The 58171-nt window shown below is 37.8% G+C and overlaps 3 protein-coding genes and 2 long non-coding RNA genes across 6 annotated transcripts; 1 reads left to right on the top strand and 4 right to left on the bottom strand.

Annotated features, from left to right (window-relative positions):
• Positions 1-3787: 3787 nt before the first annotated feature.
• On the top strand, positions 3788-4218 carry LOC147557251 (uncharacterized). Its single transcript, XR_015233635.1, has 3 exons — positions 3788-3843; positions 3928-4015; positions 4117-4218. It is a non-coding gene; the product is annotated as an uncharacterized LOC147557251 (long non-coding RNA).
• Positions 4219-6626: 2408 nt separating this feature from the next.
• LOC147557250 (1-(5-phosphoribosyl)-5-[(5-phosphoribosylamino)methylideneamino] imidazole-4-carboxamide isomerase HISN3, chloroplastic-like) lies at positions 6627-14245 on the bottom strand. Of its 2 annotated transcripts, XM_086658209.1 has the most exons (10): positions 12788-13916; positions 12449-12748; positions 10586-10761; positions 10429-10490; positions 9560-9767; positions 8985-9070; positions 8350-8451; positions 7596-7729; positions 7469-7517; positions 6627-7269 (listed from the first exon to the last, which is right to left on the bottom strand). In XM_086658209.1, exons 3-10 carry the CDS (start codon positions 10722-10724, stop codon positions 7090-7092), a joined length of 960 nt encoding a protein of 319 aa, XP_086514335.1. In that variant the 5' UTR covers positions 10725-10761; positions 12449-12748; positions 12788-13916; the 3' UTR covers positions 6627-7089. The 2 variants fall into 2 exon arrangements, with proteins under 2 accessions (XP_086514335.1, XP_086514334.1); XM_086658208.1 differs by lacking the exons at positions 12449-12748; positions 12788-13916 and adding an exon at positions 13976-14245.
• Positions 14246-32547: 18302 nt separating this feature from the next.
• LOC147557249 (uncharacterized) lies at positions 32548-34827 on the bottom strand. Its single transcript, XM_086658787.1, has 3 exons — positions 34473-34827; positions 33523-34016; positions 32548-33348 (listed from the first exon to the last, which is right to left on the bottom strand). The coding sequence occupies exons 1-3, from the start codon at positions 34825-34827 to the stop codon at positions 32548-32550; spliced, it is 1650 nt and encodes a 549-aa protein (XP_086514913.1).
• Positions 34828-42659: 7832 nt separating this feature from the next.
• On the bottom strand, positions 42660-45001 carry LOC147557248 (uncharacterized). Its single transcript, XM_086658786.1, has one exon. The coding sequence runs from the start codon at positions 44646-44648 to the stop codon at positions 42660-42662; it is 1989 nt and encodes a 662-aa protein (XP_086514912.1). The 5' UTR covers positions 44649-45001.
• A 5674-nt stretch (positions 45002-50675) lies between these two features.
• On the bottom strand, positions 50676-52965 carry LOC147557247 (uncharacterized). Its single transcript, XR_015235127.1, has 3 exons — positions 52348-52965; positions 52087-52226; positions 50676-50838 (listed from the first exon to the last, which is right to left on the bottom strand). It is a non-coding gene; the product is annotated as an uncharacterized LOC147557247 (long non-coding RNA).
• Positions 52966-58171: the final 5206 nt, after the last annotated feature.

Raw genomic sequence — 58171 nt, 5'->3', positions numbered from 1 at the left:
TCATACGTTATTTTGAACCATTCATGAAATGTTTTAGCAGAACTAAAGATCTCTCTGGAAGAAAGAAAAGAATTTATTTATGCTACCTTAAAGAAAATAGAAGTCAATATGTGGTAAAATTTTAGGAGATGAAGTTGGTTTTCATTAACTTCATGGTGCATGAAAATTAGTGAATACTTGCTGCACAATTAAAGATTTCGCTTGAGTCGGACTTGTCTAGGTGATATTCATCCCTGCTTCAATGCATGACTTCCCTAAATTCTTAGAAAAACTTATATTTCCTTGTCAATTTTTTTTTTGACAAATTTCCTCATCAAATTAGTATATGTGAAGGTTTAACGTATTCAGTTTATCTGAACAAAATGGTCGGAAGAAAAATATATATGTAATTGACAACTTATTTTGGATAACAAATTAATCGAAAATAAACTTCAGAAATCAATGTCTGAATAATCCATAAATATTAAATTTAAGAAAAAGAAACTTCGACAATATAAGTAAGAAGAGAAACAATTTTTTTATATAATTGCACATTAAATAAAATAGTTTGATTGTGTGATGCACGACGTCGTTTTGATGTATTTGGACCTGACAACGGGTTTGAGCGATAAATAAGTTTTTTGGTCTTGACATTGACACCTGTGATAGTAAAATTCTGGTTGCATAGAGTGCAATAGACCTTCACGTACGACATGTTAACACCTTTCACAGTTCCAACATCCGAACTATTTTAATGGTAACGGGGGCAAACACGGCGTTTACAAGCACGGATTGGTGTTGGTGTTTTGTTGAGGAGCGGTGGTACAGGTGCATGAAATGAAACCAAGATTGTCGTTGATATTAGTGATGAATACCAGTTGACGAGTGATGAAGATGAGTATGATGGTGTAGTTGAAGATTGATGAATGATAGACGGTGAATAAGATGTTGAATATGAAGGTGAAAACAGACAATTTACAGACAACAAAGAGACATTTGATGGTGTCATTGTCTCTTCCATAACATAAAATTGTATAGAAGGCGTAGATAACTTAGCCTGTAGAAGAGAAATACAAATACGGATTACAATCATTTACTGTAGTCATTGTTAAGTAGCAAACCGAGTCATAAGCGCTTATTTTACAAAATATATGGATTGTGGCGGCTATACTTCTTTGAAGTGGTTATCTGGATAATGGCGACATAACAAGATATTGAGCGATTCCATATAAAACTTTAGAACTATTGGAACAAGAAATGAAGAACTTTGAAGCTAGACACCAATTTATATAGGCGTAGATGAACAAGATTGAAAGAATAAATGATCATTTTCTGTAACAGTAGTCATTACTGCTGTAAATGATGGCCAATTATAGGTTTTTTATGCTAAATTGAATGAAGGAATTAAGAGATGTAAATGTTTCGAAGAGAGAGAGAGAGACATCTTGCTGAAGAAGATAAATGAGTTAAAGAAGAGGAAAATTAGTAGAATAGAATGTTGAAAGGCTTTAATGGCGAGTGAATGCGATGGAATAGTGATGGTTTTTTGAAATTACACATACCTACTGTTGGAAGATTAACGAAGGATGAAGGAAGGAGGAGGAAGAAAGGGAAATATGAACGGTAATAGAAGAGAAAGGGATGTGCTTAAAGCATCCCTTCGTTATTACTTTTAACAGTAGTCATAAACTCTATTTAATATTTGCCCCTAAGTAATCTTATCTCTTTAAAATTATAGTCAAAGGTGGGATTGTCTAGACCATTGGATGCCACTTGACATGGTGATTTATCGGACTAAATGAATGACATTACGTCTGATCTACTCTTGTCTTTTACAAGTAAACTTCATACTAAATCTCTTGTAAATTTTACTTGAATATATAAAATCTAACATACTTATACTTAATTAAATTAATATTATTTTATCAAAAAAAAAATTAAATTAATATTATGAATCATAGGTTCTATCAAATAACTGGTATTTCCAGGATGTCCCGAAGCATGGACATTTATGTTTAATTCAGAGTTGATCATCATTACATATACGTCGTTCAATCTTGAAACTGAATCATAGTAAAAAAAGTATTTGTAAATGAGTGAATAAAAGTTTTTTCCCTGTAATTGATCTTAATTTAGGTCGATTAATTCGAACTATATATATTTGAATGATGTTCATTATTTTCTTATTCATGTCACTATTTATTTGTAATTTGAATTTAATTGGCATGGAGTTTGTTATTTGTTGATTTACAATTCAAAAAAGATGTAACACGACATAGGAATGAAGATGTATTCTAAATTGTCACTTTTAGAGATAAGGAATTCGATTTGCATGTAGGTACAACAAAATAACCTTTGCATTATTTCCTTTATTATACGCACAATATATGAATTGAACTTTTTATGTAATGGGGTTCTTCGTGGGTGGTTTAATAATGTTTTCTGTGTCATATGTTCTTATCAAAATTTATACCATTTATGTCTAATAACTTCATTTGTTTTGGTTACATACTGGTTGATTTAGGTATTGTTGTTGTTGATTTAAAGGCATCAGTCAGGCAACACTATTCGATTGTCAACTTGATTTCATAAGCAAGAATATTCTCTTAAAAAAAATTGTGTTGTTTGTATTTGCAATATAGTTTTGGGTTAATTCCGTTTTGGCCCCCGATTTGTGACCAACTCGCCGTTTTGGCCCCTATAAGTGTCCGGCAGTTCGTTTTGGCCCCAATTTCCTGTTTGGCCCCAACATATTTTTGTAAGCTTCTCCATTATACCCTTATGGCAATTCTGTAAATTAAATGTATTTTCTTTCTCTTTGTCCACCTCACTAAGCAATTGCCACGTCATATTCGTCCACATAAGGTCGCCGGAGAATGTCGCCGGCGACATCATTTCCGGCGACCACCATTTTTTTTTTTTTTTTTTTAACTTCTTCTTCTCCAACCATCTCCTTCCTTCTTCTTCTCTCTCTCTCTCTCTCTCCTTCTTCTTCTCTCTCTCCTTCTTCTTCTCTCTCTCCTTCTTCTTCTCTCTCTCTTCCCCTCTTCTCTTTCTCTCCCCCTCTTCTCTCTCTGTTAGGTTTCCGGCGAAGGGTTTCCCTCTCTAAAAGTTCTTCTCTCTCTCTCTCTCTCAATCGTTTGCTGTACCAACCACTTGTCTTTCTTCCTTCCATGGAACTCGACGGACGGCACTGGTTTTATAATCTGAACTTGACACGATAATATTACTCTCTCTTTCTCTCTCCAGCTTTAGTTGTTATCAGTAACGCTTTCTGTAGTCTTTTTGATCTGTTGATGTTTGATTTGAAATTGATTTGTAAGTTTACAATCGTCTCTGTTTCTTTGTCTTGATCGTTGAATTTTCTTTTTGGATTTAATCGAATTTGATTTCTTTTAGTTGTAACCGTCTCTTCATTCATTGCTTTTGTAGTAAAAGATTCCATCGTCTGTTTCAGAAAAGGTATCTGCAAATCAAACAGCAAATGCTTGATAGAAATCTCTCTGAACTTTCTGTTCTTTATTTTTATCTTATATGGCTCTACTTTTGTAAGTAGAATCGGTCTTTTTCCAAGTTTATTCTTCGCCATTAATACTTCTTTTTAGAGAGAGAAAGTAAGTTTTAGAGATGTTAGATCTTAATGTTCGTTTGTCGCTCGATTCGACCTATGATGAAGACGAGATTGTGATTGATAAAGTTACAGGAGGTTCTGGTGCCCTAATGATTGATTCAAATTTCTGATTGAATTTCTTAGGTTTCATTTTCTTCTGTTTATCCTATTTTTTTGTTTTTGGGGGTTCATATCTTAATTTGGTTGGTTGGTTGATTTTTAGGTGGTTTTGACACTGCTCATGCTGCTGCTAGGTAAGAATGATTTACAGTGAAAAGTTCTTCAACTTTCTAGGGCTAAATTTTAACTTTGATTCAACTCGATTTTTGTTATGGCAGAGCTTATGATCGAGCTGCTATCAAATTCAGAGGACTTGAAGCTGATATAAATTTTAATCTCAGTGATTACGATGATGATCTGAAACAGGTACTTGTAGAGTTAATGTTTCAAATCATATTGGAATATTTGATTATGCTTCTTCTGAGTTAGGTTTAAATTCGGTGTTGTCTTTCCTCATCCGTTTTCAGATGAAGAACTTGACTAAAGAAGAATTTGTTCATATACTAAGACGCCAGAGCACCGGAAGAGGGGAAGAGAGAGAGAAGAGGGGAAGAGAGAGAGAGAAGAAGAAGGAGAGAGAGAGAAGAAGAAGGAAGGAGATGGTTGGAGAAGAAGGAGATGGTTGGAGAAGAAGAAGTTAAAAAAAAAAAAAAAAATGGTGGTCGCCGGAAATGATGTCGCCGGCGACATTTTCCGGCGACATTCTCCGGCGACCTTATGTGGACGAATATGACGTGGCAATTGCTTAGTGAGGTGGACAAAGAGAAAGAAAATACATTTAATTTACAGAATTGCCATAAGGGTATAATGGAGAAGCTTACAAAAATATGGTGGGGCCAAACAGGAAATTGGGGCCAAAACGAACTGCCGGACACTTATAGGGGCCAAAACGGCGAGTTGGTCACAAATCGGGGGCCAAAACGGAATTAACCCTATAGTTTTCCACATCGACACTCGTATTTACACCATGCGTTACTCCATCTAATTGACTTATAACGTATCATTTTCTCTTGAAATCAGTATTTACAATTTCCCCCTTTTTTTTTTATATCGATAAGAATACAACCATCAAGATCTGGTTTTCGACGAAGGGGCTCTTCCCCTTCGTCGGAGCTATAGAGAGAGATGAGAGAGAGAGAAATTAGAGAGAGAGAGAGAAATTAGAGAGAGATTAGTTAGAGAGATTGATTAGAGAGTGGGAGAAAAGAGAGAAAGAGAAGAAGAAAAAAGAAGAGAGAGAAAAAAAAATTGAAGGTCGCCGAAAATTTTGGTCAGCCGACGACCTTCATCAAAGAAGATGATGAGGTGGCGAGAAACATGAAGTAGAGGAGATAGGTGATGAAATGGAGGAGTGGTGAGGTGTTTTTCATCTTTTTAAAACAAATTTCATTTTGACACCCTAGTTTGTAGTAAATAAATTGAATTTTTTTGGGAATCAACCCAAATTTAAAAGGGACCAATTTTGAATTTAAAAAATTATTTTTATAAGAAGGGAAATTATGGAAACAAAAAAAATTAACCATGAAAGTTAACTAATAATGTTCACAAAAGGGGGTCAAATTTAAATTTACGAAAAACAGGTGTCCATAAAGAAAGTTTGTCACAAAGTAGGGGGCCAAAAAGGAAATAACTCTATTTGTTTTTTTGTTTTGGATAAAAAAAAGTGAAGACATTGATTAAATAGTTGTTAACAAATGAATAGAAAGAACTTGAATTGTTGATGTCAAAAAATGACCTTCCGTTATATCAGCATAAAACATGGTTTGATGCATGACAGCGTCAGTTATGATCGAATATTCTTGTAAGTTGATTAACATTCCTGCTTCCTACTCTACGCTCCACCTTCTTGCTCTAGCTCTGGTTCCACGCTCATGTTCCTTGCTTATGTTCCACGATTCCTGGGGGAAAACCTGCAAAGGGTTTGAAAACCGCTCCGACGCTCAAGATAGTCAGGTTGCTCTTTGTAGTAAAAGAATGCATGTTGATTGATCCTTTTGGGGGCGAGTTATGGGAACTCTGTGTAAGTGGGGATCTTTCTGGCCGAGAGATCGTGTCTTGTGGAAGACGATGAGGGCCTTTATATATGCTGAAGTAGACCGACTGTGATTAGACGGTCTAGATTAAGCGGTTGTGATCCACCGTTTAGGGAAGTTTCCCACTGTTCGTGGTTAGGGTTTCCCTTATAGTTATCTCGTATCTGGGATTAATAGAAGTTCCCAAGTTCAAGGACACTTCGTAGATATCCTGCCGAGGTGATAGATCTTCTGGGAGATGTTTCCTCCTTTAGGACTCTTGAGGCCCAAGTTTGTTAAACACTTAAGATCTATAGCCAACTGAGATCTTTAAGGAGATCCCGGGATTGAGTCGGTAAGTTGTTGGCGTGCTTCCGCCTCCCCAGTTTAGGGTGTGAGGCATCAACCTAACTTACGCGGACCCCCCTCATTCCTTTGGAGGCCCCAGAGCTGATCTGTTTGTGTGGGGGGCAAACAGGGTGGATACTTCTAGCTGACCTCCCAGTTAGGGATGCAGGCAGCGGAGAGTTTAACCATTATGTTACCTAAAGACGGGTTGACCCGTTGGACTTCAGGTTCGTTCTTGACTCTTTGACGTTAGTCAACGTCTTGACAATTTATGCATCATCAACAATGAGCGTATATTTCCATATCAACATCTCATCATAGCAACTCATATACACCAATATATTACTTTCACATATATAATGGGTACACAGAAACCTGTCTTATAGTAGTTATGATTTATTAAGCTTCATCATCGCATACACATGAGGTATCCCCTTCGACCTGCAAGGTGTAGAAAATACGAAGTTATATTTACAGTAGTTTGTTTCCGCCTTTAGATTTTGCAGTCCTTCACCTGCAGGAGCTATTTCTCAATATCAAAAGTATATATAGTCTGTATGAGCTATTAAATTCATTGTAGATTTCTTTTAATTACTATGCAATCGTAAATTCATCATGAGTATATAAGATCATTAGGAAATAGTATGAAGTGCATATCAATCACAGTGGAAAATGTTTGTAACAACTACAATAAAAATTTCACTATAAACAACATTAGGGGTACCAAAAGTATCAGACTCTTTGGGTAGTAAAATGTGTACCCTACTACTCGCAGTGCATCTTGATAAAGCGACATACAATTTACCATGACTAAATACGGGAAACGAAGGTCGATTCCGATAAATTTCGCGCGCTGACCTTGGGAGTTGTTTATTATCATGGCATACGCTACCCATATAGGAAATTGACGTCTCACGAAGTCAAAGAAATTCTAGGAATAAAAACCAGGTTGCCCGATTTATCTCCTGTTAATATTTTTGCTCCGATAACTCGATAGGGCACATCTAGATATAATGATGTCTCAGAAATCTAAAACTAAAATACGTAACATTTCTGAAAGCTACAGTTTATGAATGGAGTCTAAGCAGCTGCCACAGCTACTTGTTTCTTGTGCCAAGAAACCACATCTTTGTACGCAACATCGCCTCCAAAAATATCCAAAGCGCTTCCAACAGTAACATCTACACGTCCCATTCCTGCTACCTTTATCTTCTCCAGATCAGCCATTGTTGTCACTCCACCAGCATAAGTTACCGGAATCTAATACAAAACCAACCAAAATTTTCATTTTCCGGACCAACAAGGTCAAAGCCCAACTTTTTTCAAGTAGAGAAATACACATGTTACCACCAAAGTACAAGTGTCTTCACGATACATAAGTTAAGAAATTTAAATGTGAGTTTAGTGATTATGATGTAGAGATTTGATTTGGAAGATTGAAAGTCGAATGTTTACGTACAGGTGAATACTTTCCGAGCAATGCCACAAGCTCCTCATCAATTCCTAGTCTGTAACATACACAAGCAGCCAACAACTACTTAAGTATGCAGGCCTAATGAAACAGAAACCATGTATTTGAGACTAACCTTTTCCCTTCGACATCGACTCCATGAACTAGAAACTCGTCTGCACAAGTAGCAAGAAAATCTAAAGATTTTTCATCAACATATACTTCACTGAACTTCTGCCATCTATCAGTGACAACTGCATATTTCCCATCCTGCATATAAAAGTTGTTGGAGATACGTAACTTAAAGGCTCGAAGTAAATTAACTTTCGAAAAATTCTGGACTCTCTCAGCTACCTAAAGTTGGAAGTTATACTTGATGATGTCAAGCGATTTGGTAATATACATAAAGTTTGGTCCATATGACTATAACTGCCCGACTCCCAAGTTCAAACTTCAGACCGTCTTATTCTATGGACGTGTACTCGGGTCTATCATAACCAAACCTCTGTGAGTCGGATGATCATAACAGTTAAAGGAAGAAAAATATTTATGAAAATGAGATGATTAAGAATGGATCTACAAAAATAAGAAACGGCAGCACTCCCTTGGATTTCTTTTATTACTACAACTAAAAATTGTGTACTTACGGTTTAAAAATGCGTTCTCCTCGATCAACAAAGAAAACGAGCTTTGGTTTGAAAGAACTATTGCAATAACTTTATTTTCAGCTCAAGGGAGAAACACGACAACCATAAAAGTTTACAATAGTTTACCAGCAATCTGCTGAAACTACAGGATGCAGCATGTATAGTAGCTCATTAAACTAGGCATACGATGAAGATTCAACCGAAATACATCTATGGGGTAGAAGCAACATAGAACACTCGTACCTTCTTTCTGCAGCTGAGATCTAAGACCAGACGCTGCTTTCCAACCATGTTGACAAGATCTTTGAGTCGTTCAAGCTCCATTTGTCCATTGTTAAAGACAAACTGCATGAGGATGAGATCAAGAAGAATTATTAAATCTACAGAACCTAAACAAACACGTTAATGAATGAAAACCCAATTGACTGAAAACAGTAACACGAAGTTCATCTTGTTCCTTTTTTCGTTCGTTTTGTTTTCTTCTTTATTTGCTACTACACAACCATCTATAATACTGCATTTCCCTAAAAGACCTTTTAAGTTCTAACCACCGGCCTGAAATTCTTCAGTGAATGAGTTATAAAGAAAATAAAATAGTAACACAAATGAAAAGTTTCTTATAGTTGATGAAATGTTTTAAGCTAAGCTAACAATGAAAAAAGATTCTTATCAGGTCTAGAATTTAAAATAGGAAAAAGTAGTTCCAGCCATTAGTAATTTTCAAAACGAGGGAAACAAATTTGGGCATTGGACATAAAATACAAATGTTAGTTTGGATAAACAAGCGAAAGGAGGGATTAACTTTAGTATTACAACATTATCATGTTCATATATGATCATTACAGGTGGCAATTTCAAACTACAGATGGATCACATACCGAGGTCACAATGACATGGGAAGCCCCCTCATTGAGGTAACTTAAAGCGTTATCTGAATTGATCCCACCACCAACTTGTAGACCGCCTAGAAGTGACCATTCCTCATAGTACAGAGGAAAAATCTGTCAGCTCAAATATGTTATAAACATAAGAAAATAAAGGTAAAGATTGGAGTGCTCATGTTGAGGTAGGTCTTCGAAGTTTGAAGCATAAAATGATAATGAAAAAAAGTGACTCGTAAATTAATAACATTCTAATAGAAGCAACCGTTTAGGTGCCTGTTCTGGTAGGCATTAGCTCATCAGTATGTGTGTTATGTATCTGTAAGACATGACAGTACGGAAAATAGCAACTACACCAGGGTACTAGGTTTTAGGGGTCGGTTAGCTAGATGATTCAATACATTCCTGTTACTCAAGCTACAAAATAACCCATGAGCAAATCAGAGCCCAAATTCATAGATTTATCAACAAAATAACAGGAAAAAGTGAAACATAGAAGCTAACGGACATGCAATGTCACTTGCAACAACACTAGGAAAACCATTCACAGCAACCAAGGAGGTGATAGCTACCAGGATAGGCACGCAATGCTTCAATTGCTGCAGATTTGCTCAAGGCATCTCCACCTAGCATTATAACATGACCACCTGTAAGTTCGTCATTCTTATACAAACTTGCAAATTCGCTAGCTGACTTATCTGATTCAAAATTCGTCACCAGAGCAGAAGCTTCGTCTTTTGAATCCCGAAGAGTAGATCCAACTATTTGCTTCACTTTCCCCTAAATCAATTCAAGTTTCGGCGAATAATAGGTAAGACAAGAAGCACCTCCATTTGAAGATATAAAAATTGGCAATATAAACCTAACATAACAGCTACTCCAACTAACAACATCCAGTATAGGTTGCCACGGCCTTAAATATCAAATGTTAGACCAAGAGTGCCTAATTGAATGACTAGGGCACCAATCCAAGACGTGTAACTAGTTAAAAGTCTGCCTTTTCTTTCCAATCATCCTAACCTTCAGACCATGTTTACCGATTGATTTTGTCCATAGATTATCTATTTGACAATTACAAGAGAGGGAGCCACAACCCCACTCTCTCCCTGGGTTTCGGCCTTTCTGGTTCCCCCTTTAGAAGGAATCACATTCCTCCTCAGAATGTAATTCCTGGCTCATTCCCGCCCACCAAAAACACCATTCCAGTATGTCATTCCTGGCAAACGCATTCCAATACCATCTTCGAAACATGGCTCAAAAGGAATGAAGTTCTTTGAGAATTGAACAATTACTTGATTATCAGTATATTGTCATATTGTGAACAATTTAAGACTAACCCACAAAGAACCACAACGTCAAGGTGATAATATAAACATAAAATGGAACTACAAACGACATATATAACATGAAATTGTGAAAAATTAAATGGATTTGCACTTACCTTGTGAATATCAATACAAGGTCGGAAACGAACACCGTCACATTTGATAGATAAACGAGATCCTACAAAAATTAATAGGTCAAATTAACTATAGCACTTGTAGCAGAAGTCTGATTCTAATTTGTAACTACTGAGTATGAGCAAAAACGAAACATACTGGAGAAATTAGGCGGTAAAACCCTAAAAAAACTCTGATTACTGGTACGGGAAATCGCAGAAGTTGATAGACGCAAAGAACTAATATCTGATGTTGGAGTAGTTGCGGGTTGAGAATCCAGAAGACTGAAAATTTCCATATTAACTGCGATTTATGTATTGATCTTGAGAAGAAGCCTGCAGGGGGGAGCCAGGATTTCAATTTAGCCGGGGGAGACTCCTTAAACTAGTTTGAATCAACCAAGTAACAAGTATAAAATCAAAAATCGAACCTAAATCTTATACCCAATTGACTTGCATGAATTTAGCAAATATCTTGTATCAAAATAAACTAGTTCCAACTTCCAACCTAATAAGTAGCAAGTAACTAGTTTTGTGAGAATAGTCCCACATGGGAGAAGGGGTAACTAGCAACCAAGATTATAATGTATAGGTCTTCTCCACTCATTGCCAATTGGTTTTGAGTTGATGACCACAAACTTAACATGTAACACAGCTAGGCCCACACGTGATAGGCTTAAAAGCCAAACGTGCTCTCACGTCATAAAAATAAACACGTGTTAGGCTAACCACGCCACACGTGAGGGGGCGTGTGAGAATAGTCCCACATGTGAGAAGAGGTAACTAGCAACCAAGAATATAATGTATAGGTCTTCTCCACTCATTGCCAATTGGTTTTGAGTTGGATGACCACAAACTTAACAAGTTTAAAATCAAATCCTATATCTAAACCCTTTAGACCTACAACCAAGGGACTTGTATGATTCTTTATTTGTACATCAAATAAACTAACCAAAATCTAAGAAGTAATGACTAATAAGTACAAACATAACAAGTTACAAGTAAATTTTGTATAATCTATCAAGATTCAAGACCTTAGTGTTATGGTTTGAAATTTAGAATGAAGATAAACTCATTACTCGATTCATAAACCTAAACTGATTTCATAAAACTAAATTATATATGAATTATAAAATAAACCCTAACCCTAACATGTTTTTTTAATTTCAATCTAACTCTTATAACCATTTGAATGATTGAATCAGAAGGTAGATGAATTCATAAACTCGTATTTGAAGTTTACAATAACCCCTAGAGAGAGAAAGTTGAAAAGCTAAAACCAATAACTATAATCTTCAAATTGAAAATTTTCTATGAAAATATATTAAAGATTGAAAAGTATAGGTTGATTAACAATATTAAACCTTTGAATTTTAGAGATATGGCCTCCAAGAATCAAAGTCAATAAAGCTATCTCTTCAATAACTTAGCACAAGAATGAAGAAACCCACGGTGTAACTTCTCAAATTCCTCTCTCAAAATCGGCCACATTAAGAATTAAAAAGAACAATCAGATTAAATTACCCCAATCCTTCTCACAAACTTATAAAATTCAGCCTGGTCTTCATGTCGGTCCGCCCCTCGAAAGAGGAATTCAGGTAAACTCTTTTAGTATACGAGGGCCAAAAATGGACCAAGGGTTTTAGTTAGATTCTGAGATAACCAGATGCAAATTGTGGTTTTGGGCATGGGCGGAGCCACGCTTTTAATTTATACTTCGCGGTAGCGAGAAGTTATAACGAATTAAAATTTAGACATCAACTAATGAACTAAATTTATACTTATCATAAGAAAGTAAGAGGAATTTCATCAAGCAGTTGGTCTACAAGACTACAACCTAAACCATCTCCATTACTCCATAATTCTCGAACAGACTCATCCATTTCTTGATGAATTTCATTAAAACCGAAGCAAAGTTATATCTAAAACATGGAATAACGATCAATAACCTCTATGAGTCAGAACATTAAGATTTTAGAAAAGTCGAACATGAGCAAAATTATAAGAAGTTAAAGTTACTGACCAAATCCTTGAGAGAGGAAGTGAGCTAGTTGCTCAGAAGTTCGGCTCCTTGCTGTCTTCGATTGAAGATAATTAAATAAAGGGGCAATTACTGAAACCCCCACCTTTTCATAATGCAGATTACTGAAACCCCCACCTTTCATTTATAATTACAAAAACCCCCACCTTTTTGAAAATTCTGTTAGATTTAACTTTATACTTTTAAATATTACTTTGTTACCCCTCTTACTAAAACCCCCACCTTTTCATAATAAACTTACTAAAACCCCCACCTTTCTAATACACTTACTGAAACCCCCACCTTTTCTAAACAAACTTGGACTCTTACTGAAACCCCCACCTTTTCTAATACACTTACTGAAACCCCCACCTTTTGACCACTTTTTGACTGCTTTTTGCTCCTTTTTATGCAATTTTTTTTCTATTTAAACCCAAGTTTGAGACCACCATATAAACTTCACCCCTTCCATCAACAAGTTTTACTTTAGTTATTTAATGGCTTCTTCAAGTTCATCAAATGTGTATCAAAATGCAAGATCACAACAAGAGGTAGTTTTTTTACTTTAGTTCTTTTGATTGATTTATATAATTACTGATTTTTCAATATTCACTATGTTTAGGTTATTTGTCAAATTTGCATGAGGATACTAGCTATAAAGGGTATAGATAGGTAACATTAGCATCATAACCAAAGATTAAACTTACAATATGCAGTTTACACAATAATGGTACCTAATTCAGAACACACGATCTTAACAAAAAAAAAATTCAGAACACATGAATCTTATATATCAACAGGAATCATACGAATTCAAATACTCTAACAGTACATCCGTATGGAGTTCTAGTACGGCTATAAATTATGTGATAGTATAAAATTAAAATGTGAGACCAGAACAAACTAACTGGACTGTTTCCACAAAACTGAAGCTACAAAATCACTTAAACTGATAGTATAAATTTAAAATGTGTGATCACACCATTAAGTGATCACACCATTAAGTGATCACACCATTAAGTGATCACACCATTGAAGCTACAAAATCACTTAAACTGATCACACCATTAAGCTACAAAATCACTTAAACTGATCGCACCATTGAAGCTACAAAATCACTTAAACTGATCACACCATTAAGTCTAAATAACAGATTACAAAACCTAATACGAGCTAAGCCTGCTAAATCTACAAGACTACCAACTAAAACTACCTTAATTGATTACATGGGGTCGAACCCAAAAACCTCCCTTACAGGAGGGAAACCACACAATGACACAACTACAACTAATCTAACTTCATTAAAACTACCTTAATTTTAATTTTCATATATTAAACCCTAATTTCATAAATTAAACCCTAATTTCAGTAATTGTCCCGACCCTAATTTCATACATTAAACCCTAACTTCAAAAACACATCAATATCAAACTAATTACCTTACCCTAGCTCATAATACACATCAATTCAGGGGGGTTTCAGTAGTTTTTAATAGATTACAAGAGAGAGGGAGAGAGAGAGAGAGAGCACCTGATCGTTTGAGATTAACTCGGTTAGAATGGATTAACTCGTTTGAGATTAACTCGTTTTTTGTTAGGATGGAGAACATACAGTGGGTTAGCCAACGAGATTCATACTTCGAGCCACCAAAATCCCCAATTTGCTGCTCGGTTTTTGCTCAAAAAAATCTCCAATTTGCTGCTCGGTTTTTGCTCCCAAAAATCCCCAATTTGCTCGGTGGTAAAGAATGGGGTTTCGTTTTGCTGAGAGGGAAGATAGAGTCGGTTATTAGCACCCCCCATTTTTTGCTCGAAGGCGCTCAGTTTTTTATTTCAGAAACGTGGGAGCTTGTTTAACCAATGGACATTTTCGTCATTCCACCTCACTAACGGCCCTACCCCGTTAAATGTGACGGAAAAATTCAAAAAGGTGGGGGTTTTTGTAATTATAATTGAAAGGTGGGGGTTTCAGTAATCTGCATATTGAAAAGGTGGGGGTTTCAGTAATTGCCTCATAAATTGAGTTAATTTCTATTTGGCCCCCTACTTTGTGACCAGTTTCCTTTATGGCCCCTAAATTTCTGTAAATTCAAATATGGCCCCCTATTTTCATGTAAATGTCATAACTACCCCTCCCATTAATATATTTTCAAAATAAAATTAAAAACAAAAACCTAAATTCCACCTCACTTCCCTCTCCACCACTCGTCTCTCTCCACGTCACCTCTCTCTTCAACTCACCTCCCCCTCTCTTCAACTCACCTCTCTCTCTACAACTCATCACTCTCTTCTCCAACTCAACACTCTCTTCAACTCACCTTCAAACTTAAAAAAAAAATAAAAATTCCTCTCATATCTCTCTCTCTCTAAAATTTTCGATCATATCATCATTCATCACCACCCTAATACTTTCTCTCTCTTCATTATCTTCTCAAAGGGACTCAAAAAATTCCCTTCCTCTCACTTATAAAGCCCCCCACTCTCTCTACTACGACTCTACCTATCAATTCCAAGAACAAGTCTACTACTCCGTTTTGACCTCATCAGTTTAGAAGTGGATTTAACTCTTCCCCACTCTTATTTGATCATCAAAATCCATTCTTTTTCGTTTTTCTGGTTTTGGGTATCTATTAAAATTAAGAAATTTGAGTTTAATTGAGCTGAAATGATGAGAGAAGAAGATGAAAATTCAAGGGTTTTGAATGAACTTTGTGCTCTTATTATGAGTATAATTAGATCACCTCATCTTCCTCCTCTTACAGTTTATCCTTCTTCATCCACCGGTAGTACCCTTTCTTCAACTTCCCGGCGGCGGCGAACAACGACTCTAAGCCAAGTTTCACCTGTGGGATTCGCTTCATTACTTTTAGGATTTTCTTTAGCTTTGATGTTATGTGGATCAGTTACTTTTGTGATCAGATTTATATTGATGCCTTGGGTACTTGGATTCATTATGGTTCTTTACTTAGTTGGAATTGTTTCGTCATTCAATATTTGGAATCTTTCCTGTAATCCCCTTTTAGTTTGTTTTTTTAGTTAGTTTTTTTTTTCTTTTTTTGGATTGATTTGGTCATGGGTATTGTATTGTGTGATCTTCTTGGGTTAATTAATACAGGAACTTACTTGGTTTGATTCATATCTTGTTTTTGGTTGAGATCCAAAGGGGCGTCTTGATCTTTTTTTTTTTTTGTTGGAAGTTTATTACAATCTTCTTATTCACATAGTTTTTTTCAACTTCTGGTGCTAAATAATTCTGCAATTTTATTCCTTTTGATCTAATAAGCTAAATCTAGGTCATGTGTGTGTGAACAGATTTACTAGACTATAAAATTCGATTTTTTTTTAGAGAGAGTGGTGAGTTGGAGAGAGAGAGAGTGCTGATTTGAAGAGAGAGAGAGAGAGAGAGGTGAGTTGGAGAGAGAGAGGTGACGTGGAGAGAGATGAGTGATGGAGAGGGAAGTGAGGTGGAATTTAGGTTTTTGTTTTTAATTTTATATTGAAAATATATTAATGGGAGGGGTAGTTATGGCATTTACATGAAAATAGGGGGCCATATTTGAATTTACAGAAATTTGGAGGTCATAAAGGAAGTTGGTCACAAAGTAGGGGGCCAAATAGGAATTAACTCAACGAAATTTTAAACAATGATACCTGAATAAGGATTTGGGCAATTTGGGCCCGCTGACTCAAACTATCTAGTTAGCTTTCTGCTTGTCATAGATTTTGTAAAGAAATTGGTAATTAGCTTTAAAAATGGGGTCGAATCACTGGTTGAATGATATGGCAGAGTAAGAAGACCCTCGTGGTCGTACCATACAAAGGGAGGAATGGTTCAACCAATGAAGATTGGTTTCATTAAATTCTGAATGTGGTCAGTCTATTTTTCTCTCCAATATTTAAAATTGTTGTAAATACATAGGTTAGGAGTGACAAGAGCAGAACCAATCTAACTAAACTAAACCGACTAACCAGGGCTGATCCAAACTGAATCATTTCAAGTATTTTGAACTACCTGAGTTGAATTTCTACATAGAAGGCTATTTTTACATAGTAGACCATTTGAAATTTCAACATGAAATTAATTGTTTTTGCATCTTCCAGTTTTAATACTTTCACATTAGTATTGTTTTGTATAAGACTTTGAAATAAGCAACTTGGTGAGATTTGTTTAATTAATTACTTATTTCATTTTTATTTTGTTGAAAGAAGTTGTTTATTTCATAGTCTTACACAAAACGATACTAATAGGGAAATTTTAGAAGCAATGTGTTTTCGGTTAAAGGCAATGTGTTTTTCGGTTAAAGACAATGTATTTTGCTCTAAAGACTTGGTCAAAACAAGTTGACCACGGGTCATTAGAGGCAATGCTACCTCTTTCTTTTCCGTCAAAGATCTCCCTCGACTTCCAGTAGACAACATAACTTAAAAAAAGTTTCTCTCTGTTCTTCCTCCTCCTTCTTTGTTGATGAACTCTGACTGGTTTATATAGGAAGAGAAGTTCTTTATGAAGGTTTCTTTTTCTGTTCTTATAAGCATGAATCGAAGAAGATCAAGGTTATCATTCGAGCAATATGTTTTTTTAAACCATTCCAAAAATTGTTATATATAAATCTGAATATAATATTTACCCAACAACATAAGAAAAATTATTATGTATAAATTTGAATATCAATCGAAAATATAAGAAAAAGAATTAGTATAATATTTACCCAACAACAATAAGGTGAAGATGAAAGTGATAATTAACTATCCTCCATTAAGATAGTAATCAAATTTCTTGCATTAATTAACAAAATGATTAAGCAACGAAGTAATTGTAAGAATTACATTCAGTTAGTATTAACACAATAAAATCATTATATATCATAATCTAATGTAATTTTAGATAACTAAAATTGATTAAAATTACATAAGAAAAATTACATTTTGAAAGACTTGTATATCAACCCTGCATAAGAAAAAAATCAAAAAAATGTTAGTAGTCGAGCAACATAATTATATGTTTTCAATAAGAGAACAATGTATATAAATAAAACAAAGAAATAAAGAACGGACTCAAGGGAGCTTTCACGATTCAAATTTATTTAATTTGTTAAAAGATAAAAGTCGAGAGAGATGAAAATTAAATAGATTTTCTCTTTTTCTCCAACCTACATGTAGAATGAAAACACATTCAATTAATTCCCTGGGCAACAGTCATCACGTTCTTTACCGAATAAGAGCATCAAATCACCGAATAATAAAAGAAAGAGGGAAAACAAATACAGCAAAACGAAACAATTAATGAATGAGTAAGATGGATCAAACTCAGTTTTTTAGTCATGATGAATAGAAAGTTTTGAAATTTTGTTTTGACTTAATCTCATCTCTATTTTTTTTATCTTAGTTTTTTTTTTCAAGGTAACGTCCTCTTCTTCTATTATTTTTTTGCTAATGTGTGAATCTTTACCTCTAATTTTTTTTTGCAATAATATCATCTTCTTTGGTTGTTTTTATTTTTATCTAATCTTTTTTCCTCTTCGCAAGAAACTTCTTTTTTGTTGTCCATAATAAATCGTGGTTTGCTAATTGATGTTATGTTTAATCTTGCAGGAAAAATGTGAGTAGATGACAAGTATTTGTTTTTTGAATATCGTTTTCCTATCTTTTTTGTTGAGGAGGAAAGTATTTTTTTTCTAAAGTTTTAATGTTCTCGAATTTCTTTGATTCGATTTTCTCTCTATTTCATTATACTGATTCACTTTGTACTAATCTTCTTTTTCTTTGCAGAAAACATATTTTTTGAATTCACTCACATGACGGTCGTGGATATTATTGACTATTTTCTGCATATGATGTTATTGGCAAAGTTGCTCTTTTTGTTTTCAGTGAGAAAAGGAGATAAATAAAAAATGATTAATGGAAAATATGAATTTTGTGTTAGAGAGAAATTCCCACATTTTAGTATAATTAGATTTGGATAAACGAAGTGGAATCTTTTGTCGAAGACGTAATAAAAATTTGATAGTTCTTTATCCAAGAGTGTTAAAATTATGAAAGCAAATGGTGGAGTCTATACCTTTTGCAAGAACGAATGGAGATGAGAGTGAAAATTGTATGGAATTCTTCAAAGAGATCAATGCTATTGAAAAATATACATATATACATATAATTCCTTATTATATTGGTAATTTAGTCTATTGTTGTTAGTTGTTATGATAATAGTGCAAAAAAGAAACTACATAATCAAACTCATTTTCTTTTGATGGCTGACAAGAAGAGATGTGCTAAGTGATGGATCATTATATTTATGGTAATCTTCATATCTCACTCTCCGACTCTCTAACTCTCTTGAACCATGTTATGAATAATGGTTTGTTCTGACTCACAATATAAATTTTAATTTACTGATTCTAATTATGTTTTTGGTAGAAGTAATGAGTCTTTTGTAGAGGCTTTTTACAAATATTTATGTGTCAATAATTTCAAACATAATTGTCAATTTCTTTTTTTCGAATCTCTCTTTCTTTTTGTTGAAGCAAGTCTAATTTCACTTGCTCTCTATTTTTTACAGATTAAAGATGTATCAAGATGTTCAAACTTTAAAGAGGATGATTGGATTCATTTTCCAGTTAAATCTTTGTAGTTCAACAAAAAAAAAAGTTAAGTCTTTGTATTTTAAAGAGGATAACTTTTTTGCAGTTAAATCTTTCTTTCTCACATTGTATAAATTTTATGTTCTCTCCTTTTTCCAGATTTAGGTTTTTTTAATTATTTTTTCTTTCCCCTTTTTTTCAAAGTTATATGGATATGTTGATGAACTATATGATTGAAGGTGTTTGCAGTAACAAGTTAAAGTTGTTATGTTCACTGAATTATCAAATTAATGTAACTATTTGATTAGAAAAATGGTCTCACACACTCATGTACATTATTATTTTTTCATTTAGTGTAATTTCTTTATTTAAATTACAATGAATATAAGTGTGGCAAAAGGATTCGTTTACCCACATAAATGTTGTTTAATTTCTTTTGTAGTTTTGGTTTGGTCCTCGTAGTTGTCTTTTTTTTTTTCAAATGAAGTCTGACTTCCATTTGAGTGAATAGAAAAAAATATTTTCAAGAAAGATAAAAAGTAAAGAAAGTAGACTCACGCGATTTCTTTTGTAGTTTTGATCATTTAGCACTCATAGTTTTATTTTTTTCAAACAACTACTGAGGTTTGAATTTCGTAATAAAATTCAAAAAAGATTCCTACAAGAAAAAAATAATGTATTGCGTTTTGACACACTCGTTCAAGATAGATAAAAAAAATAAGGAAATTATGCTTATGAGAATTATTTTAACTAGGCCCCCTGATAATTATAATATTTAGCCAACAACAATTTGTTTTACCTTTACTTTATTTTTGTTGGATAAATATTATAATTATTTTTATTTTATTTTCTTTAACAAAAATTATATTTAACTAGGTATCTCTCGCGCCTTGCGGGCGCGGTCAATCCCGTCGGGCTTACGTCAGTCGTGGTAAAAAATTTTATAGTACAAGCATGGTAAGTTCAGGTATTTGCTCGGATGCACGTACTACATTGTCAATGGAAAATCATTTAGTTACTACATGTTGAATTTTCAAGAAAAAATTCTAAACTTCCTTGCACTCAAAGTTATTAAGATTGAGTGTTGCATTGTAGTTGCTTTTAAATTAAATGCTTCGACATCATCTTAAGACCTCAATTGAATTTTATATTGAAGAGATTTTTTGTTGAACAAAAGTTAAATGGTAAGTGACCCTTACAATTTTAAGATTGAGTCTTGTAATTGGTATATCAATCTCAGATTTCATTCGAAATCATTGTACATACATTTCTTGGGTAAGCTCGACCCAACGTGATGTCAACGGCGTGATCATAGATCCCACAGTATAAGCAGACTCGGAGAACGCTCGAAAACACTTTACTCGTAAAATCGGGACGTAAACCAAGAATATTGTAAAATGCGCATCATTATAATGTGGGGTAATCGGAGAAATAATTAGTTATTTTAAAAATATATGATGACTTTCTAGTGGTTCAAATTCAAATATTGATGAGTAGGACAATTAGAGATAGCAGTGTCCTTTTAACTACCTCTACATCATCTTAGAGATCCAAATTGAGTGTTGCGCTGGAGAGAATTTTCAAGAAAAAATTCTAAACTTCCTTGCACTCAAAGTTATTAAGATTGAGTGTTGCATCGTAGTTGTTTTTTAAATTAAATGTTTCGACATCATCTTAAGACCTCAATTAAATTTTATATTGAAGATATTTTTTGTTGAACAAAAGTTAAATGGTAAGTGGCACTTACAATTTTAAGATTGAGTCTTGTATTGGTATATCAATCTCAGATTTCATTCGAAATCATTGTACATACATTTCTTGGGTAAGCTCGACCCAATGTGATGTCAACGGCGTGATCATAGATCCCACAGTATAAGCAGACTCGGAGAACGCTCGAAAACACTTTACTCGTAAAATCGGGACGTAAACCAAGAATATTGTAAAATGCGCATCATTATAATGTGGGGTAATCGGAGAAATAATTAGTTATTTTAAAAATATATGATGACTTTCTAGTGGTTCAAATTCAAATATTGATGAGTTGGACAATTAGAGATAGCAGTGTCTGTTTGAGATATCTCTATTTAACTACCTCTACATCATCTTAGAGATCCAAATTGAGTGTTGCGCTGGAGAGAATTTTCAAGAAAAAATTCTAAACTTCCTTGCACTCAAAGTTATTAAGATTGAGTGTTGCATTGTAGTTGTTTTTTAAATTAAATGTTTCGACATCATCTTAAGACCTCAATTGAATTTTATATTGAACAAAAGTTAAATGGTAAGTGGCACTTACAATTTTAAGATTGAGTCTTGTATTGGTATATCCATCTCAGATTTCATTCGAAATCATTGTACATACATTTCTTGGGTAAGCTCGACCCAACGTGATGTCAACGGCGTGATCATAGATCCCACAGTATAAGCAGACTCGGAGAACGCTCGAAAACACTTTACTCGTAAAATCGGGACGTAAACCAAGAATATTGTAAAATGCACGACGGTGCCCATTTTCACACGATGTGGAGTCACGCGAGTACCTGTCATCTGGAATCATGTACTGATTTCGAATGAAATCACGTACTGATTTCGGATTGACAGGTAAACCACATGTCGCCAGAAGGTGTGAAAATGGACACCGCCGTGCATCCACTTCTTCGTGGAAGCTCGACTTAACGTGATGTCATCACGGTACACACACACTCGGAGAGTTCTCAAAAGCACTTCACCGACAAATCTGAGATGGATACCACGTTAGTCTCTAATTTAAACTTGAGTAGCTTATGTACAATAGTTAGTCTCTCATTTCAATTAGTTAATTGTATTATTACTATTTTCTTCATTTGGGTTGTTTGAGCTTTTTAGATTCTGATTTTTTTTTTAATTTTGACAAAAAAATGTTTTTATATTTTCATTTTCAAGTTTAAATGGAACTGCATCTTCCATGGTGGGGTACGAATCCAATTTCTTCGAGTGCTCCACATTAAGTCTGAGTTCTATGTCAATGTGATCTTTATTTCCGATTGTATTTCTTTTTTTGGTTTGTCTTTTTTCTCATCTTTCTTTATTACTACTTTTTTATGAGATATTGCTTTATTACTACTTGAAAGATTTTTTTTTTTTTTTTGTTAAGAACTACTTGAAAGGTAACCCTTGAGAGAAAGTCATTACCGTTTTATATTTTCTCTAGACTTTTTTATATGATAGGTCTTTGTGTTATGATGGGATATGAGCATTTGTTTGGTTTATGAGCATTTATGATGGGAAATGAGCATTTATGATGGGACAAATTACCCGAACTATTTAATGTACTCATGTATATTTTTCGTGTTTGGATATTTTGGTAGTAATAAGATTTGACTCTTTCTTTATATTTTGTTTAGTTATATTTTTCTCATAAAAAATGCATCTTCCCTAATTTCTTACCTTGCTTTTTGAATATTTTTTTTGTTTTGGTTAAATTTTTTATGAGACTTCAAGGTCTTCGAAGAAAAGCCTTACCAGATGATTTTTCTACTTTCATTTGTTTCGAGGTCGAAGTAATTTAGGTTTAAGTTGCAAAAAAATCTAAAAGATCTCTACTAATTTATATTTGGATTTTCCTTGATACGTCTTCAACTATAATTCTCCGTATCCCCATCCACCAAACCATGGTTGCCCATAAGCTACTCCATAAAGAAGACAAAGATGCATTGATCTCTTCCTTGATACGTCTTCAACTATAATTCTCCGTTTCCTGAGACAAATAAACATACCTAGAAATTAAACTCCTTTAAGTGATAGCAGAAAGGTTGAAGACACCATTTGACCGAAACAGATAAGCATACCTAGAAATTAATCTCGTTTGAGTGATAGCAGAAAGGTTTAAGAACACACCATTTTCACCCGCTGAGTTTTACTTGCTTAAGGGTACCAGTTCTGGTTTAAAAATTAGACTTTGAAAACGTTTCCGGTGAAAAAGGCTCCTCCCTTTCGCCTGCCGACAGTTTGACGTCGTTAGGTCAAGTTCTGATTTAGGCATTGCCTCTTGAACACACATTGCCTTTAACCAAAATACAGATTGCCTTTCGCGAGATTGCCTATAACAACTTCGAGCACTGCCTTTAAAATCTCCGAAATTAATACAATCATAATAACTAAAGGTCGATGTTTTAGGGAAACAAAAAAAGTTTCCAGAAAAGACGGTGAAAAACCAAAAATATTTCACCAAACGCCCCTTACTAGTAACCGGCCAGATATAAAATTGAGAGTAGAAATAGGGGAAGAGAGAGTATGGTTAATCATTTTCATTATTAGTTGAAGAATAATTGAAATTTACAGTTTCATCAATGAAAGACCTTGCTTTTGATGTTGTTTTGTTTATATCTTTCCATGCTTAAGCTAAACTTGATGAAACATTCCAAATCTCAGAATCAACAAGCTCTATTTTAAAATCATCTTCGTTAAAACTTTTTTTGAGATAAAGGGAGAAAGATGATTTTCGATTGAACTAATTGTTGATGGGTTTGATTCTTTGTCCTTGTCAAGAATCCGGGATGGGTTTGAGCAAAAGTTACATGTTGTTTAAGAAATCGGAGACTTGGGTATAAATAATGGGAGGATGATTCTTCCTCTAAAAATGAATCCAGCAATGGAATTACAATATTAGCAGAAAATTTCAGTTAGGCAAAACGTCGAACAGTTCATGTCCAAAAAATTTTCTCTTTGTTTTACACTAAAACTTCATCACTGAATATCTGCGCTGAGACTTGGAAAAGATGATAGATGAACAAAAGAAGAAGAACAACCAGATAAATTCATTGAAGAACTACCAGATGAAATTTCAGGAGAAAGGGCTTGTTTGGTACATCAACTTCATCTCAATTGCCTATTACATATATGCTAATAGGGAAGGACAGAGAAGAGAGAGAAGAGAAGAGAGAAAAGAGAGAGAAGAAGAGTTACCGGTCGCCGGAGTTAGTGTTGGTGTTGTTGTCGAAGTTAATGGTTGCCTGAGTTATGGTGGTGGAAGGGGAAGATGGAGAAAGAAGAAAAAAGAATACAATAAAAGTGGATAGTGGTTGGAGGAAATAGAAAAAAATTGTTTCCACCTAAAACTTTGTACCCCGGATAATTTTTTTATTTCCCCAAATCACCCACCTAACTAAAAAAACTTGTATTTTTTCTATTAATCAGAAGTTGCCACAATATTCTAAGTAAGGCCAGCAGCGCCTTGGGGAAATCAATATAGTTTCCGGGGAAATAGGTGAAAATCCAAAAGAACATAACCAAACACACCCTAAGCGTTGCCGGCAAAATGTCGCCGACCGGAAGTGTCTGACGACTGTCGGCGACTTCTTATCTCTTTTCTCTTACCTCTATCTTCTCTTCTCCCTTCTCTCTCTATCTCCCTTCTTTCTCTCTCTTTTTTCTCGCTCTCTTCTGTCCCTCTCTAAATCCGGCGAAGGAGAGGAACTCCTTCGTCGGATTTCTGGTTTCCAGACGAAACCAATCTGGTCTCGCCGGAATTATAGAGAGATGAGATAGAGATGAGAGAGAGAGAGCTGAGAGAGAAGAGAGAGGAGAGAGAGAAGAGAGAGGAGAGGGAGAAGAGAGAGGAGAGAGAGAAGAGATGGAGAAGTGAGAGGCTCGCATGTCTTTGGGAGTCTCGCCGGAATTTACGATGAAGGTCGTCGGAATTCATGGTGAAAGTGGGAGAGGAAGAAAAGGGAAGAAGCTGTAACTAATAAGTGTTTGGAGGAAACACCAACTTTTTGTTTCCACCCAAAACTTATTGCCCCGGAAACTTCGCTTATTTCCCCAAAACACTGACCCTAAGTAATGATACATAAAGTTTGAAATAATACGAGTAATTACTAATAAGGTTATTTTCAAATTTTCTCTAAAAAACGTTAGAAATTTTAGGTTTTCTTATTCTCGATTCTTGTTCTTCCAATCTTCAAGTCTTCGAGTCTTCCACTTCTTCAAGAATTAGAAATAGAGAGAGAAATCTTGAGACAAATGATCTTCGTGAGTAATCAAAAGCTTTGGATCAAGAACATCGTATAGTGCAAATTCTAGAGAGAAAGTAGAGAGAGAGAAGAAGAAGAAGAAGGTGAGAGTCTTAATGGAAGCGTCATTAGTCATGTTGTGTTTTGTCTTTAATGAATCCCCAAATCTATTCAGCTATCATCCATGTCTTAACTAGAGCTAAATTATATATACAAGCAAGGTGTTTGATGAAAGACTGCATCCAAAATCTCCAGAAGAATTAAAAAATCTTGCCAGATTGCTTCATTGACTTTTAATACAGTTAACTGATGAGTCCTTTAGAACTAAATTATTTGTCTTCAAATTTCATGTGTTAGTCGCTAAGTAAGGTTCGTTTTGCAATCAAGCAATTTATCAGGGGAAAGAAGAAGATAACCAAATTTACAAGGACTTGATGTGTAAATAGCTTACCCACTTGGTGACTACAGTTAATGAATAGGGAGATTTTAGAGCCCCCTTCGTTCTTGTTAAAAGGCCCCTGCATGGCTCCATTGACTTAGTAAAATGCCTTTGACTTAGCTTGGTTAAAGGGCCCCAATTGAATGGGTGAAACAAACCCCCTTTAAAGCTGTATTTCACCCACGTTAGGAATTTAGTTGTGAAAATTATAAATCTTCCCAAAACCCAAATCCCTATACATTCCTCTTCTTCTTCTTTTTCCACCAGAATTGTCATAACGTCACCGGTGACCATTGTAGACGGTAAAATGTCTACGGGTCGGAAAGTCTGACAGTCAACGGGTCGACGGTCAAAAGTCTTGTCGGGTCGGGTCGGATGCTTCAGGGACCGGCTACGTGTCGAAAAGAACCTGCACACAAAAAGAGAGAAGAGATCGTGAAGCCTCTGGGACACCGGGATGGTGCCGGCCTAAGGGGGCTCCGACGGTCAAGTCAGATTACTCGATCAAATATAAATAAAGTGAAAGTGGGCGATAAGGAGGTAACCGTCGTCGGAGTGCTTAGGTGTCTCGGCTCGTGGAGTTGTCGGAACAGATCCCCACGGTAATGATATACTTACTGTAATTAAGAGGGTGATGGTGATGAAATATTGTCGTTAACTCGCTGGTCGAAAAGGGGTCAGCAATAAGGTGCTGGTCGTAAATGGATCGGACGGTGAGGATCGATGGATGGATGATGATTATACGCCTAGCGTCTTATCGCTAGGTGAGTGATGCGGTAAGGAGGTGGCCGTATTAGGATGGTGATACGGCCAGCTAGTTACTGCTGGATGGGTGTTACGGTCAGCTCGTTACCGTTGGATGGAAGATATATCAGACCAGAAAGCTCTTGTGCAATAAGGTGATGGTCGTATGGTGTTGATACGGTTAGCTAGTTGTCGTTTGATTTGTGACTATTAGACTTCTATCTCCCAACTTCTAAGACGATGAGTCAGAGACTTTGAGAGGATCAGAAGAACTTTGAGATGTTTTATGAGAAAGCAAGTGAATTGAGAAAATGGATAGGCTACTCGAGTATTGTTGTCGAATATTGGATGCCCTTCTCTGAGTGTTGCTTCTCGTATTTATAGTGGTGGAGAGGGATTGCCTTGATGACAACCAGCTAGTAACCGATGTAGTTATTCCGTGTCATTACTCCTGAGAGATACGTTAAGGGCTAGGGGATCTGACCATCAGATGAGTATTCGAATTTCTCGAGGGACGGCCAGGATGTTACCGCGTGTGCGGTAAGCTACTGGCCGGTAACACCCGTCTTTAAGTGGCAGATACGGAATATTTACCACTAGTGCGGTTATGGATTGTGCAATAACCCTCTAGCCGTAAGATTGCCTAGTACTGGCAGGTGGCTATCGCGTGACACGTGTCAGATACGCTTAGTGCTAAACGGGTATGGATCCGGTGACCCGAGTAGCGACTTGGGCCATTATCGGGCCTTCTTATATAGCCTCGCGGATTTTACCCTTACGAAGCGGTTGTTCCCTTTATTCTACAGGCACCTCGTGGGCGAATATTTGCCCATACAACCATTATCAATGGGGAAAGTTCATCGAAATTGTGCAGCAATCTCACATTGTTGTTGCACTCATATATGAAGTATACTCATTGTTGAATACCACCAACTGTTGGGTTTTACACCCTTATACTAATGTCAATGGCGGAAATAAGACATCTAATGTCTACATTAGTATTCCTAGGATCACATGCATAAACCCATAATAATACTAAACAAAACTAAAAGATGAATACCTTATTCGCTAGTTTTTCCCTCGAACCTTTCCAATTGCTTTTGAGAAGACCAAGAGCTTCAAACGTAGCACCTCTACTTGGGACACGAGCAATCAACTTGATCTCCCACCTTGTTGTTAGCGCGCCACGTGGCGGACGTTGGTCGTCCGGAGACGACCAGCGCGTTCCCGCGTTCCTGGCATAGGAACGCGCCCCGTGGCGCGCGCTGGTCGTTCTTGGAACGACCAGCGCGTTCCTGCGCCAATGGCATAGGAACGCGCCACGTGGCGCGCGCTGGTCGTTCTTGGAACGACCAGCGCGTTCCTGTGCCGAGGGCCATTCTGCTTCTTTCCGTTCGGGTCGGCCCTCTCGCTTTCTTTTTGTTCGGGAGTCGCACATTTTGTTTCCGCGGATATCTTAAGGGTCCTTGGGACGCTTAGGTTGTTCGCGTGTCCGGTGTCCAAACGTATTTGCGCGAAAGACCTCCTTGCGGGAAGGAGGTGGGGGGTACCCCTTGGATTGGACCCTATAAAAAGGGATGACAGGTCATTGTTTTACTTACCACTTGGAGTTTGGAGAGAGACTTTGGGGATTCTTCACCTTGATAAGGTATTTTTCTCTTTCCTATCTGATTTTGTTGAGTTTTTTGCTTGAAATTTTTGTGTTCTTCAATTGTTCTTGATTCGTTCTTGAATGTTCATAGCGTTTGATCTTCTAAGTTACTTTCCTTATTTGTTGGCATGTGTTTTTGAGATTGCATACCTTGAGTTAGTTACTGCTAGGATCGATACCTTGAGTAAACTATTGCTAGGATCGATACCTTGAGTGAACTACTGCTAGGATCGATACCTTGAGTGAACTACTGCTAGGACCAATACCTTGAGTGAATTACTGCTAGGATCGATACCTTGAGTGAATTACTGCTAGAATCGATACCTTGAGTGAACTACTGCTAGGATCAATACTTTGAGTGAATTACTAGGCTTATGTCTCGTTTAAATGTTCCCCTCAAACCAGTTGTTGGGTTTGAAGCCTTATCCCTTTGTCCTACAGACTTTTGCCATCCGGGATGAGTCATCGTGGACACGGTAATTCCTCTAGGCCGCTTCGCGTGTCAGAACATTCTGAATTCCGGCGACAGAAGGTGCTCGAACGAGTGGCCTTGAAACGTCTATCGGTAAATCCGGCTTCAACCATTACGGGGGGCGGACTACAGGATATACGATTCATGTTCAATATCCCTGCCTCCATAGAGCTTAGGCTTCCGCAGCCCAACGAACTTGTCGACGAGGACCATGGCGGTTGGACCGCATTCTACATAATTCCCTTCTTGATGGGATTTAGGTTTCCCGTCCCCCGTTTGGTGCATGGGGTTTTGAGTCACTACGAGATAGCTCCTTCACAACTCATGCCTAGCGCGTGGAGACTTCTTTTGTGCTTGGAAGTGTTGGCCTACCTACAACAGGTAGAGCTTTCAGCTAGCGATGTAGTTCGCTTCTATCACTTGACGAGCCATTCCAGGGATAATGGTCGTTATGGTTTCAAATTGCGGAAGCCTGGTGTTCACTTAATCACTGCAATGCCGGCTACCGACCGAAAGTGGCAAACTGGTTATTTCCTTGCTCGCGGTGACCTTGTATATGGTGACCGAGGGGTAGGACAGATTCCTTCCCATTGGCAAGATGCTCGTAAGTATGTTATTGTTTATCGTGGAATACCTCATGTGTTTACATTGTTGTGGTTTAAGTGTGTATTGTCCTTTTGACAGACTGTTCGTTCAACAATAAGAACGTCGAGCGGCTTGAGAATTGGAAGGAGAGGATCTCCAAGTTGTTTGAGCGTCGTGATCTAGAGAGGAGTTCTGCCTTCCTTCTGAATCACTCCCTTATTTCAGGTATTCCTTTGTGGGACTTTGTTCCTGGTGCGACTCTAACAAATCGCATCTCTGCTCCTGCGACGGCTATAGAGATTCGAAGCGCGCTTCTAGCCTATCAAGAGTCATTTGGTACTCCGGTGCTCTTCCCACCTCCTCCGGCAAGTACAGAGTCATTCGCATCGTCGCAAATGGTGGGATCTGGTTATATCCCTGCTCCTTACGCGGACATCCGGAAGGGTGGCCAGAGGAAGAGGTCCAAGGCAGGTACTGGTTCGAGTTCTCTTCCGCATTCTTCTTCGTCTGCTCCTATTACCGCGGAGGTCCCAGCTACGGAGCCGGTTTACTCGGCGATACCCTTATCTGAGTCTTCTGGTGGGGTTTCTATGTGGAGGCATCATCCTTCCGCTTCTCCCTTTGATGGTTCCACTTTTTTATCTACTGGAGGGGACCAGCTGCTCTCTTCTGAGGATCATCAGAAGTTCCTTGCTTATGGTCCCTGCGGGGGTGCAGACTATGGTGTTTCGCACCAATACCAGGTATTTGCCTCTTATCCAAGTTGCAACTATTTTTTGTTATATTTATATGCTCATCTTTGTTTTGGGTCTTGGTAGGCTCTCATGGCATCGATCTCCTCCCGTCGTCAGTTGAGCGAGAGTGTTGACCGAGTTGCGGAGTTGACGGGATCATTCTCCAGGTTGCAGACTCGCTACGACAGCCAGGTGGTTTCCTTTCAAGAGCAGGGTGACAGGATGCGTGCCCGGGAGAGAGAGTTGGAGGATCTTCGGGGGCGGTACACTGTGCTGGAGCGAGAAGCGGCGTACAACCAACAACTAGTTGATGAATTTCCCCGTGAGAGGGATCAGATTGCGGCTGACGCGGCGTTACGGACTCGTGCAGACTTGTTCGTCGAGTACCGCGAGCATGGGCCCGACAGATGGGATATGGATGATAACATAGAGGCCTGGCGGGTTCGTTACGAGGAGCTCTTGGCGGAGCAGCGGGCGGGAGAGATGACGATAGATATGGACGAGGTGTTGAGGGGCGATGATGCAACTGGAGGCGGTTCGCCTCATTAGTGCTTTCCTTTGTCTTTGACTTGTTTAGAATATTATGTGTGTTGTTGATTTCTTTTCCTTAGTGACGAACTATATGTAGTCGTCATCGTGTGTCATTAGGCGCTCAGCCGTTTTGTTCGGACGACACGCGTCGGATATATGTTGTTTGTAGAGTTGACTTCTGGTTTAACTAGACTTCTGGATTTGTATTTTAATGGTTCAAGTGAACCCACTGGATTTCTTTGAGACTCTTCCTTCAAGGATACATTTGCTATTGTTGTTTTTCTCCTTAGTTGAGTGGTTATGCTTATGTAGGGAAGACGACCAACGCCTTATTGCGTTTAGGTGTCGGCAAGTAACTTATTGTCTCATCTTGGATGGATTACCAATCATAATTTATACAAGTGATACGGTCCGCACCTTACTGTGTTCAGGTGACGGCTAGCAGCTTGTCGTCCCAACTTGAATGGATTATGAATCCTAAGTTATATCAGGGATACAGCCAGCACCTTATTGTGTTCAGGTGACGGCTAGCAGCTTGTCGTCCTAGCTTGAATGGATTATGAATCCTAAGTTATACATGGATACGGCCAGCACCTTATTGTGTTCAGGTGACGGCTAGCAGCTTGTCGTCCTAACTTGAATGGTAATTTACATACGGGATACGGCCAGCACCTTACTGTGTTCAGGTGACGGCTAGCTACTTGTTGTCCCGTCTTGGATGGGTTTCCAATCTTCACTTATAAAAGTGATACGACCGACACTTTATTGTGTTTTGGGATCATCTAGCGACCTACTGTTTCTCTCCAGACAAGTAATTAGATGCCCTTGTAGTGAAATGACATCGATATTGATAAAGTTTAAACACAAGTAATTACTGGATAAATACTTGAGATTTTATTTCTAAATTTTTGTTTACATCGGAAGTGATATCTTAGATTTAAGAACATTACATTGAACTTGAGGAATAAGTGCGGGACTTTGTTCCTTCTAAATTAATTTTGATGAACAGTACGTTGAACTTGTTGTTGTCAAATGAAGAAGTGTTCGTCATTCAACTTAGGTGCCTGGAACTCGTTGTTGTCAAATGAAGAAGTGTTCGTCATTCAACTTAGGTGCCTGGTGATTTTAGTTGCCTGTTGGACAGGTGAGGGTTGTTTAACCCGTATTGTTCTTCAGTTTCTTCATGGTCTTCTTATAGTATCCTCATGCCCCCCAGTCGAAGTGCGGAACTCTTCTGGTGGTTTGGACTTCGACTCTGACGTCCAGCCTCTTATTGTTTTTGCTACTTTGTTGTGTCTTGGAGACAGTTCCTGTCATCACACGTAGATGGTGAGGGGTGGTTGTTGGCGTAGCCAACAACCCTCCGACGCCCAAGTCAGTAGGTGATCTTTGGAAAAAAGGCAAAATAGGAGAAGTTTCAAGGCTAGAAGTAGTACCTTCGTAAGTGAATGGCATTCCAGCTATTGCCTACGTTTAGGCCATCTTTTGATTGAAGTTTGTAAGCTCCTTGTCCCACTACCTTGGTAATGAGGTATGGGCCCTCCCAAGTAGGGGCTAACTTGCCAGCTCCTGTTTCCTTAGTATTTTGAAATACTTTCCTCAGAACCCAGTCGCCAACTTTGAATGTACGAACCCTGACGTTCTTGTTGTAATGTTTGGCTGCTTTCTGTTGGTATGCGGCATTCCTGATTGCCGCCATGTCCCTTACCTCGTCTACCGTATCCAGGTTATGGTTAAGTAGCTCCCAATTGCTTTCTTCTGTGGTCCACTGGTATCGGGCAGAGGGAACTCCTGTTTCAGCTGGTATTACCGCCTCACAACCGTATGCAAGGGAAAATGGGGTTTCCCCAGTTGGGGTCTTTGAAGTGGTTCTGTATGACCACAACACTCCTGGTAGTTCATCTGCCCATGCCCCTTTAGCTTTCTTGAGTCATTTTTTCAGTGAGTTCATTATCGTTTTGTTTGACGATTCTGCTTGCCCATTGGATTGAGGGTATCTAGGAGTCGAAAAACTTAGTTTGATTCCCCACTCCTTGCAGAAGTCTTGGAAATCAAAGCTGATAAATTGTGAACCATTGTCTGTGACAATCTCCTTGGGAACTCCAAACCTGCAAATGACATGTTTCCAAACAAAACTTTTTACCTCGCGGTCTCTGATTTGGTGGTAGGCTTCGGCTTCCACCCACTTGGTGAAGTAGTCTGTGACGGCAAGCATGTAGACTCTTTGGCCTGGGGCCGTTGGTAGTTTGCCTACTATATCCATCCCCCATTTCATGAAAGGCCATGGGGATAGAATTGAACTTAGCTTCTCTGGAGGGAGGTGGGAAGTTTGGGCGAATCTCTGGCAACTGTCGCAACGTTTAGCATAGTCAGTAGAGTCTGCTCTCATAGTCGGCCAGTAGTAACCTGCAGACAGTGCTCTGTTGGCCAGGCTTGACCGCCAGAGTGGTTACCGCATTCCCCCTCATGTAATTCCTTGAGGACATACTTGGATTCCTCTTGGGTGATGCATTTCAAGTAAGGCCCAGAGTATGATCTCTTAAGGAGCTGGCCGTCCATGATGCAAAACCTTGCAGCTTTGACTTTGAGTCTTCTAGCTTCATTTCGGTCCTGTGGCAACTCATCGTTAGTTAAGTACCTGATTATTGGCGTCATCCAGGTCTCTTCTGCATCTGTAACCGCTACCTCTGAAGGCTTTGTTTTCCATACTGCCGGCCACTGAAGTAGCGTTAAGGGGATTGTCTGTGCATCCTTGGTTGGAATTGATGACCCTAAATTGGCCAAGGCATCAGCGTGCCCATTCTCGAGTCTAGGTACCTGTTCAAAACTAACCTCGGTGAACTGACTTTGTAGTTCTTTTACATGTGACACGTAGGCTGCCATCTTCACGTCTTTGGCCTGGTAGGTTCCTTGTAGCTGGTTAACTACGAGTTGGGAGTCTAATTTTATCGCAAGTTTCTGGACTCCCATCTCCTTTGCCAGGTTCATTCCTGCAATCAAGGCCTCGTACTCTGTTTCATTGTTGGTGGCTTTGAACCCACATCTTATTGCTTGTTGGATTAGGTCACCTTCTGGGGAAGTGAGAACAACACCAAGTCCAACTCCATTCATGTTGCTGGAACCATCTACTGATAAGGTCCATTTGAGTTGGCCATGTTCCTGTAGATGGAGCAATTCTCCTTGTGCCTGCACTAAGGTGTTAGGTGTAAAATGAACAATAAAATCAGCCAGTACTTGAGATTTGATCGCTGTCCTTGACTGGTAGCTGATGTCATGTTCGCTTAACTCCACTGCCCATTTGGTCAATCTCCCAGACAGCTCTGGTTTGTGAAGAATATTCTTCATTGGGAAAGTTGTAACCACTACAATTGGGTGGCATTGAAAATAAGGTCTTAGCTTCCTGGCTGCAGTAACAAGGGCAAGGGCTAGCTTCTCTAGCTGGCTGTATCGAGTTTCCGCATCGAGTAATGACTTGCTTGTGTAGTAGACAGGCAGCTGCTTACCGTCTTCCTCACGAACGAGTACTGCACTTACCGCTGTCTCTGAAACAGCAAGGTATATGAACAATTTCTCTCCATCTTTTGGTTTGGAGAGCAAAGGTGGAGAAGTGAGGTATCTCTTCAGCTGTTGTAGAGCTTCTTCACAGGCAGGGGTCCACTCGAAATTTTTCCCTTTTCGCAGAGTGGTGAAGAACAAGTAGCATCTCTCGGAAGACTTAGAAATGAATCGGCTAAGTGCTTCCACTCTACCTGCAAGCTTCTGGACGTCCTTGATGCATTTTGGGGAAGGAATACCCATCACGGAATTGATCTGATCTGGGTTGGCTTCGATCCCCCTTTGAGTCACCATATAACCTAAAATTTTTCCAGAGGACACGCCAAAAGAACACTTAGCAGGGTTTAGTTTCATATTATACCTCCTGAGTACCTCAAATGCTTGTTCGAGGTGTTCCAGATGTCGTTCTGCTACTAAGGACTTGACCAGCATATCATCGATGTAGACCTCCATAGTGTCGCCTAACATGTTGGCGAACATTTTGTTTACCAGCCTCTGGTAGGTGGCACCTGCATTTTTTAGTCCAAAAGGCATGACTTTGTAACAAAATATACCTCTTTCCGTGACGAAGGCGGTTTTCTCCTAGTCGTTTGGATGCATAAGGATCTGATTGTAGCCCGAGAATGCATCCATGAAGCTCAAGAGTTCGTGGCCGGCTGTGGCGTCTACTAGCATGTCGATGTGAGGTAGTGGGAAGGAATCCTTAGGGCATGCTTTGTTCAAGTCTGTAAAGTCAATACATACCCGCCACTTACCATTCTTCTTTTTAACGACCACCACATTAGCGAGCCAATCTGGATAGTGTACTTCCCTTACAGATCCGATGTCAAGTAGCTTCTGGATCTCCTCATTGATCACCTTGTTGCGTTCTGGTGCGAATTTCCTTCTTTTCTGTCTGACCGGGGTGTGGGAAGGGTCTACCTGCAATTCATGAACTATTATAGAGGGGTCTATCCCTGTCATATCTGCATGAGACCAAGCAAAACAATCAGAGTTATCAGTTAGGAATTCAATGAGTTTTTCTCTGAGAGTAGGAGCTAGCTGTGCTCCAATTTGGACTTTGTGCTCTGGAATGTTGGGGTTAATTTGGACTTCGTCTAACTCCTCCATGTTCGGTTGGTTAAGGTTTGAGTTAAGGGGCACTCTGTTCTGTAATTGCTACAAGGGCTTCTTGGGAGCCTTCATTGTGTTCTTGTAGCAGTTCCTGGAAGCTCCTTGGTCTCCTTTGATTTCCCGTACTCCCCAAGGTGTTGGAAACCTCAATACCTGGTGGTATGTTGATGGTACTGCCCTCATCTCATGGATCCAAGGTCTTCCAAGGATCATGTTATAAGCTGATGGGCAGTCCAATACCACAAAAGTGGTGCTAAGGTTAATTCCTCCTGCATATACTGGTAACACGATTTCTCCCAAGGTATACTTTTGTTCTCCACTAAATCCTATAAGGACAGTAGAACGTCGGCAGATGCTCGATTCCTCTAGTCCCATTCCTAGCAAGGCATGAAGAAACAAGACATTAGTGGAGGATCCGTTATCAACTAATATGCGTTTAACTAACACATTTGCAATAGTGAGAGAGAGGACAAGAGCGTCATGGTGAGGGTTGATGAGCCCTGAGACTTCGTTGTCAACGAAGCTGATGGTTTGGTTGGTGAAAGTTAGGGTCGACGCCTCTGTCGAGTGGGCAGTTGGATTGGCTGTGATTCGTGCATTTCTTTTGGCTGCCGAGTGGCTTACTCCACTCACTTCCGAGCCCCCTGTGATCATGTTGCAAGTCAATGTTGGAATCGGCTCCTCTGGCTCTTTGGGTCGGGCATCTCCTTGGGACATGGTTTTCTTGCCTTTATCTGTCAGTTAGTCGGTGAGGTGACCCCTCTTTAGGAGCTCAGCAACTTCAAGCCTGAGGGCAATGCAATCTGCAGTAGTGTGCCCATGGTCCGAGTGGAATTCACACCACTTGGAAGTATCCCTCTTGTCGCTTGGCGTCTTTGTCTTCCCTGGCCACCTTACCGTGTTACCCATCCCCTTCATTACAGCAATCACCTCACTTAGTTCAATGTTGAGGTTGTATTCTGGAATCTTGGTACGGATGGGTCCTTGTGGTTTCTCGTTTTGACGATTAGGTGGAGGGTTGAACGGCCTCCTGTTCTCCCTTGGAATTGGTCGTCTGGTTGGGTAAGGATCATTGCTCCTGGCTTCTGACCGTCGTTCGTATCTTCTGTAGTGACGGTCTCTTGACCTATCTTCCTGTGAATAGTATCTGTTTCTGTGGGCTTCGTCTTCTTCCCACCTAATTTCAACCCAAGCTCTGGAAAGAACATCCTCCATCGTTGTGCAATTGAACTTGGTGAGTTCTTTGTATAGCTCCCCATCTGGCAGTAAACCTTTCCTGAATGCATCAACTGCAGTCTCCTGGTTGCAGTAAGGAATTGACACCTTCTCCCGATTGAATCTTCCCACATACTCTCTGAGTGGTTCACCTCTTCGTTGTTGGATTCGGTAGAGATCACCAGAGAGTTTCTCCAGCTTCTTACTGCTTGCAAATTGCTCGACAAAGGTGTCTGTGAGCTGGGCAAATGAAGCGATTGAGTTATGGGGGAGGTTAGTGTACCATTGCAGAGCTGGGCCAATCAGACTAGACCCAAAACTCTTGCACATACACGCTTCCCGCAAGTCCCTTGGAATCGCGGCAGTAAACATCCTCTGATTGTAAGAGGCTATGTGATCGTCCGGGTCAGAGGTGCCGTCATACATCTTCATGTTGGGAAAAGTGAACTTTCTGGGCATCTCTACCAGAGCAATTGCATCGACGAACGGAGAATCGGCATAGCTTTGAGGAAGACTCTTCTTGAAGGGGGTCGGGACTCCTGGAATTCTAGTGATCAGAGCCTCCATTTCAGCTAGCCTCTTTGCTAAAGCTTGCTCTAAAGGGGTACCTGTATGTGAAAACAATAATGGATTAGAAGCCATGGTGGGTTGAGTAGGCATAGGGAAGATAGTAGGCATAGCAATAGTAGAAGATGAGTAAAGAGGAGCAGCCATGGTCTGTTGTGGAGTGAGAGTTTGTTGAAAGGTATGTGTTGGAGCTATGAATGGAGCACTTGTAGATCCTGTCCCTACTTGGCTGGTGGTGAAGCCTGCAGTAGTGTTGTGAGGGGGTGTTGGGCGATTAGATGGTCCTCCTACTTCAGAACCGTTGGGAGGTGGTCGATTGTCCCCTAAACTTTGTCTTCTTGGAACCACCAACTCGGTAATTCTTTCTTGCAGTAGCATGTTCTCTGCCCGGACAGTAGAGTTCTCCTCCTCCAAAGCTCTCAATCTTTCGGCGTTTTCTTGCATCTGGGCAGTGAGTGCAGCAAGTTGTGATGAGAAATCCACAGAAGCGTTGGACATGTCTCCTTCCATGGTACTTGTCTTTTCAGAGAGCAGCTGGTCCCCTCCTTCTAGCGCCAAATTGTAGACGGTAAAATGTCTACGGGTCAGAAAGTCTGACAGTCAACGGGTCGACGGTCAAAAGTCTTGTCGGGTCGGGTCGGATGCTTCAGGGACCGGCTACGTGTCGAAAAGAACCTGCACACAAAAAGAGAGAAGAGATCGTGAAGCCTCTGGGACACCGGGATGGTGCCGGCCTAAGGGGGCTCCGACGGTCAAGTCAGATTACTCGATCAAATATAAATAAAGTGAAAGTGGGCGATAAGGAGGTAACCGTCGTCGGAGTGCTTAGGTGTCTCGGCTCGTGGAGTTGTCGGAACAGATCCCCACGGTAATGATATACTTACTGTAATTAAGAGGGTGATGGTGATGAAATATTGTCGTTAACTCGCTGGTCGAAAAGGGGTCAGCAATAAGGTGCTGGTCGTAAATGGATCGGACGGTGAGGATCGATGAATGGATGATGACGATACGCCTAGCGTCTTATCGCTAGGTGAGTGATGCGGTAAGGAGGTGGCCGTATTAGGATGGTGATACGGCCAGCTAGTTACTGCTGGATGGGTGTTACGGTCAGCTCGTTACCGTTGGATGGAAGATATATCAGACCAGAAAGCTCTTGTGCAATAAGGTGATGGTCGTATGGTGTTGATACGGTTAGCTAGTTGTCGTTTGATTTGTGACTATTAGACTTCTATCTCCCAACTTCTAAGACGATGAGTCAGAGACTTTGAGAGGATCAGAAGAACTTTGAGATGTTTTATGAGAAAGCAAGTGAATTGAGAAAATGGATAGGATACTCGAGTATTGTTGTCGAATATTGGATGCCCTTCTCTGAGTGTTGCTTCTCGTATTTATAGTGGTGGAGAGGGATTGCCTTGATGACAACCAGCTAGTAACCGACGTAGTTATTCCGTGTCATTACTCCTGAGAGATACGTTAAGGGCTAGGGGATCTGACCATCAGATGAGTATTCGAATTTCTCGAGGGACGGCCAGGATGTTACCGCGTGTGCGGTAAGCTACTGGCCGGTAACACCCGTCTTTAAGTGGCAGATACGGAATATTTACCACTAGTGCGGTTATGGATTGTGCAATAACCCTCTAGCCGTAAGATTGCCTAGTACTGGCAGGTGGCTATCGCGTGACACGTGTCAGATACGCTTAGTGCTAAACGGGTATGGATCCGGTGACCCGAGTAGCGACTTGGGCCATTATCGGGCCTTCTTATATAGCCTCGCGGATTTTACCCTTACGAAGCGGTTGTTCCCTTTATTCTACAGGCACCTCGTGGGCGGATATTTGCCCATACAACCATTATCAATGGGGAAAGTTCATCGAAATTGTGCAGCAATCTCACATTGTTGTTGCACTCATATATGAAGTATACTCATTGTTGAATACCACCAACTGTTGGGTTTTACACCCTTATACTAATGTCAATGGCGGAAATAAGACATCTAATGTCTACATTAGTATTCCTAGGATCACATGCATAAGCCCATAATAATACTAAACAAAACTAAAAGATGAATACCTTATTCGTTAGTTTTTCCCTCGAACCTTTCCAATTGCTTTTGAGAAGACCAAGAGCTTCAAACGTAGCACCTCTACTTGGGACACGAGCAATCAACTTGATCTCCCACCTTGTTGTTAGCTAGCACACCAATGCTGGTAGGAAGAAAAACACCTTTCTTCTTTGACTAGATATATAGTAATGGGAATTAGCTCACTTTCTCCTCTCTACTTGATGTGGTAGAGTAAGAAAGCTTAGAGAAAAATTTCACACCTTATTCTCTACCCTAAGAGTGTTTATATAGAACCCTAATGAGAATACACCTCCTTAAAGGTTTCCGAAAACACCCTTTGAAATAAGATTTATGGAAATTGTCGAAAATAACAACTATTGATATTTTCTCAATTACCTAACTAAGGAGGGGGTGTCCAAACACCACAAAATTTTTTCATACATATTGCTGTATATATCAGAAATCTCCCCTCAAAAATTCAGCCCAATCCGAGCCCTAGAAGTGCCCGTATCGGCCTAGGCCCAAAAACCCTGTTTTTGGTCTTTTTGTACTATCTTTGCCTAATTCCTTTTTAGGCCTATGAGATATGTTTATGGGACACTCCCATGATTATATCTCACTCCCACTAGTCATATCCTTGATCAAAATTGTCACTCTTATGTGTAACCCATTGTAGGATCCGATCGAAGTTAGCCGAATTACTTCGTAATTCGACGATCGTAGTTGGTCTCTAGCTTAAACTCTACGATCTCTAAATCAATCGGACTTGATGACCTTCTACATCAATTGTCCTATCCTAAAAATTGTTCACATTGTCACCTTGGTTGAAGGACATCTTCTTCAACTCCTTCAGACTCCCACTTGCACTTAGAACAAGTGTAATGCTTGATTTCCGTGTCAATTAGTATCCCATCTGATACGTCACGTCATTCAGACTTTCTTGATATCCGAGTACAACTGTAAAAAATAAACGATTAACTCCTAATCCGTTTGAGCGTGACCACGCATTTTCAGTTGCTAATCATTAAGTGGCCTTGAGACACTTTGTACCTAATGTGATTAGGATGACACAATCCATTCTTGCGCTCCCACTTAACTTCATGTCTATCCTGTCCTTTCTAGTATCCGCCTTTATAACCTCCTTTTATGGCGCGGCATTAACGGAACCAAAGTCGGACATTCCTTACATAAGATGAGTGGAGCACTCATGTTTTTACGAATCTCTCTAATTGTCTTTTATGAGAAGTATTTTGACGTTTCATCACGAGTGATGTACTTCTCATATCGAGGGTTATCCAGTGTATAACCTTTTACACACCCACGTAGTCGAATTGAATACTCCTATTCTATAGCCCATGAAACTGCGCTATCTCATCGACATCCCGTGCTAGTCTTCTTTAATCGTTGTTGTCCATGCAACGACCTGGACTGGGGAAATGATAATAAATATTCAAAGTTCACTTAATAGGGTTTCATTCATCAGATCACGTATCCGACAAACCTATTCGGAATGCTTTATTATCTGTGGACTGTCGTTTAAGTACTAAACCAAACTTAGACGACTGTGAAATAATTAACTTTATTTCCGATAACGAGAGTTTGTAAATTTGAGCCTCTTCCGTAAAACTCATTTTTACCCGCTCAATTTACTTGTCAAGGTCTATTCTAAATGTACCCCATGCCTTTAGGCTTGTGTATGAGTCTCATACTTTGTCTTAGGTGACAGTTTAGTTTGACTACCGATGTAGTCCGTTTTAAACTTTGCTAATTATCAATTAATTTGAAGATTGCTATCTTCAACCTTGATAATTTCTAGTAACCTTTACTAGAGTTAAGGCTTTTAACTCTCATGTAGTATTTGCAACAGTTCCCGGCCTAAACACTTTTAACCTACTTTCCTTCTATGTCTGGAAGTTTGCTACGATGACTTGTTTCAACTCTTGTACTACTTCATCCTTTAGCCTTCTAGGATGTTTTAAGTAGTGTTTTGGTTTTTCAATCCGAATTTGGATGTCTAAATGCTAATCATGTCCAACATGATTGACTTTATGTTTTCAAACATAAGTGTCTCTCTCATGCGTGCTTGCTCATCGGTGTCTTTTCAGACTCCGGGTTTTGCAAGGCTCTTTGTGATGAGTTTTTGGGTCGAAATTCTTTTAGACTTTTCGAGTCTTAGATTTTCTGTTTTGGATCTCAAGCGTCTCAGCGTACTGAGTCTTTCTAATCTTATCATCTTTTATGATCTACGCTTATAGACCCTTTAGATGCCCAAAATGACATTTTATCCTTGTGTGTGGTCCTTTTATTGAGTCAGTACGTTTACTGTTACACAACATCTTATGTCGTACTCAATCTTTTGTATGTACTTTGCATACGGGCCGGGAAGGTGTGTTTGGTTGCAAGATTCCTAAGTAGGATTCCTATCAAAAGTGGGATTTGGTAGGAATCATGAATCCTTGTTTTATTTGGCTACCAAGAATCATAGGACTCTTGAATCCTAAGGATTCCTAATTCCAGAATCTGTATTGGACCAAAATCCCACCCTATCCCTAGGATTTGCTAGGATTTTGGATTAATTTATCCAAATTTCAAACTTAAAATCAACAAAAAAAATATTTTCTTCGACAAAATAATTATTTTAAAATATTTTTCTTTTTTCAAAAATCATTATTTTTTTTCAAAAAATAGTTTCTTCTCCGAAAATCATTTTTTTTTCCCAGAAATCATTTCTTTCCCAAAAATCAATTTTTTCTCCGAAAATCATTTTTTCCCCAAAAATCATTTTTTCTTCAAAATATTTTTTTTTTCAAAAATCAGTTTTTCCCGAAAATAGTTTTTTTCCAAAAATTGTTTTTCTCCAAAATTCGTTTTTTCCCAAAATCTGATATTTCCTCGAATGAAACGATATTTGAAAAAACGAGTTTCGAGAACAAGGTTTACTCAATATTTTTTCTAAAGAACCGTTTAAAAATACTCAAATAATAATAAATCATAGGATTCTTATTAGTTGCCAAACAAACCAAAAGTATTACTTGGATTCATGAATCAGTGGAATCATGAATTCCAAAGACTCATAAATCTGCGGACTCATGATTCCGTCATCCAAACACACCATTAGGTCTTTCTTCTTCTTCTTCTTCTTCTTCTTCTTCCTGAATCTTCTTCTGCTTCGTAACAACAAATTCAAAACCTTAACCGCCACCGCATCAGGCTGAGACAACATGCAACTGCGATTTTCTTCAATAGTTGTTGATCTCTCGCCATTGTTATTCATCTCTCAAAGGATGATACTTTCTCTCTCTAACTTTACTTTCAATACAATAGAGAACCCGTTTTGGGAGTACTGCACTTGAAAAAAATCGAGAAAAAGAGAGAGAGATGAGAGATCAGATATGTAGTTAGATTTTCTCATCAACCAAGGTTGTGGTTTAATCTTTTTCAGAGAGAAGATTAGGATCATCAAATGTCTAGGTTGGAAATGGTGAGCCACCCGATTTTCTCTCTTTTTAATTGCCTTCTTCAAGTCAGACACAATAACATTATCATCATCCTTCTACAGCATCTCTTCTGGAGTGCCACTAATATTAACATTATAAAACACACCAAGAACTTTCATCATTCTCTGATCCGAAAAATATAAATTTATACTACCGTGATTTTTAACATCTTGAATCATGTTAACAAAATTAGTTTGGGAAAGATAAGCTTTTGAGTTTGTAATATTACAAATGTATGGGAAATGAAAGTTTATTCAAGGTGCATAGAAGGTGTTTGATGAATTTCCTATTAGAGTCGTGATTTCGTGGACTTTCATTTTGGCTTGTTATATTAACTGTGGGTATCCAAGAGAAGCTCTTATGATTTTTTGTCAAATGTGTTTGAAGGATCACACTCATCCAGTGAAGGTGGTGGCAGTGGTGGTGGTGGAGTACCACTACTCCAGATTGAGGAAGAAAAAATGAAATTGTTGTCCGGATGTGTAGCATTACCATAGTCTTTGTTTTTTAGTTACAGGTGGGGTTAGTGGGTATGGTGCTGGAGATGATTGTAATGGTGCAGAACTACAATTGTGCATTGATGATGGACCCAACAGACCGACTGTAATAAATTGTTGATTATAAATTGGAGTTTGATTTTTCTTCACGAAATCGAGTTTGCAAGATCTCCAACCCGAAAACACATATGCAATGGGATACATCCATCGACATTGAACTGGTCTACCTACTTTTGCCTCTAATGCTAAATGGATGGCTAAGTGAACCATTATGTCAAAGAAACTAGGTGGAAATATCCTTTCTAAGTTGCACATAATAACTGGAATGTTATCTTCCAATCGCTCGTAATCTTCAACACTACCTACCTTTGAACACAACTCACGAAAGAACGTGCTAAACTCTATTAGTATAGAGCACACATTTTTTGGCAAAATCTTTCGAATTGCCAAAGGTAACAATTGTTGCATGATGACATGAGAATAGTGACTCTTCAAGCCTATTATCTTTCGTTGTTTGAGATCAATACGACTAGAAATATTGGATGAATAACTTTCCGGACTCTTGAGGTTCTTCAAAACATTGAGAAACAACTCTTTACGTTCTTTGTCCGTAGAATAACATGTGGCTGGAAGGACGCATGTACGAGATCCCTCCTCTTGTTGTGGCCAAAGTTCTTCTCTAATACCCATATCTTTCAGATCCAGTCTTGCCTTTTTATTATCTTTCGTTTTTCCCTCAAAATCCATAATGGTACCGAGAATACTGTCGCAGATATTCTTTTCAATATGCATAACATCCAAATTGTGTTTAAGTAAATTATATTTCCAATATGGCAATTCATAAAAAATGCTCAGTTTTCTCCAGTTACCGGGCATTTTTATGAGCTCACCATCTCTTCTTCTTTTTTTAGGAGCACGCGAAGTCTTCTCCAGTTCCTTACCAAATTCATGTGGTATGTCTTTCAGCTTTTGCAAGATATCTGGGCCCAAAGGAGGATTCAAAGCTAATCTGTCTTCAGTTTTTCCATTAAACTCTCTCTTATTTTCACGGAATCTATGTGTTATAGGTAAGAAACGCCTGTGCCCCATATAGACCTCCTTCTTCCAATTACGCAACCTAAGATGATCTGTCTCCTCGCCACATGTTGAACATGCCAATTTACCTTTGGTGGACCACCCAGATAGCATAGCAAGACCAGGATAATCACTAATGGTCCATAACAAACTTGCATGCATTCTGAATGTTTCTTTCCTAGACGCATCGTACGTGTCTATCCCTTCTTCCCACAATTCCTTCAGTTCATCAACCAAAGGCCTCAAGTACACGTCAATATTATTTCCAGGACTTTTAGGTCCAGGAATAAGCATAGACAGTATCATATAAGGTTGTTTCATGCACAACCACGGTGGTAAATTATAAGGAATAAGTACCACTGGCCACGTGCTGTGCGAAATATTCATTGCTCCGAAGGGATTAAAACCATCACTTGCCAAACCCAATCTAACATTTCTCGAGTCTGCAGCGAATGTAGGATATCTGACATCAAAATCTTTCCAAGCTTTAGAATCTGCTGGATGTCTTAATATCCCATCTTCGCTACGTTTCTCATCGTGCCATCTCATTTCTGTTGCAGTTTCCGGTACCACCATGTACAACCGTTGTTTCAAAGGAAAGTAACGAAGAATCTTTGCAGGTGTTTTTTTATTCTTATACCTAGACTCGCCACACCTAGGACATTGTTCTAGCTCCGAATTTTCTTTGTAATATAAAATGCAGTCGTTCGGGCATGCGTGAATTTTGATGTAGTCTAATCCCAAATCTGAAATGATTTTCTTGCACTGAGTAAAATTCTTGGGAAGATTACAACCGTCGGGAAGAGTTTCGCGCAGTAAGTTAAGCATTGATTCAAAAGATGCGTTACTCCAACCTCCCATTATTTTGATATTCCAGAATTTTATGACAAAAGACACCACACTCATCTTATCGCAACCCGAGTATAAAGGGTTCTTCAACTGTTGTAGCAACCTTTCAAGGTCTTCGTTTTAAACGTCGTTTGTCTCACCCTCTACATCTACTCCAGAGTCGTCATGAACCCCATAAACGTCTCGCACCAACCTTTCAAGGTTGTCGTTAAAGACTTCTTCGTTTGCCACCTCTACCGCTGCAGGTATAGGATTCGGTGTTGTCGGTCTAGCTTCTCCATGCCAAAACCAGGTTCCGTAATGTTTCGCCATCCCATAGTAATACAAATGCTCCATAACATTTTGTCTAACTCCGTACCTAGAGTTATTACAATTACCACACGGACACTTTATTTGATCACCTCCCAAAACAGGTCTGTGAGCAAATGCAAAATCCAAAAACGCCTCTACACCATCCGCAAAATCCAAAAACGCCTCTACACTTTATTTGATCACCTCATTTATAACGGCTAGGCCAAATAAAGCCGTTATAAAAAGTCTCTATTGTAACGGAAAAACATCCGTTATAATAAAAAAACACAACACGCCAGAGGCGGGAAGACGCGGGAAATAAATTGGCGCATCGAAAAGGTGGTGCTGACTTATATAGTTCATTTGCAACGGTTATCCATACTAAAGCCGTTGCAAAAGAGTCAATGCTTATAACGGTGCAGATAAAGCCGTTATATTTATTTTATTTAAAACGGCTCACGTGATAGCCGTTACAATAAGCCGTTACAAATATGACGTATTTTTGTAGTGGTCCTTCCCGTAAATATTTTGGAATAATGTGGTATACCACATTAAAGTTCCATTTCTTAGGTATCAAAACCGACAAATATTTATTCCTTCCCGAATATACAAATGTAGATATCTGAAGATATAACATGCCGTTATTTTAACAAGGAAATGAACTCAAGATATGACAAAAATACCCAAAATTACCTGCACAAGAAGCCACACCTTTCTGGCCTTGCAAAACCAGAGCATTTGCAGCTCTCCCTGTCAGACGTGAGATGAAGTCTTCAATTTTTTTTAATTTCTATTTACGAAAGCTGAAAACAAACTGATTCTAGTACTGGCATCTTTGCAGCCTTGTCAATTCTTTTGAACTTTTCAAGTGCAAACTAAATTGCTTACTCCTGTTTAAGCCATCAACAGATTAAAAACTAAAAATACATGTCAGGTTTCCAGTCACAGTCTATATTATTAATATTTAGGACAAGCCAATCAAAACTCATAAAATTATGTTCAAGTTGTAAAGTAAATCAAACAATCTTGCAAAATTAACAGAGAAGATAAACAGAAGGTTAGAATACATCATTTTCTCTCGTCACCAAAATAGATAATTGTGGTTATCCATTTATAGTCTAATACATTCTACATACTGGAGGAGAAAACTATTTTTACACCAATAAGTTGAATTCCCAAAAGACATAATAAGTTTGTTCTTCGTAAATAAAATATCAGCTAACGAAACTCATGTATAAAGAATCAGGTACTACAATGCAGCAAACTTTCATAAAAAAGAAGAGCTAATATTGACTTAGGATGATGAATGACCATCATCCCCAGTATTATACATTTCTAGAATATCTGATGGGCTAAGATCGATTGACCAGCCTCAAGGGCATGGTCCCCTTCCATCAGCTATTGATGAAAATATATAGTATACCACATGAAAATTCCATTTCTTAATCATCACAACCACAATTATTTAATCCTTCCCTCGACTTTGATGGAATAATAAGGTATACCACGTAATAGTTTTGTTTCTTCGACATCGATGCACACGTATGTAAAATCTTTCCCTCGATTATTGATGGAAATATATGATATACCATATTATAGTTCCATTTCTTAAGCATTGCTGACGACAAGTGTATAATACTTCCCTCAATTATTGACGAAACAATATGGGATACCACATTAAATTTCAATTTCTTAAGCATCACTACCGACAAATATTTAATCTTTCTAAACAAATATATATAATCTTTCCCTCGATTGTTGATGGAACAGAATGGTATCCCACATTCCGATTTCTTAAGCATCACCACCCACAAGTGTATAATCCTTCCCTCGATTATTGATTGAAATATATGGTATAACACATTAAAGTTCCATTTCTTAAGCATTATATCCGACAAATATATAATACGTACCACAAAATTGAAGGAACAATGTGGTATACCAGATTAAAGTTCCATTTGTTAGGCATCACAACCGATAAATATATGAACCTTCCCTCGATTATTGACCGAAATATATAGTATACCACATTAAGGGTCCATTTATCAAGCATGACAACCGACAAATGTATAATCCTTCCCTCAATTATTGATGAAAATATATGGTATACCACATTAAAGTTCCATTTTTTAAGCATCACAATCGACAAATATATAGTCTTTCCCTCGAACATCGATAGAATAAAGTGGTATACCACATTAAAGTTCCATATCTTAGGCATCACAACCGACAAATGTATAATCCTTCCCGAGAATAGTGATGGAACAACAGGGTATGACACATTAAAATTCCATTTCTTAAGCATCATAGTCGACAAAAGTATAATTCTTCCCGAAAATATTGATGGAACAATGTGGTAGATACCAGATTAAAGTTCCATTTTCTTAGGCATCACAACCGATAAATGTATAATCCTTCCCGAAAATATTGATGGAACAATGTGGTTTACCACATTAAAGTTCCATTTCTTAGGCCTCCATACCGACAAATGTATAATCCTTCCCAAAAATATGGATGGAACAATGTGGTATACCACATTAAAGTTCCATTTTATAGGCATCAAAACCAACAAATGTATAATCCTTCCAAATATATGGATAGAAAAATGCGGTATACCACATTAAAATTCCATTTCTTAGGCATCACAACCGACAAATGTATAATCGTTCCCTAAAATATGATGGAACAATGTGGTATACCACATTAAAGTTCTATTTTTTAGGTATGAAAACAGACAAATTATTCCTTCCCAAAAATCCAAATGTAACAATGTGGTATACCACATTAAAGTTTCATTTCTAGGCATCACAACCGACAAATGTACAATCCTTCTCGAAAATATTTGATTGAACAATGTGGTATATACCACATTAAAGTTCCATTTTTTAGGCATGATAACCAACAACTGTATATTCCTTCCTGAAAATATTGATGGAACAATGTGGTTTACCATCTAGACAAATACAACTTACACCGTGATGCTACCAATACGGTATTTCACTTGTGTAATAGCCCATGCAATTATTACTCGAAGAATATGACGCATGAAAAGCTTGACTTGAAACTCAAAATGCTAATATGTAGTACATATATTAAAAAAAAACAAGGGCATACACCATATAGCCCACAATATTAAGTTCCACTAGCTAACTTCCAAAACCATACCCTCGGCCTCAAACACTACGTTGGGTGTGAATCCTAACATAAGATGTACAATTTCATTATATAATAAAAACCCATCTTTCTCAACCAAAAGTAGAATAAGGAACTTAAAGCAGCTTTAAGACTCTAGTGAATGTCTACTGCAGACTTTCAATTAATCAATATGTATTTTTCGGGTTTCACCTAGCAGTCTCTTCAAGTGGTACGAAAAGGAATCTTGTTAACCCCGTGATAGAGAGTTGTATTCGTGACCAAGAGGTTTTTACAAAGTAAAATTGTGAAATAAACGAATCAATGCATACAAAATTAACTAACCTTTGTTTCGATTATCTCTTGCCATCAAAAATGAGTTTTGCTTGAATACTTGTAAGCAGAATCCACCTACACCTCAAGGTATTGGTTTGGTCCCTCTCTCAAAACACGAGCATTGAAACCAATCATATAAAAGTTACCCATTAAGCCGTTTATAGTCCATTACATTTTCTGTCATAGGAGAGAGTTGCACCTTGAAAATCAATAAAATGAAGTCCAACTTCTGTTTATACTTGATTTCCTGGTTACTTCTGGAAGACGTGAAAGCAAATACCTGGATAAGCTACGAATCCTAGGTGTCTCCGTATTAGAAGAGATATTTGGCAATAAACTTGTGTTGGTCTGAAGGGACGATTATAAACGATTGAAGTATGTGGGTGAATAAAATATTCAGCTACCACTGTTCGGATTTAGGTATATTAATGCAAAACCTGAGCATTCTTCAACAATAAGAGCAACTATAATTGAACTATAAACCGTATCAGTAGAATGAGTCAGCTACCACATTAAAGTCCTTTTGTTAGGCATCACAATCGACAAATAAATGACCCTTCCCTCGATTATTGACCGAAATATTTAGTATACCACGGTAAAGTTTCATTTCTCAAGCATGACAACCAACAAATGTATAATCCTTTCTGAAAATATTGATGGAAATTTATCGTATTCCATATTAACATTTCATTTTTCAAGCATCACAACCGACAAATGTATAATCCTTCCTGAAAATATTGATAGAACAATGTGGGCAAATTCCATTTCCTAGGCATCACAACGGACAAATATATAATCTTTCTCGAAATTATTTATGAAACAATGTGGTATACCGTATTATAGTTTCATTTTTCACGCATCATAACCGACAACTGTATAGTCCTTTTCCTCGAATATCGATGGAACAATGGGTATGCCACATTAAAGTTCCATTTTTACGCATCACATATACAAAAGTATAAGTATTCCAGAAAATATTAAGGGAACAATGTGGTATATACCACAATAAAGTTCCATTTTCTTAGCCATCACAACCAACAAATGTATAATCCTTCCCGAAAATATTGATGAAACAATGTGGTATACCATATTAAAGTTCCATCACTTAGGCATCACAACCTACAAATGTATAAGCCTTCCCGCAAATTTTGATGGAACAATGTGGGATACCACATTGAAGTTCCATTTCTCAGGCACCACAACCGACAAATGTATAATCCTTCCCGAAATATTATGGAATAATGTGGTATACCACATTAAAGTTTCATTTCTTAGGTATCAAAACCCACAAATGTTTCCTTCCAAAAAATACAGATGGAACAATGTGATATACCACATTAAAGTTCCATTTCTTAGGCATCACAACCGACAAATGTATAATCCTTCTCGAAATTATTCATGGCACAATGTGGTATACCACATTAAATTTCCATTCCTTGGGCATCACAACTGACAAATGTGTAATCCTTCTCGAGGGTATTGATAGAACAATGTGATATACCACATTTAAGATCCATTTCTTAGGCATCACAACCGACAAACGTATAATCCTTCTCGAAAATATTGATGGAACAATGTGGTATACCACATTAAAGTTCCATTTCTTAGGCTTCACAACTGACAAATGTATATTCCTTCCCGAAAATATTGATGGAACAATAAGTTACGATGCCTGCACCATAATTTCCCCATCTATAAAACAATACCACGGTAAGAGAATTATGTGCTAGAATTTCTTCTATACTAATATAAATGGAACAATACATAAATCCAAAAAATTCATCATATTCGAATAAAAGAGCCTATGCAATGTAATTCCAACTTTACAGTTTGACAATAAATTCTCATCTTACTGCTTGGACAATAGGAAAAAGATGAAGGAAAAGAGTAAGGTCACTTAACCCTTTGACAGTTGCAAAAAAAGAGAAAGATGAAGGAAGTTAGCCAAATATATCCAAAGCGAAGCCCATTGAAAGAAAATGAAGGGAAGTGATTGACTAATGTTTCATGATACTAAGAGTAAGTAATTGAATTCTTCTCTTTAATTCCAAGACCTTTAAAGGAGAGCCTAAACAATAACTTTTCGAAAAAAATTGAGACTCAAGCAAATGTGGATTTTAGGCCCCTTATTAGAGAAATAATCCCAAAATAAAAACATTAATTCTAATTTAAATTTAGAAGTAGTAAACTATGAAAGGAGAAAATAACGAAGGATGATGATGGGTATCATTAGAACAAAAATTAAGATATGCGCTAAAATGAACGACTTGTGAACTAAAAAAAACTTATGAAAAGAAACAATTAAGGAACTATTTAAAACATATATAGATTACTCAATCATTTACTCTAACATACGCATCAAAGGGAAAATTAGTAGAAAGGATATTGATCCCATACCTAAACACTTCTTGAATAGAGATATGTAGTGAAACAATTGTTCCAATTACCATCATCAACCTCACATCTTCTATTCTAAAGCTTTTGTCCACTACAAAACGATGAAAGAAAAGAAACACTTAAGGCATAAATAAGTAACATATATAGTTGGTTGATACTATATCTATATTATTAGCTGAAGCAAGATTTGCATGCTTCAGCCATAGTTGGCCGAATAGTATTAGCTCATATGTAAATCATGAGTAACATCAAGTATCTGTATGGAACCACTAACAAGGATAAATTATTGTTGCACTTGCCTCCAGAAAACCATATTAATGTTCTTGGTTTTGTATGTCACGATGTCCTTTTTCTGTGTTGGGTCTAAACTAAGAGGTCTTCGACATTAGTCCGTTACATCGGAGACGTACTTTTCTCATACTGAGTTATACTATTGATCTCATGGTCCAACTACTCTACTACTACTACTGCTCTTTTTCTCTTGGGTCTAAAACTAAGAGGTTTTTTACATCATTTTGGTACATAGGAGACATATTTTTCTCTTAATGAGTAGTACTGTTTATCAAACCGTCCAACTACTCTACTACTACTACTACTCTTTTTTTGTGTTGGGTCTAAACTAAGAGGTCTGCTACATTATTTTGGTACGTCGAAGACGTATTGTTGTCAATAATGAGTACTATTGATCACACTGTCCAACTACTCTACTGATACTACTCTTATTTCATCCTATTTAGGTCTATAACCTGATTTTTAATTAAATGCACTAAATATCAAGTTGCTTCCTACCATTAAACAAATTATAGATATCTCAATATTTTGTGTTGGGTCTAATCTTAAGAGGTCTGCTACATTATTTCGGTACGTCGAAGACGTGTTTTTGTCAATAATGAGTACTATTGATCACACGGTCTAACTACTCTACTAATACTACTATTATTTCATCCTATTTAGGTCTATAACCTGATTTTTAGTTCAATGCACTACATATCGAGTTGCTTCCTACCATTAAATAAATTATAGATATCTCAATGTTTCTTGCAAGTTACAACACAAAGTAGTAGGGCTGCAGTTTAGACTTCTAAATTGATAACAACTAACACCCAAAAGAAGGAAAATCTGAAATTGATTCATTTAACACTTTCTAAGCATGATGAAACCACTTCAATTTCACACTTGACATTTAATCAAACAGTTTCTAAGCAAGAGAAAACCAGGAAAAAAATACTTCTAAGCTAAGATTAAAGTTCTTAAACAATTTAACAATGAAATTGGGGAAAATGATGAAGGCATGTCTAGGGGAAATTATGGAATTGAAATGATTAGCGGAAAACATTACCTTGAAGGCATGTCTAGTGAAAAATGATTAGGTAAACGATTCACTTTCATTCCCTTCTTTACCCTCATCCCCATCAATGACAACTATATACAACAATTTTGGCATTTCCGCCATCTCTGATTTATTCTCAGAACTTTAAACTGCAAAATTTAAGCAGTTAATGGAGATCAAAGACTCAAAAACAACCTATGTTTAATATTACTATCATGAAAAGGAAAGATTAAGAGAAAACAATGTTAAAAAATTCTTAGATATCCGAACCTGATCGAAGATCTAAACAATGTGGTATACCATATTAGAGTTCCACGTTTTAAGCATCACAACCGACAAATGTATAGTCTTTCCCCCGAATATCAATGGAACAATAGTGGTATACCACTTAAAGTTCCATATCTTAGGCATCACAAGCGACATATGTATTATCCTTCCCGGGAATATTGATGGAACAATGGGTATGCCACATTAAAGTTCCATTTCTTACGCATCACAGTTGACAAAAGTATAATTTTTCACGAAAATATTGATAGAACAATGTGATATACACCACAATAAAGTTCCATTTTCTTACGCATCACAACCGACAAATGTATAATCCATCCCGAAAATATTGATGGATAATGTGGTATACAATATTAAAGTTCTATGACTTAGGCATCACAACCGACAAATGCATAAGCCTTCACGAAAATATTGATGGAACAATGTGGTATACCACATTGTAGTTCCATTTCTCAGGCACCACAACCAACAAATGTATAATCCTTCCCGAAAATATTATGGAACAATGTGGTATACCACATTAAAGTTCCATTTCTTAGGAATCAAAACCAACAAATTTTCCTTCCCAAAAATACAGTTGGAATAATGTGGTATATCACATTAAAGTTCCATTAAAGTTCCATTTTCTCCATGAACTCTTGTATTTCTTCAAGTAAGTTCTACTTCCATTTTCTTCTTTATGGGTTTACTGCATTGCTAGAGTTTATTTAATTGCTCATTTAGTATTTACTTAATTGATATGGGTTTAATGAGTTTCTCATTTACCGGCGTGCTCATTTGTTATTGGAAAAAAAATTCAGATATGCTTCCCTCCTATTTGATGAAATGTTCAGTCATCTTTCAAGTAAGCTTTCTCCATATTGGGTTTAAGGAACTTCTCATTCCTGATTTGCTAATCCCATTAACAACTATATGCTTTCTTCTTGCATTCACAATGCTAACTATAGTCTACTTGAATAGATTTAGATGAGTTTTCTGTTTTGTTTGCTAATGCACAAACCTTAGGATTAAATTGAGTAGAATTAAGTCTCATTTGTGTCGATTTCCTCTTTAAGTAAATGTTTCACTGAAAATGAAGAAAATCTCTTAGATTAATATGTATGAAGTATCTCTACTTTTCTTTCAATCTTCTCCGTTCTTGCGTTTTTTTTCATCATAATCTCTTTATCATTTTTTTTACTTATTGAGTTTCAAAATTGCAAGAGTAACGGCGAAAAATCTATGATGTAGTCAATATATCAGAAAGTATCGAGGTAAATAATCTTATCTCTTATATATTGTACATCATATAATTATATTCTTTTCGGATTCTTGGTGAGAAAGGCGAAAATGAGTATTCTTATATAGGTAATAAGTTTTTCTGCAAATTTTACATGATCTAAATTTATTTTTTCTTATGGTTGCTTAGATCCTTTCAAGCTTTCAAGTTACCAAAAAAGTATCAGTACATTCTTAGCTATTGTATAGGAAGAGGCCTTATAAGTTAACACTTAGAATGTCTGCAGAGCTAGAAAAATAGGTAAACATTGGTTTTATCGTATGATTCTTTGCTTTAGCTATTGTATAGGAAGAGGCCTTATTAGTTAACACTTAGAATGTCGGCAATTTATGTTCATAATAAATCATGAAAAATCATAGCCTTTAGATACATCTTCATCTTAGCTACTCATGTTTCCCCTCATTAAGATATATATGTATTCTATTCCTTAACGTTCCCATGTCTCTCATATTGACTGCTCGATGGGAACTCATCATTCACTTTTTTAACTCTTAGTTTAATCGGTTGATTAAAACTCCGGATCTTGCCCTTTGATTTTATATTCTGGTTTTGATAGTCTTCCCTTTATTTATGAATTGCAGAATGTTTTTCCTTGATTACGGTCTTACTGTTTCATTCTTTATATGTATTTAAGTGTAGGTTCATTCGATATTCGTGATGCTCCTGCAGTCCATCAGAGGTAAAACTTTCTCATCTCTAACGGTTTCATTCTTTACTGGCAATACCTTTTCATCTCTCTAAATTTTTGTTGTATCATCGATTATGTTTAAGTCTACTGGTTAGTTTTATCTAGCTGAAGTGCTAATATCGTAATTCAAAATTTATGAAATTTAGTTTCTAAATTGGTAAAATCATATTTTATAATTTCTTATATTTATTATGTTTCTCCTTGTAATTTATTGTTAAAATTGAATTGTTTCACTTGAATTGGTAGACAAGTTTGATTTGACCTGTATCCACGAATATATACATATTCTAGGACAGTCTTTGCCAAGGACTTGATTCGATCAGGTTTTGTGTCTTATTTAAATGAGTTTCTTTTTTCAGATTTTCAATGTTTTTGTCAATGCTGTTGTTTTTCTGTCATATAAGTTATCATCTTTAAGAAAGAAGTTTAATTGAAGAAGATAGATTTCTTCTTGAAGAAGCAAAATTAGAGATCCTGAAAACCAGAAATTTGTACTTTTATCTGGAAGCTGTATTTGTTTGCTTCAGATCAAATATTATTTCAAGTACAATGGGTGTTTAACTGGCCAAAAAGTTTGGTGGTTGAAGTTACTTGTGCGCTGACAAATCACACATAGATAGGTTATTTGTGTTGGGGTTGGTTTATATTCAGAAGCTTTTGAATTGTTCAGGTAGTTCTGCTCCTTCGAAACTTGCACATATACTGATTTCTCCTATGTCTATATCATTCCGTTTAGTAACTAGGTTGTTTTATGATTCTTCAAGGAACAAGTAAATATTGTGTCTTCAGCAGTTCACACTATTATAAATATATAATCTTCCAATGTCTATCCCGTACTGTTTACAACATAAGGTTAGAATAACTAAATCAGAAACTGAAGGATATAGTCCTCCGGTCTGAAGGAGATGTCCTTCCGAAGAAGTGTCCTTCGACTAAGATGCAAATGCATACAATTTGTCAGTTAGGATGACGATGACTTTATCCGTAAGATCATCTATTCCGGTCCAATTAGGGGTCGTAATGCTTAGCTAGAAGCCGCTTATGATCGTCGGGTTACTTCGGTAATCTGCGGCTAACATAGACCGGATCCTACAATGGGTTACACCAAAGAGTGGTAACTTGATCGGAAAGATTTGACTCGTGGGAGCTTGCTTATAGATGGATATGATCTAGTCTGATAGTGCCAAAAGATATAAAGAATCAGTCTTGAAAGAGAAATCCGGAAAAGTAGAAAACCGACTTATGGAGTGTCCAGATCAAGCCCAGTATTAGGTTGATATGAACCGACCATAATGTGGGAGTGGGCCGGCCAGGCCAAGCCCATTAATGGGCTTAAGTGGCCGGCCACACCAAGCTTAAGGGAAAACCCAGTCCGTGTAGGTCCCGAGAGTCCAGACGCGTCTGGCTCGTCTCGAAAATCTCAGACTTTATAGTCCGAGCTGATCTCCACCTGAGAGATGGTCAGACGCGTCTGAGCCATCGAGTCGCGTCTAGGACGCGTCTGAGCCATCGAGTCGCGTCTAGGACGCGTCTGAGTCTACGAGACGCATCAGGGATGTGTCCCTGGTATTGAGACGCGTCTAGGACGCGTCCTTCCTGCATAGGATGCGTCTAGGTCGAGGGCAACAACATGTTTTGGAACGTGCTGTCCCTTAGTCCGAGAGGTACCAAACCCAATCTATGTCCAATTGGCTTACCCGCGACTGGCCCATAGATATTTGATGCACCCGAAAAGGTTGCACACCCAAGCGGAGGTATCAAGTAGTAGTCCGGCAAAGCCGGGATCGATCCAAGGATAGGAAGGTAGTTTGGATATCGAAGGGTCTTATCCCTCGGTCTAGATATTTCAAGCTAACTTAGACTAAAAAGGAAGGAAACAAAGATAAATGGAGGGGTTTAGATTGAATGAGTAACAAAACAAGAAAACAAGCAAAACTAACTAAATAATATATGTAAACGGGCGAGAGAGATCCGAGAGAAGTGTCGGAGGAACAAGAGTCGGGAGATAAATAAGTGGAGAGGTGTCGAACCGGGAACCCATAATGATAAATCTACAACTATGTATGGTCCGATCTAATGTTCCTAAGTATAATCGATGTTCGACTCCTAAGGTGATGTCCATAAGCACTACGTATATCCGGGGATCATACTTAGTCAAGCAAACGTCATAATCGGTTCATCCCGAGTCAACGAAAGTGTTGTCTAGTCGCCTAACTATGTGAAGTGCATGACAAGACACATGAAATTATGACTTAGACTACGATCGATATCGAATACTTCGTTTTGTCTATTAACTATGCGAAGTGCTTGACAAGACACATGAAAATACGATCAAAATGATAATCGAAATAAATGAACATCAATTTATAATCAAAACATCAAATCATATTAAACATAATCACAAATTCATCACATTTCATCTCATATAATCGACATACTAAAGTTAGCTAAATATGGTGATTGAATAAGAAATGAAAAGAAAATGATGAGAGAATCCCCCTTTTTCGATGTGGTTCGAGGCTAAGATCGTCGGAAAATATGAGTTTTTAGTTGCAGCCGATCTCCCCTTAGCAATTTTCTGGGTTCCCTATAGCAACTACCATCATCTTCTCCATTTAGAACACAACCTCCATTAAAGCTAAACCCTAGCTTTCTCTCTCTAGAAATTTTAGCTCAAAATCAAATCAAACCATATGGGAAGCAAGCCAAGATGATGGGGACTAAAAGCCCTAAGGTTTTGGATAAAGAAGGTTGCCGGAACACCATGAAAAGTCCGACGAAAGAAGCAAGAAATCCGGCCAAAAAAACTTGAAAATCTGGCTAAAGCTTGCTGTCCCGGCCGTCCGCGCTGCAGGAGCTCTGGTCCGCGCTGCAGGCCGCGTCCCCAAGCTTGCATCCCGTAGCCGCATCCTTGAAGTCCCGGCCGAGCTCGTGAAGTAGATCCGAGCAGCAGCTTCCTTGATGCCTAGTTGTTGTCCGTCCGTGCTAAGCTCCTACAGATGCGCCGGAGCAGCAGCTTGCGTCCTGCGACTCGAGTTGCTCCTATCTCCTTGGCCCGAGCCGGCCAAGCTTTGGCCGGCCTTATTGATGGCCGGCCTAGCTTGGCCGACACCTCTTCTCTCTCTTTCTCTTCTCCTCCTTCAAGCCCTCTAACTCAAGAACACCAAAACCCTAAAGTTCTAGCCTTTTTTTTCTCTCTAACTTCCTTGCCTCCTTTCCAAGGTAGAAGATGATGAATAGTAAACTCTAACTTGTGTTTACTACTCAAACTCTATGGTCCCTTGACTTAGTCAACTTCTTTAGACTATGTTGACTTGGATCCATAAAGAGAGGGTGCCCATATAATTCTTCTTTGTCATTCTTCCTTGGGTTCTTGGGCTTTGATTTAGAAACCAAGAGAGTGCCTCCATCCTTGTCTCTACATCTTCAAATTCTCACAAAGGACTAGAATACCCTCGGATTTCTTTATTGCATATCTTCCCCGTCCGAACTCCGAATTGAATACCGTTTTCACCGTCGGACTCGTCATTGACTATACTTGCCATTTGATTTGCTTGAAGTCTTTTTCTCTCATTTTCGGCACATGAAATGATAGTGATAATTCACTCCTTTTATTCCGAATCACACGCTTAACTCCAAAATAAGTAACTAACATGAAAAACACATAAAATATTATTGATAACACTCGAAAAGGACTAATTAGTCTAAGTTAGGCTCTCCAAATGTGACATTTTCGTGTTACATCAAGATCCCCAAACTTAAACATTGCTAGTCGTCAAGCAAATAAAACAAAATAAAAGCCTAACTCACTTTCGGAGGCATCCAGGTTGCATTTAGCG

This window comes from Eschscholzia californica, unplaced genomic scaffold (genome assembly GCF_041429995.1).
Source record: "Eschscholzia californica isolate CP2 unplaced genomic scaffold, dmEscCali1.0.p SCAF_2, whole genome shotgun sequence".
NCBI lineage: Eukaryota > Viridiplantae > Streptophyta > Magnoliopsida > Ranunculales > Papaveraceae > Eschscholzia > Eschscholzia californica.
The sequence above is the reverse complement of the archived record's forward strand: the minus strand, read 5'-3'. Positions and strand labels throughout refer to the sequence as shown.

Bases quoted from the DNA above. Each gene is read 5' to 3' on its own strand.
- LOC147557248 (XM_086658786.1), bottom strand. From the start codon at position 44,648: ATGAGTGTGGTGTCTTTTGTCATAAAATTCTGGAATATCAAAATAATG.
- LOC147557250 (XM_086658208.1), bottom strand. From the start codon at position 10,724: ATGGAAATTTTCAGTCTTCTGGATTCTCAACCCGCAACTACTCCAACA. The intron at 10,491-10,585 runs GTATGTTTCGTT...TAATTTTTGTAG, and splicing joins TTTACCGCCTAATTTCTCCA to GATCTCGTTTATCTATCAAA. The intron at 9,071-9,559 runs GTAGCTATCACC...GGTCACTTCTAG, and splicing joins AGCATTGCGTGCCTATCCTG to GCGGTCTACAAGTTGGTGGT.
- LOC147557249 (XM_086658787.1), bottom strand. From the start codon at position 34,827: ATGGAGGAGTTAGACGAAGTCCAAATTAACCCCAACATTCCAGAGCAC. The intron at 34,017-34,472 runs GTAAGTGGCGGG...GAAAAATTTTAG, and splicing joins GGTCGTTAAAAAGAAGAATG to GTTATATGGTGACTCAAAGG. The intron at 33,349-33,522 runs GTTACAACTTTC...ACCTTAGTGCAG, and splicing joins AATGCCACCCAATTGTAGTG to GCACAAGGAGAATTGCTCCA.